Raw genomic sequence first — 63,008 nt, forward strand, 5'->3', positions numbered from 1 at the left:
TAGTAGGCAGCTTTGTGAGGTTAGAGAGCATTTCCTTTTAGAATGCCCAGACTTTGTAATAATATTCCAGATACGTTTTCCTATGTGTGTGGTTCTTTTGTGGACAAGAGATATAGAAATAAAATTACACACCTGTTTAAAAAACAATACTACACCACACACACCATATTGTTTTTAAGGTATGTGAAGGTTTAAGATATTTTAATAATGGAACCAGGCGATCTCTGCCTTTTGGAATACCTATGATATAGAGAGAGCCAAGAAATCACTGCCATTTGGGTATGCGCAATGTTCGTGGATATTATAGCCTACAACCAGTACCACATGGCTCAGATACCAATACCCAAGATTCCATCCAGTTTAGAAGAAAATGTCCCCAGTTTCTCTGAACCTGAAGTAGATGAAGATACCCTTGGTGATATATGGAATGTTTCTCAGCAGTTAAAGTTATTTTCACAATCAGAACTTAATAACTTAGTTTATAGCTTATTTTGAGCGAAGTCAATCAAAGATTCAATAAACTAAATATAGACTACAATTCTGAGGAATGGAGGCTCTTTATTGACTCATCCAAGAGAAGCCTTAAAGATGTTCTTTTGTACAACGGAAATGTTCTTGCTTCTATATCTGTTGCTCATTCTATGCAAATGAAAGAATACTACGAAACTCTGCTTAAGAACATCAAATGTAGGGATAATTTGTGGTGACTTAAACATTGTGGGACTTCTACTAGGTCATCATCAGTCAGGATATAAGAAACTTTTGAAAAAGCAGCATGTTTTAAATACCTATGTGGAGTTTTTTCCCCTAACTCAGATGCAAAATTTAAGTAGGGAATTTATGTGGGTCGTTAAATAAGACGGGTAATGAAAGCTCAAGACTTTGTGAATACCATGACCAAATCTAAAAAGGTTGTTGGGTTTTATTTACTGATGTTATAAAAGGTTTCCTAGTAAAGAACAAATATCCAAATTACAAAAACATGTTAGAGAAATTTCGGTTAACGGGATGCAATATAAGTATAAAACTACACACGCACACCTGGACTACATTCCCGAAAATCTTGGTGCTGTAAGTGAGGAGCAAGGTGAAGCATGGAATATACAAGAAAACCTACTAAACAAAGTTTTTTGGCATAGAGGAAGAGATCTTCCAAAAAAAAGTGGAAATTATTGCTTGAGAGTTTGTTATTTCATTTAGATATTTTAATTTGGTTTTTGTTCTTGTATTTATAAAAATAATGTTTAAATAGACCTGGATTTTCATTCACTTTTCTTTTAATGTCGATAACAAACCTTGCATGATAGTCAGTTGTCCAAAATTATACAGAATCAAATGTATCTGACATCAACTTTCAAAAGTTTAAAAATTGTGACCCTGTGATTTGAAATATAAAATTTATGTGAATAAATTGCACCTTATATTGAAAATGTAAATACGAGAATACAGTTCCCTAAAATGAAATACTATCATCACCTGAAGCATATTACACCTGGGGTATCTATAAAAAGTCTATGCCATGTTTGAAAAAATCCAGAACTAATTTTTGAAAAATTAACGTAGTGATTTTTTCATTTGTTTGGATAGCCTCTATATTCTGATTTGAATTGGGAGAGTTAGCATTTAGCCTGCTATACACCAAGTTTCTATTACGACTCCCTCTCTAGGTATAGAGCTTTATCTAGATTTATCTCTTTAGCTAGAATCTACAGGCCTAGCTGTTTTGGGGTTTTTAATGATTGAGAGAGTTAGCATTTATAGGTATAGAGCTTTATCTAGGTTCTTTCCCTTGACTTGAATCTACAGGCCTGGTATTAGCATCACGTTGTCTTCTATTCACTTAAGGAGTAGCCTGTTGTCATCCAGAGTTGTTTCTGGGGATGTAACGACTGGGAGAGTTAGCATTTATAGTTATAGAGCTTTATCTAGGTGCGTTTCCTTGACTAGAATTTACAGGCCTGGCATTAGCATAGCCTTCTCTTCTATTACGTTGTGGAGTAGCCTGTTGAGGTCATCCAGAGGTGTATTTTGTGATATAACGTTTAGAAGAGTTAGCATTTATAGTTATAAAGCTTTATCTAGGTTCGTTTCCTTGACTAAAATCTACAGCTTGGCATTAGCATCTTTTTGCCTTGTATTAACTCGGGGAGTAGCCTGTTAAGGTCAGCCACACCATATAAGTATAACTTTTCATTGAAAGCTTGAATGTAGGGAGGAAAACCCCGAACTTTTTTTAAATGTCAATGTAACATCAACGTTGAAATTCCCAGAATTTTAAATTACTCAACCCTCACCCCGTTTCCGATTTTCCCTCGCAAACCGATCATTATTCCACCGGATCGACAGGGAAAAACTTCTGTCCGTCTTCGCGACGAAGACGCTGAAGAAAAAGGACAAGGGGATGTAAATTAGCCATTTTCATTTATATAGAGCTCTTTCTTATTCCCGTCGAGGAAAGCGCCAGCGTTTTTTCCCTCCTTTCCCCGAGATGTTCTTTCCCAGTTTTCTCCGGCTAGAGAGGGAGACTAATAGCAATCCATTTGCTATTGTAATGCAGAGCTAATAGTGCGAGGAGGGACGGGGGTTGTGGGAGGACGGGGGTAGGACGCGCCTGTCAATGGACAAATGCATGTTGATGGGAGTTTTGTCGAGATATTTTAATGGGTTGCGCGATAAACAAACGCGATTCGAGTGGCGACGATGAATCGGCATCGCTTGAAGAAATGAGGCTGAATCGACTTTGCGGCGTTCCATTGTTTCGCGATTATACAGGCTGTCCCCCCCCCAATTACGACGCTACACTCGGTGCTTAACATGTCGACGCAGTTGATAGTAATAGAGATAGAGATTCGTCCACCATTAGTAAGGCGCATTGGATTACGGGTTAGGGTAAAAATGAAATGTATATAAAAACACCAGGTATTCGCAATATTTAAATTCGAATAATTAAAACAAGGAACGACAGATTCAGTAAAACACAAACAAAGAACGGTTCTATATTAAAAATAAAAGTAAAAAACAACAATCAACACAACGTAACGTACTCGTTTGCACATTTTAATAACATAACTTTATAAAAACGATCAGAATTGGTTTCAAATTATAACCGATAAGAAAATGAACCTAAACTTTTGATGTCCAAATATGGCCTTATGTCGATAATAAAAATTAGGAGAAGTGGGGCAAAATATTTAAATTCGTGGATGAATTTTAAACAAATGACCATCGGCTCAGCTAACTGAAGTCAACTTGTTAAAGTTTCGCTTTGATCAGTTGTAGCTGACAGAGTTATTTGTTTCTATAAATGCAAGAAAATTAACAAAAATAAGAATAAAGGTATTGTAGAAGAGACTAGTTCAAATTCAGAAGAGTAGACCGTAGATCCATCAAGGCTCCATCTACATTTATTGCAACGCCAAAACCATGAGAAATGACAGCTTACAAAAATTTGCTATTTGGTTTATATATTTTTAATGTTTTGTGGCATTTTAGCTAACTCAAATTTAGTTTGTATTTGATCTGATGTATCTAGGTGTAGTTTAGTAACACAAAAATTAATGGAAATTTTTTTAGAGTTTATTTTTTTAAGTACTAGTTCTGTCCCTCCTTCCTCACTATCAATGATATAGCTTCAAAAAAACAAAAGCAGTTTGTAACTTTCGATGTTTATTTCTCCACCCAGTAGTCCAAGTATGCTTTTCTATTTAATATTACAATAGATTCTTAATAAATTTGTTCATATAAATGTTTAAATAATTAAAAATGACAATTACTTTTGGGTATTTTTCTTTTTAGTCAAGTTAATTTGTTTCGGCTCTTCAATCTTGGCTTTCGGACGGTGATGATTCCCAGCAGCTGCCGTTCCCAAGGAAGATCTAAAAACACACAACAGTTCATTACGGAATCATTAAACTTAAAAATTCATTCATTAGAAAACGCTCAAGTATTTGGAAGAAACTTACAGAACTTTTTTTTTTTTTGAAAGGTTTGTCATAATTTTGCACGTTTCTAATCAAATCGCATAGACAGCGTGATCTCGAAGAAAATGTGATTAGAAAAAAAAAACACTCTTTCTATTTTAAAAAGGAAATAAATACTCTGGACAGTATTTTTATCAAGCTTGAACAAGGGAATATCAATGAGAATGATGAAATTGTCATGGAAAAATGGTCGTCTTTTGCATTTACTATTTCTTAATAATTCATGTATCCTGCTGTGCTTCTCTATATAAACCGAGATTTTATTAAATTTTATTATTAATTTGGTCCGTTTTAAAGCTAAAAACTCAGTCTATATTTTCAAAAGGTCCGTGCAACAAACGATCGGATTTATGAATGCCGGAAGCAGCGAAAAAAGGAAGAAAAAGATTCGTCTCAGAATTAAAGTTTGTTTAGCATAAAACCTTTTCCCGGGAAACCGCGTCCAATTAAATTCTTCCAGAAAAAGGCCGAAAGAGAGCGGGTTTTTTTTGCTTCTCGCTCGCTCCCGCGGTCTCTTTTTCCGAATATTGTCTCTATCGTCCACTTGGCGCAATTTAAGTTTTTAATGAATCTCCCTTGTACGTTTCTTAAGGGTGAAAATTCCCTTAAAAACTTTTAATAGAAACTCACTTCGTTTGCTACGCTTTTTCAATGAGATGAATTTTAATTTTGTATATAATTGGAACTTGTTATTTTCTTTGGTGGAGACGAGGAGACGCCGCTGCGCGCAAAACGGAATGAGGCGGTTGGGGGGGGGGGAGGTTGCGGGATCGATGATGGCCGGCGTTTTTATAGAATTCGCAGCCGAGACTGCGAGAAGATAAGGAATTATGCGATGGGGGGAACTTTTTTCAGATTTCAATATTTTACTTTTATATATAATTTATACAGGGTGGATGAAATAATATGGAACATGAACTGGTGGAATTCCGTAAATATTTGTTTATATGGTTGACAGCAAAAGTGTTGAGATTTATGAAGACTCATAAATTGTATTATACGAGAATGGTCGTTTAACATCTGTATCTTTGAGACATCTTGCTGTTGCTGTTACTTTTATGCCTTTTTTTGATTTATTGGTATATATAAAAGCGGTGGTTTACCGCATCCCAACCTTTATTCGTCTCGATCGCTGTACATATCCTCCGTGAGACTTCTCTTTTGCATAGCTTCATCGGTTCCTGCCTTCCAGCTTTTCCGTGGTCTGCCGCTTTTCCTTCTTTGCCGTGGCCTACACTCATAAATTTCTGTTGGGTATTCTGTTTTCGCTCATTCGACTCATATGTCCAAACCATATTAGTTGTTTTTCTTCGCTAGTATCTAATAGTCTCTTTTCTACATTCATTCTGTTGAAAATTTTGTCATGCGTCGTTTCTGTAGAAGATGCCTTTTCTTTCATAGCCTTTGACATTTGACCCATACGTAATTGTACTTTGCACAAAGGAATTAAACATTCAGTTGTTTGGGAAATTAGGTCAATTTTGTTTTGTACGTCGACTTCGTCTCTTCCGTCCGATGTTATAGTCACTTCTAGGTACTTAATACTGATTTGTAGGTTTAATAACTCCCATATCTGTGCGTAAATCTTGTCTGTTTAATCCAATAGCCATGGTACTGGGTTTTCTCCATATTTATTTCCAGGCCCCATTCCTTGTATTCTTCTACAAGCTTTCTAAACATATAGGAGACGCTTTTAACCGGTACACCTCCAGGACCCGATGCTTTATTATTTTTCATGAAAAATAATGAAAAAAATAATTTATTGGTACTATGATGCATTTTTGGGACCGTTTGTAGGTGGTTGTTAAGAACTCTCAACGAAGCAACTAGGTTGTTCCGTCAATTTGCATTTATTTTACTGTATTTCACAAATTTTATTTTAATAAACTGGACTAAGATTTTTCTTTAACTGAGTTGAATCCTTTCATTCTACACAATGAAAACTTCAACAAAAAAGTACTTTTATCATATACGAGGGCAGCGCCGGCCTGAATATGAAAGAAACAAAGTAGAGTAACAACTTTTCCCCCATAACTTCAATACACTTATTAAATCTGTTTATTAACAACTCAATCCCTTTAAAACAATATTCTTTTGGTTTTTTTTGCAAATTGAGCTAAAACAGCCCCTTTTAACACAAGTTCGTCGTTAAACCGCCATGTAAGTCCTTTTTCAAATATCCAAACATATAATAATCGCTGGGGGCCATATCCGGACTATAGGGAATATGATCTATCTGCTGGAACCCACACTCTAAAATGGCAGCTTGTGCAACACCAGCAGTATGGACAGGTGCATTATCTTGCCTCTGGTCAGTTTTCCTAGACGTTTTACACGTATGCAGTCTCGCAATTTAGGTAATAATATTGCGTAATATTTACCATTGACTGGTACTAGTTTCTTTAAAATCTATCAAAAGAATTATTTCACAATCCCAAAAGCTCGTGGCCATCACCTTTTTTGTCGACTGGCAGACTCTGAATTTTCTTAGATTGATTCTTTTTTCGATAGAGGGTCATAAGAGAGAACTATAGTTTCATCTCCCGTCACAATAGTTTCTATTACAGGCTTCGGTTCCGACCCACAGAGTTCCAAAAAAGACCGCGCACACTCGACACGGCGTTGTTTTTGAATAGCCGCAATTTTTTTACAAACCCATCTTGCACTAACCTTATGCATTCCTAAATAATCATGCAGGATTCGACCAACACTTGTATCAGAAAGCTTCGTAATTTCTGAGATTTCGTTAACCTTTAAACGTCGATCACTCCATACCACTTCTTCCACAATCGCAACAATATCTTCCGTTATGACCTCCACTGGTCGACCAGTGGGACTCCTGCCCCATTCGAAAACGTTTTGGCCATTTTTTCACTACAGAATATGAAGGAGAACTTTGGCTGTACACACCATCCAGCCTTTCTTTAATAATTTTAGGTGCTAACCCTTCTTTTGTCAAAAACTTTATGACTGCTCTATACTCAATTAGCGTTATTTGAAGCAAGACTTCTTTTTTTTCGTAGCCTACTAAGATTTATATTTAAAAGTAGACAAAGTTTTATCGTGATACTGGAGCTGCACCTATGTCAGGCCGGGAAATTTTGGCACTAACCTCGTAAAGTTGGGACTAAAAATTCGCAGCGAGTGAAGCTTACATTAAATCAACTGGAACAGCCTATATTTTAATAACGCAATTGACGCTCATAATAATAATAACAATATTTACTATAAAATTTCTTGGGAGCCAAGCTCTTAAATATAGGGTGTCCTTCAGGGTACTTAGAAAAGAATATTTTCTGTCGAAAATTAGGTTCGCAGACTGAAGAATATTTGAAATTTTTTCCAATACGGAATCCTTTACATCAAACATTAATCAATAATACTTATCAAGAAAAAAACAATAACTAAATTGATCTAATTTTAAGATTAAGAATTAGGGGAACTTTGTGTAAAGTATTTATAGTTTTCAAGCTATTGCTATTCATACATAGCTTTTATGTTGAATTGACAATTGACAATTGAACATTATACGTGGAAAATGACAGAATTTACAGACGACAAGAAATAGGGCTTTCAATTTAAAATAAGTAAAATACCATTTTCGGTATATCGAAAGCGCTATAATCCCAAATTTTACAAAATTTAGGACAAGGTGTATAAAAAAATATATTTTTCAGATAACATGTATTATAACCTCAAACATGTGATGTATAATTTTGTTTTTTGAAAGAAACAAGCTCAGTATTTTAAGTCCGTTTCTTTCCAACATATTTATATTTATTGTCCAGAAGCTTTCGAAATATTGACTGGTTATGCGCCGACGATATTCAAATATGTTTTTCTTTTCCAATAGAAAATGTTTTAAAAGCTAGTACCGTAATAAATTCCGATTGCGCATTGGGATGGCAAAGCAAAGCAGAATTTAACACTGTAACGATGTACACGTCAAATATATAATAAAAGTAAGTGAAGAACTTGTTCGGCAGTTTATTGCTATTTGCCTCCATATAATAATTATATTGTTATATGCAACACGGAATAAGATGATTTTTGTATCTAGAGAGCATACATGATCTAAAGACACTTCAAAAGTTTTGTTTTTAGTTTTTCTTTTGTTATGAAGCTTAAGTTTTGTTTTGGTTAATATAGTATATATTTAACAAATAATAAAAAAAAATCATTAATCCTATCTATAGGAAAATTAGTTTTTTTTTCAAAATGACTTCTGCGGTGACTTTCTAAAAACAAGCGCTTTTGGAAAAACAGTTCTATCCTATTTTCCAATTCTTGTAATTTTCCATTCAAAATATGGCACGCACGTTGCCGAATATTTATTTTCTTTTCGCCGGCATTTTTCTTATCGCGAAGGGTGCAAGAATGCCGTCATCGTCACCCCGGGCAACCGTCCACTTAATAAAAAGAATAAAAAATCAATACGAAATAAGAATGTACCCTAAAAAACGGCGGCGGCCAAAGGCTGCGATTCGAACCCTCTTCGGGGGATAATTTTTAACCTCCCCTCCCGAGTCGCTCGAACAACTTTTTCGTCCCCCCGAGCCCCCGCCCCTACCGCCGTCCCATGCCCCCGTGCCGCGTCCCGCCAGACACTTTTTCTTATATTAGGGTCTGTCAGTTTCAGGCCGTGAAAAATGAAGGATATTTAAGAATTCCAAGGAGGAAATTAAACTGTGATTTTTCAAGTTTTCCCTTTTGGGAACGGAGTTTCTTTTCGGAGGGCTCGTCGCCGTTTTGTTCCTAAATGAGTTGTATCGGTTTACGGTTCAGGAAGGGGCCTCGAAATAAGTAATTTAGGAAAAATTTTAGAAAAGATTGGCGATTAACTAGTGTAGGTCGCCTGTAATGAATGCTCCCAAAAAATGCTAGATTAAACTCTTGAAAATAATTGATACTGAGTCAAATATGCCTTAATAAAAAGTAGTTCGCTAATCAGATACGGGGATAATTCCATTCTATTTTTTAACAAAATATGTAACGTGCGTTATTTGTATACATCCCAAAATGTCGCCATACTTGAAAATAAAATACACAACCGAAATTAATATAATTAGTTTATAATTACAGTTATTTTAAAAGCAAATTTATCAGCCAATCAAAAATGGAATATTTTTAGTATCAAACTTTTGAAAAAATGAAAATCGAAAATTTACATTATGTAAGTGGTCTAAAAGAATTAAGAATGCTTCACGATTAATCAGATTCATTTAATTCCAAAACATGTTACTTTAAAAAAAATTAGGAACAAATAGACATTTTTGAAGTTTTTTGAGTAATTAATAAAAACTTGATCTTTAACTTTTACCTTGAAGGCGAAGTTAGACAAAAAGGATAACGGAAGGAACAAAAAAATTGGATTGCATGGGCTAAAAACATTATTAGGGTGTCAAAAAATCAGTACAAGCGTACAAATATCATTATCATTAATTTCCTAATTTCTGACTGAAACACGCCTCTTCAAGTGCTATTCTTACACTTAAACCGAATAAAATTATGAAAATTCAGGTCTATAATTATTTTAAAGTAGAGTAGAACTAAATTACTAAGAAAGGCAACTTTCTAGTGCGGCAAATCAAAATTGATGAGAAAATTGAGACATTACCTTGAAAACTGTTTATCGAAAAGCAACAATTCAAATCAGTGGTCTGGAAAAGTTTTCTTGTGTGGATTTTGAAAGAATTTATAGAAATGTTTTTGAGTGAAAGAGACGATAAATTGTAAGCTTTAACAGCAAAGCAGGAAATTGAGAGGAATTCTGTTTAGGCATTTGAAATCATTGTTGTCTCAATCAACACTGGAAATTCTAATTAGTTGGATATTTCACTCGATAATTTTGTGAGTTAACACAAAGGAACTATCAAAAACTGTCAGAGTCATTCAGCCAATAGAATTTTAAGAAAATTCTTGTGAAAAACACAGTATTAATTTCGGTTGCCATTATCAATTTAGACGCGGAAACCGCTTATATCCGAGCAGACATTCAAGCGGCTCAAAAGCGATTCCAGCTTTTTATTCGGGATTAATTTAAACTTCGAAACTTGGCGTTTTAATAGTTTTTCCGCGCGGAACTTTTACAAAGCTCCGAGGCGAATTTTATTTCTTTTCCAATCCATAAAGCGCCGACGACTGGAAATAATAAAAAAAAACGACCGCCTTTCAAACTCATTTCTTTTTCAGGACCAGTTAAGTGCAATAATTAAAAAGTTGCGGCACGTAATGGAAAGTTTTCCGTTCCATGCGAACCGAGCGGAACTTTTAAATAAATAAAATTAAAAAAACTGTTCAGAATAATAATATTAAAAATAACAACTATTTACTTACTGTTTCCGTTTCGTCTTTATGGGTATTTTTTGTTAATTTTTTAAATTATTTTTATTGTAGGTAGGTAAACAACAATAATAACAAATCCCATTCCGACTTTGGAAATGAAAAAAATTCTCTAAATACCAGAAATAACGACTAGTGGTCTACTTAAATTATTATCGCATCTAGATGACAGACAGTCTTACCTGGTAAATTCATTCCTAAATTTTAACCTAAATAAAAGAAATATAATATTATTACAAAGTATTAAAAAAAGGAAAATATGAAACTACCATGACGGATATTCAATTCAGAAAGGTCTCGAAGTTGATGAACACAACTAGCTTACAATATTTTTAAGTTCGAGAGCTTTCTTGTGCTTGCTACAGAAGGGCACAAACAAGTGCTGGTTTGATATGTGTGCTCAATTTTTACTTCTAAGGTTGTGCTTTTATGTAAAACAAAGCAGATGAAAATTTTAATATTTATTGTTATTTTCTAATATAATTTTGAATGGTATTTAGATCCGGTGAGTTAGCGGACAGACCACCCCATACAAAATGTATAATAAGCGATTACTTGAAGTCTTCTTTGAACCATTGAACCATTTTAAATTTCCAAGTATTTAATGTTATTTACTTCATTAATTTAAACATAATAGGATTTACTACAAAAAAGATCCGTTTGGTTTATTATTATTATTATTATTATTATTATTATTTCAATAATCCATTGTTCAAGATATTGTCGTTATTACGTTTCTCAAAATTATAAAGTTTCTAATTGGAAATTTTTGCACGTTAAGGTTACTGCATCGTGGAGACAAAAATGCCTAATTGACGAAATATTTTACAAGGTACGAAATATCATTTATTTTAGTTGTGCTTTGCTTATTGCACTACTGTTTGTTATTTCCTATTTTAATTATTAATTAAATAGAAAGGTGATCTAACCGGATCTCAAGTCGAAAATTCGAAAACACCCCCCCTAGCCCCCGCCATTATCGATTGGGCACGGCGTCGCATCATCCATTTTAAATCATCAGCCGCCGACCCTTTTCATTTTTTGACCGGCTTACCCTCCTTTAATAAGGGCCGCGATATAGTCCGCTACCACCCCCCCCCCTCGTTTTTGATCAATCGCTTCCGCAGGAGGTGGCGCGGGCGGCGAGGGGTAAGGCGGATCGAAAACGCTTTTTCAGTGCTTTACGAAGGAATATTTTCGATGATACGATGTCATGGCGAAATTGTTGCACGCCGAAGAAAACGAATCCGAATCACTCGAACGGAATCGCGTGCTCCCTTTGTGACGGGGGGCTCGGGGGGGTTAATTAAAATCTTTTGATTTTTGAACGCGAGCGCTTCGAAGGGCGGCCATCAGACTACTACGGCTTTAATTAACGAAATATTTGACGTGGATAATTGTTCCAGTGCGTAGTTTCCGATCAAACGTATCGGAATCACAACACAAGAGAGAACTGAGGTGCAAAATGTGGATAATATATGATCTTCAGATAAAAAAAGTTGCGTCTGAATGTTTGACTGTTGTTTTGAAGATAGTGCTACAGATGAGTGGTCCCAATGTTAATTAAACCGAAGTAAAAAATACATTATTGATTTGATTAAGAAGCCAAACATATCCAGTATAAAATAATACATTTTTTGACATACCGAAAACTATGCTAAAGTTTACATCAATCATATTGTCTACGGTTATTATCTTTAATTATTCTAATTCAATTTCTTTTAAAATTTCGTCCAATTTCCTCACGTGTATAGTTATTTTTACGAGTAACCGTTTCCTGTGGGAAATGCTTTTTTGTATAACCGCTATTACCACTGGGAAAAGTTAAAATAGTGTTGAAAAATAAAACCGTGCCTAAATAGGAAATTTCTATTGCAAAGCAATGTGTACCTACTAGTAATATCATATATCCATATTAAGTGGGCCGTATTACGTCACCCGGTCATTGGCCTTTGCGGCCGGCCACTACGTAAGTTACACTGAGGTTATCCCTTTGATTGCTGGCAGGTAGAGTTTATGAATCTCAGCTCCCTTTGGCCCAGACGCCGAATATATATATATATATATATATATATATATATATATATATATATATATATATATATATATATATATATATATATATATATATATATATATATATATATATATATATATATATATACCCCTTTTTACGACAAAGCAGATCCAAATTTTAAAGAATTTATTATTATTAATAGTCATTCAAATCAAAATAAGATTTTCATATCTACTTTCGAAAGTCTTTACAGTTTTTATACACGCATCGGAGTGCGCATAAGTCACCTGGAAAAGTTGAAAAAGTGCATGTGATTAGATAGTTATTTTCGAATGAAATGGCACAAAACGTTAGAATCCGGTTTTCTTTACTACAGCGTGTTTGTTGAAATAGTTCTCTTATTATTCTTATACTAACCCCTGTATAACATGCCAAAAAGAATGTACACCGCCGCATTCATCTCCATTCAATATGAGGATTGAGTGCGTCAGTTAGTCACAATCTGACGAGCACCAAGTACAGGTCCTTTTTAATTTTTTATTAACGACAGGCAAATAAGTTTGCAAACAGCTTTCTTTTCACGAGACGCCCAACATTTTCCTCAATCTAGCTACCAACCAAAACTAACCAAGCCTGCCATAGGCTTATAAACGAAACACTGTTTTTCGTTCCCTATATGAAATCATGTGCCTTCCTAACCCCTTTCTCGATATATGTTGTGAACATCTTCCTTCTTTTGGTTTAAATACCATTCTTGCGAATAGCCCTCTGGCGTTGGACTACAAATTAAAAAGTCGTTTTTGTTTCTTCAAAGAAATGCTATTCGTAATCAGATTATGAAACCATCCGCATCCTCGCCCTTTCTTTGAAATATTTTGTTAAGGTGCCCAACTTTTATCCCTCTAGCATTGGACAATCTTTTTGATTGCCACAAAGGAATGCCATTAATAGCTCAACATGTTGTGAAATCAGTCGCATCACCCCCACCCCCTCACTTTTTGGGGAAACCTTCGTCGCCTTATCGAAACAAAATGCGGCACAAGACTGCCGCGGGTGCAAGGGGAAGGGGGTGGAACGTCGTCGTCGCGCGATATAAGGCCCAAAAGATAAAAAGTATAATAAATTACGCCATTCAGGAGATTGTCAAAAGTTATCTCGAGACGGTCGGTGGCAAAATTAAAACGATCGCAATTAGCCGTTAATGGTTCCGAAACAAAGTGAGTCGTTTTTCAAAATTGTTTCTTAGCGAGTAGGCCCGGCTCGTTCCGTCCGCGCTTTTCAAAATTAAAAAAAATTGGGGGGGGCGACTTGGGGGCCGCGTCGGCGACGTCGCCGGGCGCAACTTTGCGAAGTATCGTTTTTCTTTCGTCTCCGTTCCGACTTTCATTTTTTTTTTTAGTAAAGAACACGCGGATTATTTGCACCAAAATATACGCTGAGAGAAAGGTTTCGATACCTTGGAAAAATCGTAATAATACAAGTCCTACGTTTTTATAAGAAAATAGATGCTTGTATTGAGATTGAATTTTTAACATTGCTTTTTCATTTTTATAACTCTAAACCGCACCATTCTTTCAGTTACTCAGAATCTTTTTGTTTCACTTTAGAGCCGTCCATTCATCGTACTCTTCGATTTTTTTTATCAAGTTACAACTGAGGGCGAAACAAAAGCAAACCTTAAAGGGTGTGACGATCGAGTCGCGAACTGTGCCGACAAGACAAAACCGTCCAAGGCAAACGGTCACTACCAAGATCGTTTCGTAACCCTTCCGGTCACACAACGAGGGCCCACCTTTTGGCCCTTTTTCATGCTAATCAACCTACTTCCCGGGAGTCTTTTGACGAATTCGACCGTATTAAAATGAATGACCACGTGACGACGGGTTGCACAGTTTCGAATCGTCCGTCGCTTTTGTTGCCCGGTGTGCATTACACGTAATTAGCGAAGTGGAACCGCAATTTTTAAAAAACTATGCAGGGCGGCCAGCATTTTTTAAAAATATAATTAGCACGCCCAGTAGGTGGTTTCCAATATTGTGCTACATTGCTCGACAATAGACTGGAATATTTCCAGGTAAATTGCATTGATTACAAAAGTAAATTAATTAAATTAATAGTTATAGCGCCGTTATTAGGATGTGGGTGTCGACAGTAAAAACATAAAAATAATTTTTAGCAACAGTTAGCAGACATTTGCATTGATAACAGAAACTGTCAATATACTCATCCCGAAAAGAATGTGTAGGTAGGTACTCTAGGCTATTTTATTCAATATTTACGTGAAGGGGACATTTCAATGCAGATGACACCGCAAAACAAGCTAAGAAACTAGAAGACTTACAATTATTACTAACCCAAACAATACAGTGAGGATTACATATCAACATTGCAAAAAGAAAAATTATGGGTAATCAGTAGGCAATAGACCTCATTGACCTATAACTTTGGTAAAAGTTACAACCTTCTCGGAGAAACATAGATATTTTCAAAAATTAAAAAACTAAAATTTTTGAGGAAAAACATGATAAATATGAAATTAATATATTGAAAATATTAACCAAAAATAGGGTGTGGAGGGGGGGACATTACAGTATCTGCGGATAGATCTCATTGATGTCTATCTTCCATAAAAATTTCAATTTTCTCGAATCAATACAGGCTGAGAAATAATCTTATAATCCTATTTTAAATGGAAAAATCAATAATCAATTTTTCATGTTTTATATCTTATTTGTTTATAATTTTGAGAGTTTGAAATTTATATGGTAAATACTTGGGTCCTTCCTCTATAAAAAGATACTAAAATGATTCCCACAAGTTATACCGTTTGTCGTCAGAAACTGTTTTTGTATGGGGTTTCAAATTTATAAAAAATTGGCCCTAAAATTACCGCATCTAAACTTATTGACAATCTGTCAGCAGCCATGTTGGTTCTTGAATGCCGTAAGGTCATTGGTTGAAAACGAGATTTTAAACTTAGCACACGCGCATCTAGAATGGACTTTCTTTTTTTTTTTTCATAGTTGCTTCATAAGTTCTTGTATTATTTGCAGAGGCAAGGCCTCTATATCTCTGCCCCTAATATTAATGGTGAAAATATTTAACGTGTCGCAAAATTCACATATAAAAAAAAAATAGGAATATGATGACGAAATATATGGAAGAGTTTAGAAGAGGTTGAAATGTGATTATATATTATATATAACCAATGCAATTTCGAGTGATTTTGTATTTACTTTTATTGTTTTGATTTGCTATGTTTGCAGCAAATAGTTAAAACAAACAAGTAAAATTTAAAAACCATTTCAAATTGAATAAACAAAGAGACAGTAGCTTCTAAAAAGAAGGAGAAAAACTTTTGTAATTATTTGGTATGTACAGTTTAAGGAAAAGTTACCAGAACCTAATCGATAAAATTAGCTATAACATACGGGTATCCAAATCCAAATATATTTTTTACAAATATGAATATAGTTTTTTCAAACAAACTTCTACAGGCTACTATAATATCATTTACAAAACTTCTGGACTCCTCCTGCATTGGTTGTTGTTGATTCGAAGTTGCTAACGTTCTTCAGAGCTTAAATGGATCGAATTTTACTCTGAGCTAATTGACAGGCATAACCATCGTCTCACCTGTATCTCGGTTAAGATTATTAGGTTGCTTATAGAATTCGTTACAGGCAAGAATTTATTTGTCTTAGTCTTGAGACCCTTTCATTTTCTTTGAGTCTTGATATGTTTCGTCCGGTCTCTCCATATGCATGGAATGTTGTAAACTCATCTCGATCTCATTTTGTCTATGACGAATCGAAGATAAATAAATAAATAAATAGTATGAATGCAGATATGAAGTTTGTCTTCTCCAAGCTAACCGAAAACGACAATTCAGAGAAAATATATCTTTTATTTTGCAAAGTATTAAACAATTATAATAGGAATTCTTCATTATTTCTCTGTTGCATTGGCAATAATTTTTCCTTCTAAAGCTAGGAGAATGACTATTTCGCATGGGGACAGGAAAGTGAGAGAAAACAATGTGTAAGTCATGACAGTAAAACGTGCAACTATTTCAAAACAGCGCCTGTCATTTTGCAAGTCATATCCAAGATGGAGTAGCCAACACGACAAACAAGCTTACAACAGCTTAGATGAGTGATTGTTTGGTGAGCTGTGGTTTCGGCACATTTCAAACGCGGATGCGGTGTTGCCGAACTAGCGAATTTAACTTTCCCTATGATCTGAAGATTGGCGTCGTCTATGAATGATTCGCTCCATTTAAAGTAACGTACGCTCGACGCGACAACGTCGCCGACGAAGAGGAACGAAAAAAAAGGGGGGCAGCGGGGGGTGCCGGCGAACAAAAACGAAAAAGGCCAGTACGGCATCATCAGCGGGCGAAACAGACCCAACCCCAGGCAATAATGTAAATTCGCCCGCTTTAAAATATTCCGTTTTAAATTTCTTGCAATAAAGACGGCTATTCTCCGTTTTAATTTTTCATTTTAATTCAGTTTTGGAGCGCGCCCCGGCCGGGCCCCGCTTCGCTATTGGCTGACGTAGTCCGAACGCGCCGAAGAACAAAACGAGAAGAGGAAAAATAGAGGAAGCCCCCCTCCCCGGCCCCCGACGACGTCTTAAAAGAAAAGCGCCAGAGACTTTTTATCGAAGAGGCGGGAGGTGGGGGGGTTGAAAAGCCCGTCGGAAGTAATGAAAAAAGCGGGAGCGTGGGGGGCAGCTTGAAGGGCGGGGAGGCCGCGCCGCAAGGACGTTTAGTTACACCGCGGTGATCTTGCATTTCCCCTGAAATATGCTATAATAATTTTCACATAAAAGAGACGTTTGCATTTTGGGTTACCCGTTCTTTTTTTATAATAAAAAAAATCATAATCAAAGGGACCGTTTATCTAAAATAACATGCTGTAAAATACCTAATTACACACCGATGCGGGCATCACTTTACCACGTCAGTTTCGTTTCCCACGAATCCGAGCTACTTCGGACATTTCCGGGATTTTACCGCACGAGTTTGGGAGCAATCGGATGTTTTCGGAGATATTTCCCACGCTTTGAATTTTGACGTTTGTCAATTCAGACGTTCATGTCAGTGAATGCATTCGTGTTGTTTTGCGAAAAAGTACCCAAAAACTAACGGTCGTAGAAAAAGTATAGTATGCAACACGTTAAGTTTACTCGTTTATTAAACACCTGCTCAGCTCGTGTGAAATAAACTCGTGAGTCAAATGCCGTTTACCGCACTTGTTGCATAATACACTATTTTCTACTCTCGTCTGTAAAATACCTGATTACACACGGATCGGCAGATACACGGATACACGAAATTTAGTAATCCGTTATTATTATTGTTGTTAATTAAAAAAAAAAGGCGATTGTTTGTTTGTTTGAGCTCATTGGTGCCAAGTTACACCTTCAACTGCCTCCTATCATTCTTATCAATTGTCATCATTGCGGCATGTAATAAATAAATAAATAAATAAAAATATAAATTACTCCCTCTTCTCTATCAACTCCATTCCAAATAACAAAGCCAAAGAGACGGCGAAATTCTATCACGGTCAAACAATTGCCGCCTTCCCTCTAAAACATCCAATTACGCACAGGTCAAGTCTCACTTTAAGATGTGAACTTCGCTATCCACTGTCGCAAACTACTTCTGACCTTTGAGGTTCTTTAGTCACGGGTTTGGGAGCTATCATATGTTTGCGGTAGATTTTAGCCAAGGTCTTTTGACTTCAATCATTTTTTGCAAAAATGTACCCAAAACCAAAGGGGCGGAGTCATTCGCTCGGCTAATTAAACCTTCTGCATAATATACTATATTAATGCAAATTAAATGCAAAACGAAAACATTAAAAACAAGTCTTTATCGCTTTTGACATTATGCTATCTATATCACGATATTTGAAAAATATAATGACTATTTATTATACATGGTGTAATTTAATAATTTAGGTGTTTCACCGGATGTGTTCTCAATTATTTTTGTGATTTTGTAGTCAATAGAATATCTATAAAAATGTGTGGTCTAAAATGCTTCATTTTATTTTATTTTTGAGGTTTTTATCTAGTATTTGTCCATTTAATGTAAAGTAAAATTATTTCACTTTTTAAAGTATTCCAAAAATCGTTGCAACTAGCAACTTCTAATAAAAGGACATTTTCCAATAATATAATACGTTTTCGTATAAAAGCAAGAGCTAAATTAAGAACAAATTAAAATTTACGATATCAAAAAAACCCACAGGTAAAAATTTTTGTTCAGAAATCGGCTTTAATTAGGAAATCAAGAAGAAAAACGAAAATCAAAATAAAATGTTGACACTCTGTATCTCGGAAACGACGCGTTTTAGACGACAACATCAGTCAATTATTAAATAACAACCTGTAAAAAACATAAATTGGTAGGAAACTTACAGTTAACTTGTTATTTTTTAATAAATCTGTATGTTTTAATTATAAAATTATTGCCTATTATATACGTGGTTTTGTTATAAGTAATACAATCAAAATATTGCCGCGCAGTTTGGTCCCAATTAATAATAATAATAATATTAATAATAATTTTTGTTAATCCAGTAGTTTTTGAGAAAGTTTAGTCTTAAAACGTTTGAATTAAGTTGCTCGAGTTTTTTATTTTATTTTATAAATCATTTAAACATGAAACAATAATATGCGTTCCTTTAAATTGTATATTAAGATTATGTACGTCACAGCTATGGCTTATTTTATTAATTTTTGCATACAGAACTGCAGAATGAAGAAAGGAAAGAAAAAAATCAGGATTTTGATATATAAATTTTATAATCAAAAAGGCGTTTTGTAAAGAAATATGCCCTGAAAATCTCAAATCTTTGGCATTTTTTTAAAAATCTGTCAAACTATTAGTACATATGTTAAGTTGAGTTTAATTTTTATCATAATGCCTTCTGCTTTGTTGCGTTATTTTTATTTATCACTCTCGTACTGCATTTTAATCACACATTAAAGTGTCTAACCTCAAAAAACTATTTTCAGAAATAGAGTAGGCATAGTCGCTCGGAGTTCATATTGAATACTTATCTTTCACTCAAATACGCATTATAGAGTAGCACTATGGAAAAACTCTTCAAATATACAGCGCAAACGATATTTTTTAGAATTATGTCAATGCCATCTAACCACCTAATTAAATAATTTATCCCAAACAAAAAACTGGGCTCAACTCGCTTAAACTAGATTTTTTTACGGTACAATTATTCCCCCCGCCGCCCGAATGAACGGCGGAAGGAGAAAGAGGCGCCGTAAAAAAAAGTAAGATGGCCGCCCCGTTCGAGCGAAGCAATCAACTCGTCCCAATGTAAATTCAAAGCTCCCTTTTTTCCACCCCCTGCCACCCACTCTCCGACACCCACCCCGTTTGCGCCCCCCTCTTTTATTCTTTTTCACCCTACTTTTACACTTCTCAAAAGGGTCTCCGGAATAAGACCGTTGAGAAAGAGACGAATTTACGGCGCAGTACCGCGCGAGTAAAGGACGGACCGCGGGTCCGGCTTTAGAATGCAACATAAAAGAGAATTTTAAAGGTTCCCCGGGCGGCGCGGGGGGGCTTCTTGGATTTTATTGATTGCTTTGTCAACTTCAAAAGTATAGGCTGAATAATGGTCGCTTGGAAAAGTTGCGACGCGGGTTCGTTAAAAAGTTTTCGCCTAGTCTATCGGCGATTTTAATTTCCCAAGTCGGAATTATAATTAATTTTAATTGGTCGCATGGCTTTTATCAATATTTTAATGAAGGTTTCGCTAGCGACGGCTAATAATGGGCCGGTCCGAGAATATTGTTATTATTATTTAAATGTTTCCCGCAGTCTACGCATTAAAACCAATTCGGACGACTTTAGATGTTATTAAAAGATGAAACAATTAAATGTACACTTAAAAAATGTTTTCAAACCCTCAATAACTAAGCGAGTTAGTTATTACTAACTACTAAATATTAGAAAATATTTGCGAAATCGTGTTTCACGTTATATTTTCATTATTGTTCGTTTAATTATCGTTGTTATCGGTTTTATTATCTTTGTTGTTGTTGGTATTATGTTCTTTACAAATTTTGGTATTATTGGTTAATTAATGCGTATTGAAATAAAAAAAAAACGAATTATTTGAAGCTTTCCTTACTCCAAGTAACCCATTCTTTTGTTTTTGTTGTTGCTACTGTTGTGCTATGCATTAACTCTTGTAGGTGGGTACGCAAATATCAAAAATAACCCTGTATAGATCTTAGAATCATAGGTATAGTCACAAAAGGTAAGAAAGATATAATTATAAAGGTTTCCTCTGGTTGAATTGGCAAAAAAATCATCACACAATGATTTATAGTTCATGTGGACGTTAAACCTCCCGTTTTCTCAGTTTAAAGCAAAATTATTCAGAAATACCACTACTTCTAGGAAATTTTTTTTATCATATACCTTAGAAGGAATTTTAGTCCCATTACTATTTGTTTTGTTCTAAATAAATAAACCTGTGAATTTTGTTCAATTTTTTTTACTGAAAATTTATATTGTTGACACTTAAGATTTATATTTTATTTAGTTTTACTTGAAAAATTCTTTAATCCTTTCATTGGTTACCTGAATTAATATTTCAACAAAAAAACTAACTAAATTTGATCAAAACCAAAATCTTATCAAAATTCAATTTACACTAATTCACAAGTCTGGTGTGAAGTCAAATCACGCCAAATAGAATAGGCAAAGTAGCATGGAGCACATATTGAATACTTATCTTTCACATAAATTTGCATTATGTAATAGAACTGTAAAAGAACTTTTCAAATGCACATGAACCTAAGCCAACACTAACCAAAGCAACCTAAAATGTAAAAAAAATAAATCCATATTGCTGTTACTTTGAACTTTTATACGTGACATATATCGGTTTTAATATTCTTCCGATTTTTGTGCATTTATGAGTGAAAATTGGTTCATTATTAAAATTGTTGCTCGTAATCGTTGCTGGTTTTTCAGATTATATTGTCGTACCAAAAGTTCCATAATTGCACTAGACTTGCGCATGGATTTTGTAAATGGACAGCTAAGAAAGAAGAAAAAAGAACCAATAAATGTTTGATTGAAACTTTAGAGTAAGAAAAAAAAAATAAAAAGAAGGAGTTAGAAGTCAAATCCAGTCCAGAAAAAGAACGCAGTGGTGAAAAACACAACGTTATTACGAGTGATTGGATCAAATGCCTAGTAGAAGCCTTGAAAATACTTCAAAATATGCTATTTAAAAAAGTGTGGACTCCCTGACTTACCCTAATCTTGTCTATTTGTCTATTTACGAAGATTTTTAAAACCCAAACGACAAAGAAACCTGCCTATTGTCCTCGACGTGAAATGATGATATTAATTGATTTTAATATTGGTTAATCCTGTAAAAGCCTTTTTGGTTCCTTGTATGCCAAGGATTTTTCAGAAATTTTATATTTTATATTCTTAATTGTACACATTTTCATGTGAATGAGATCATGCTTACCAGAGAAATAAAGATCCGGATGTAAATCAAAAACAAAAATATCAAAAAATATGTGACCTGACAACTAAAGGCTAGACAACTAGAATATTGTTAGCGTTCTTCATTTAAGTTCGTTTGAAAGTGAAAAACGTTGACTATTTAGCAAAGAAAAAAGTAGTGTAGTGCAGAAAAATAAACGTAAAATTCGATTGGTAATCGCTGTTAAGCTGCGTTAGAAGTTACATTATCAAGAAATTGTTTTAGGTTAGTTTAGTCTTAATCGTAGAGATCTTTCAAAACGTAAATAGTTCTACAGACACCAGCAAGGACCGTCACCGTCACCATCGCATCACTCGCGTCACCAACAACCCCACGCTTATCATCGCGAACCTGCACTCACGCAAACCACCAAAACCAAACGCCGATGTGGCCAAATTGCCGACAAACGAATAACGGGGGAAAAATGTCGAAATCGCGTCGTGGACGGCGCGAGATCGGCGGTCATCCGCCCTGCGAAGGGTTGAAAAGGGATGAACACCGAGGGTCAGCTGTCACGTAATTGTCGGCCCGAGAGAACTGGCCAAACCGGTTTGGATGCAAAGGTCAGCCAGAAGGAAAAAGGACCCCGTTGGATAAACAGCTGTCCCCACCAATTCCCTAGGTTTTTTATTTTATTTTAATGTCGCATAAGATCGAATGAAACCGCAAATTTCCGCATGCTGTATTACTGAATTGAAACGTCAGCTAGTTCAATGAAAAAATTGCCACACCTACTCTATTGGTTGAATTGGGTAGACATGTCCCGTTCTCATTCTTGTGACTCTTCAGAAGTGACACATGGAAAAAATAGTATAGGGCAATATTCTAAAATTTTTCATTTTAAATTTAAAAATTTTTGAGCATGAGCATTTTCAAATCTACTAAATGAAATAATTAATTTTCCACAACGAGTTCGAAGACCAGAATACCTGACAAGATTAATATTTCAATATTTTGAAAGACCTTCTTCCCCAGCATCAAGCCTAGCATGCTCCTGGAGCCCTCTTCTGGCTTCTGGAGAGTTCCACAGCTTACAAAAATCCCCATATAGTGATCCATTAGCTAAGAATATGTGCCAATTTAGCAGATTGTACCTTAGTTGGGCAATCGTTGGGCACGGTGTGAGCACTTATTTCATCACATTTTAATCATTGTGACATAGTTCCTAGGCGACCGAGATTTTGATAAAGTTGAGAATATGCAAAATGAACAAAAAAAGACAGAATCAAGTATCCGACAAGTTTAAATAAACTCATTGACTTAATATGTCCAATAGAAGAAAGTTGCATCCTTATCTAACAAAATTAATTTTCGAACTGATGTGCACAACATAAAATCGTTCTCCTATAATATTATGTTATTAATACTTGATAGTTAGAAATCAGGTTGATGATATATTTTTACATTTTGCTTAAATGGTGCAACCAGGATATAAAATCAATTTTTTCTCTTTTATGATCTTCTCCTCTTTCATATTGGGCATTTCAATTATCTATTATATAAATTAAAATGTAATAAGATAGAAACAAGTTACCTTTTTATTGATCGTCACTCACATAAAAGATCAATCAACTTCCAAACAGTCAACTAACTAAACAGATCAATTCAAGAAGATGCGTGTAGAAATATTGATCATTATAAGCACATCCCTCGAGAATTAAAGTTATCTCGTCGTCGATAAGAAGGAATCCGCTACCCATAAATGTATAGCCTCATTGTCGGGCGACCATCTGTCTTGAGCGTTCTTCAAAAAAAGGACCGTTAAATCTGACCATTTAAATGGTTCGTCGAAAAATTCTCACACTGGTCAAACCGGTATGCAAATGAAGGGGTCACTGATTTTTAAAAAATTCCAACCCTTTTCGCATAAAGAACTGGTCAACCGGTTTTCGGGGCATTTTTATTTTTAGGGGTCATCCTTTCAAGGGATGAAAATGAGGGTAGGGCGCAGGTACAAGATGTGTTTGTGTTGGGACATGCGGAGTTATTGTTCGAAGGTACGACGAGAGAGGAGATGATTGCGTTCGATTGTTAGGCTTTGGTCCAGGCGATTGCTTACATGGGGTGAAGGTATTTATAATGAAGAAGTGAATATTTTCGCGGTATAGAGAGACGAGGCGGCTGTTGTACAGAACTTGCGAAAAATTAGTTGGGTGAATTTTAAGGTAACGTTTAAAGTAAAAACCTCTGAAACTGCCGACACAAGTTATAACAACATGAAATTGGAATAGTTTAACATAAGCCAAATGTGCAAGATTTTGTTAATACGTTAATGTTCTGTTGAATTAAATAAAGGAGTTTCTCCCTTGCCTTTTTTTTGTTTCAACTTTGCGGTACCTGATTTAATTATATTTTACCTGATATTGAGCCACAGGGATTTCCTAAAGAAAAACCAAGACAAACATTTTTTTCTTTTTTCTGATTTTTTTTTAAATAAATAATAATTATTATTCTTACCTGCATATTTAAAATTTTAATTAAATACATTAATTAATTAATTAATTTTAATTAAATACATTAACTAATAGACGAATATAAAAAAAGAACAGTTTAAAATATATACAAACAAGTACCTAGTTACACCACTTCAGTGATTCTATATATTTATATACTACTTAATTAAACAAATTATTAATTCATTCAATTAATTAAAAAAACATCTTATAGGATTAACAGTACACGAAATTCAAACCTCAGCTTTGGTTTCCTCGCTTTTACGAATAATTGAAAACTATTTGCTTTTTGTTTTTGTTTTCTTAATTCCACTCTAAAATATTGACATGCAGCTGTTCATTCAAATACTCTTATTAACCTTACCTAAATGTAAATTCTGTCTATGCGATACAAAAATTCACATCCCATAAAATGTGGAGACATAATTATATGGACTTACCAGGATTTGTTTCAACAAAACATCTCGATCGCCAGCGACGTTTGTCCAACCAAGTCGGTAAACCAGAGATGCAGATTACTTTATCAAAAGACCAAAAAAAAATCAATAAGTAATGATTCCCGGGGTCGACGCCGCTCTACGCGGCGCCACCGTACGGATAGAGAAAGCTTCGAACGATGGCCGCCCCATTTTGGCGCTACCAGCTGGGCGGCTCTCGTTGAAACGCAGATGCCTGCAATCGCATGACACTTCCGCGGCGAGTCGTGTCAAAAAACGCGAAATCTAATCTTAAAACGGACTTATATTTTAAGTAAAATATAAAAAAACGCTATCCTAGAACAGTATCCATGATCGCTGCAGCCAAACTCTGGTTTTCCAATATGGAATTGTGGTTACCGTCGACGATCCGTACTTCTACAGGGTGTTTGGTATAATTGGACAGACCGTAGTCCGGCGATGAGCATCTGGCCGCGCACACTGCCGCTTTATAAAGAACGACCTTGGTTTTCAACTTTTCAAAATTAGGCTCGTACAAGAGAACACCCTTCAACCTCTTGAACGCTGCCCTAACGCAATCCTTAATGTAGGCGGGGCTAAAATCTTCCGTAAACTCCATCACGCCGGTCATAACGTCGAGCTTGTCTTCTAGAGTCTTGGAAACGCACACGGCTTCCTAAAAATAATACCGTCACAACTGAACCGTCCAGTTTCGACGCTCTGAAATCACCATGTGCTTGGCGATGGTCTGCTCATTCAATTGGAAGCGCATGCAACCAGCCACCAGGCTGTTTTCCAATGTTGTCAATATATTTGCCACGTTATCGTCTGCTTCCGGAGTCATCGTCCGAATGAGGACTTTTAAAAAGTCGGGCGAACCGTCTATGCAACTCAACGTTCCGGAATATCCGAGCTCTTCCAGCTCGCTGACAAGTTCTACCGCGACGACAGCGCCAAGCGAATGAGCGACGATGTGGAACGGTTCGGAAGGCGATAACAATTTCTTGATGTGCTAACAATCATTTATAAATAACATAAATTACATCGTATACACACGGTTTACTTACTGGTAGAATGATGGCGACCATTTCGGGAATGGTGTCCTCCTGCGATGAGTTGCAGTACTGTAAACTGTACACCTGCGCGTCCATCAGCGCAGCTAAATGTTGAAGCTGTGTCGCCACCCCTTCCATACCAGGGAGAGCAATGACAAGCGGCGCCCCTATGTTTCGATTTTTCGTTTCTAATTGCACCACGGGAGTATCAGACATCGCCATGTCCGCCACATATTTTAATATTGCGTTTATGTCAATTTGCTCTTCATTAACATCACCGATCGCAGAATCTTTTTGATCGCGCTCTTGCTGCATACCTTCTAGTCTAAAATGTAACACGTTAGCAAAACGTGCATCTCGTCAGAGGATGTTGGTACTTTGAAAAGGTCAGTCCTCTAATCTCGCCGGATGTGAGGTATATTCCGAAATCTCTTTCCAATATCTGTTTGATTTCCACAGCGTTCATCGAATCCATGCCCAGCTCGGCCAAGGTAGAGACCCTGCCCACAGAATTTATGTCTCGTATTCCCAACGTTTTGGCCACTGCTTCCAATATGTTCTGAGAAGACGACACCGTCTTCTTTTCAGCAACCACCATGCTTGACACCACTGCCGCTTCCTCTTGCCTCAGTAATGTGTCTAAAACTTGCAGGCAACTGGCGATAGTTTGGTGCAAAATGCCCGCCGTCTCTATCTCGATCTGCTGCTCCAGCATGTCTGCTACTAAACCTACCTGGAAACATCAAAAATTAGTTATTATCACAAGTTAGCCCATGAGCATGAAACTTACATCCCCAACCGCCCCCCACTCGATGGACAATCCGGGCAATCCATCTTTTCGCCTCTGCTCGCATATCCGATTCATCACTGAATTAGCCATGGCGTAGTTTGTTTGCCCAGCGTTGCCTCTACCGCAGGAAATGGACGAAAATGCGACAAACTCATTTAAATCCGGACAAAGTCGTCTGGAAAGCTCGTCCAAATATTCCGTGGCATACGCTTTTGGTCCAAACGAAGCATGAAATGATTTTTCGTTCTGATTCTCCAAGATGGCGTCCTGTAAGACGACGGCCAAATTGAAAATGCCAGTGACCGGACCCAATGACATCGCTTCCCTTATGAGGGCGTCGCATCCTACTTTGTTGGTGATATCTTCCGTCGAGATGATTATGTTACACCCGTAAGCCCTCCAAGTACTGCCAACAAAACGGTAGTTGCGAAACCCACAATTTAAGGATTCCTGGAGCACTTACCATATCCTAGAGCTTTGGTAGCCGGTAGTTACGCCTTTTCTAGAAGACAACACCAAATTTTTCGCTCCTCTTAAAACCAACCAATCCGCTAGCTCTAGTCCAAAGCCACCAAGACCGCCGCATATAATGTAAGATCCATTAGGGTCGCAGGTGTATCTAAAAATTGTAATGTAACCTCAATGACGAAATGTAAACATCATCTACCTCGGCATTCCTTTTAATTTCACGAGGCCCTGTTCGCCATTTTCCTCTCTCACTTTGATCACAACCTTTCCAATATGCTTTCCTGTTGCCATATACCTGAAAGCTTCTTCCAGCTCATCTTTGTCGAAAATGTTCGCAACCAGAGGTTTAACCGCGTTGGAGTTTATGTATTCCTGCAGAATGTCTTTTAACTGTTTCTTAACCTCCGGAGGTTCATTGAAAAGCCTGTCCAACATCACCCCATGATAGCTCGCACTCTTATTTAAAGCCAGTAGGTTCAGATGGTTGTCATTGGCTAAGTCGAACTTTCCGATTTCCAGAAACCGGCCGTTTTTCGCTAAACAACGAACAGAAGCAAAGAGTTTTTCCTCTGATAGCGAATTCAAAACTACGTCCACTCCTCTGCCGGTTTTTTTCATAACCAGTCGTTCGAAGCTCAAGTCTCTCGAACGCCCTATTTGGCTCTCTGAAATGGTGTTTCTTTTTGAGCGGGAAAAGGACAAGATCATATTGAATACCATTAATTTGAGGAAACTGCTTCTTGATAAACTCTCGTTTCTTTTCGGTACCAACGGTGGTAAACACCTGACAACCCATACCCAAGCATATTGTGATTGCAGCTTGGCCTATTCCTCCCGTACCTGAATGAATCAAAACAGTCTCCTTTGGTTTGATCTGTCCTACCTACACAAAGAGTTCAATCCGTATCCGATGGTAACCAGAGAGGAACTTACCATCACCAAAGCGTAGAGACAAGTGGCGTAAACTACCGGTACGGTTGCTGCCTCTTGCAATGACCAATGTCTGGGAATATCCCAGAGGAGGTTTTCGTCGACCTGAACCAACGTTGCCAGCGCCCCTTGGGAAACCATGCCCATCACTCGTCTGCCGCTGAAGCAAGCAATCGATTAATTATACTTGTTATTCAAATCCAACACTGCTGAATGAAACCTGCAAGTTTTTCCGGAAAACTCGAAGCCTTGGACACACTCCTGGGCCCTCCTGTCTTTGGTGATGACGTCCACGTTTATTTTGCCTGAGGCTGTCATGACGTCTCTAAAGTTTAGCGACGAGTAGTAGACCTGCAACCCAAGAAATTGTATTTATTTTGTGTTATGCTTATGATGATGATACGGTCTGTCTTGTATAAAGTGCAAATTTTCTTCTGGTATTCACTCACCCTAACTACGCTTTCTTGCGCTTCCAACCTTAATGGTCCTTCAATCCACTTTATGCTTGATAAATCACCACGCGTCGTACTGTTGGCGAAGCAATGCTCCCTTTCCACCTCCTTCAAATCACCTACATCACCACTATTACAGACACATGACTGGACTCAGAAATACGATTACCTAACGGCATATGTCTATAGGTCCCCCATCTTCCATCCATATAAATGTTAACCGCCATGTTTTTGTCGAGTTGCTGTTGGTAGAATTCAGAGACAGGATTGAATTCCGGCGCCTGATCTACAATAAACACCATCCGCACGCGCTCACCATCCGGTTCCCTTCTCAAGCAATTCACCAGTCCCATAATTCCGCTCAGAGGCTCACCCTGGCTGTATATAATAACCTCCGAGTTGCCTTTCAGGGCCGATTGCAACTTGGGCAGCCACTTGAATTCCCTGTCTTCAATCGAAACCCGAACCACCCTGTAGTGATCCGATTTCGGAATCGTTTTCCTGAGAAATACGAGCTTCTCCGCATCCGTTGTGAACACGTTAAGAACGGTCAGACCTGCAGCGAACACTAATCCGACGTCATAGGTCAAAGATTCTCTTGATATCAGATAGCCGAACTCAACAGTTGCGTCCAACGCTTCCTTGAGAACCTTTAAGCACACCAATTAGCAAATGGGCAACACGCTATTTGTTTAATACGACTAACCAAAGAACGATCCAGTAAGTTCGATCCTACCACCATCGTGCAATCAGTTTCGTGTCTCAGTTTCTTGTTCTCAACTTTGACGCTCGCGTTTTCCACATTTGGAGACAAGACGGTAACGTTACATTGCACCAAAGGCTCGTCGATGAGAAAACCTTCGATTAGAGGCGCAAGTAGCTTCGATTCGTCATAAGTGGCTTCGTCTACTAGCTCCGCAACCTTCATCTTCAAGCCACAAATGTTTTCCAGAGCTACTTGCAAAAGAACTCGAACCGAATTCTCCAAACTCAAGTCAGATTCGTTCGCGATGAACTGGTATTTCTCCAACAAGGGTAAAATCGCAGCTTTCCTTCTCGCTATCGACGTAGCTAGGAGACCTCTAATTTCGACACCCCCCGACCTAGAACGAAGCGCTGCTCGAACTAGGCTGACGCTAATGACAAAACTTACCTGATTACCCCAGACTGCTTGCTCACATAAACCGGCAACCGGGGATACTCTACTCCATCTCCGACTTTTTCCACAAATTCTCGGTGGAAAGTAGGGTCGATGATTAGTTTGGCTATACCAGTGGGCACGTAGAGCAGTCTCGTATCTTCTCCCAAAATTTTCATCTGCAGCATGTTGTCGACAAACGCTACCCAATTGTGGGACCACTCTATGATTCCCTTGGTGGCTTCTTTATTGCTCTCGGCCAACCCTCTAAACAATCCCCTGCATCAAAATATAATTTAGAATCATCTGCAAACGTCAAACGAAAGCCCACACACCGGTAGTTGTAACCTCTAAGTCGAAGCTCCTTATAGATATCGGAACTGCTCAATCGTACCTCACCAGTCTCTTCGCATCTCGGAAGCGGTAAGTTAACAGGATCACCGTCCATTTTGATAATACCCGTTACCACGGGCACATCCCCTTCGATTATCTCAAACCTGCCGCTCTGCTTGTGCAGCATTACAGACAGATCCAGTACTTCAAGATCGGCAGGTTTGGGAACCGTACAGGCCCTCTTGAACTTGCAGTTCTCGAATACCACCTTGAATTCGTTCGGATCCACTCCGTATACTTGTCCTAGGGTGCACCAAGCTAGGTATAAATAGCCACTTGCCGGAAATAAATTTCGACCTTGAACGCCATTAGGTTAGCAGTTAAGCGGAGGATCGAGGAAAGATCTTACCATCAATAACGTGACCCTCCAGGAACGTCCAGGATTCGATTCTCGGAGATATCTTCACGCTCATCACCTCCTTTGAGGAGTCTTCCTCAATAACGGCGTAGTCGGGTGTCCAGTGCTCATAATGATGGCACCACTTGATTTTGGTCGAGATCATCGGAGTACCCCGGCTTACAGGAAGATCGACTTTCGGGTAAAGTTTGTGAATTTGAGGAGTACATCCCAGTTCATACAACCTACGATGGAGCATAGCAAAGAAACTACTTGGTAGCGTACTGTGAGTTACCTTCCGATGGTGTCCAGTATCCCGTTGATACCGCCGCTGTAGTCAACCGAGACGACACTGAGAGATTTCCTTTTCAGCAAAGGTAGCACTTGTCCAAATTCAACAATTATCGCGGTCTTGGGCACCTTTCCCATTGTTTCGGGAAATTTTTCTCTCGTCTTCGTGTCGCCGTTCAAGGTCTTGTAGCTCTTGAACTCCTTACTTATGACGGACTTGAAATTGGAACCGAATTCCTTTTCTGCAATACAAATCGAGGGTCACACGGATTTAGAGGCATCCCTGATGGCCTTTACCGAACTTGGTGAATATGGGGTTCTCCTTCTTGTTGTTGACGTTATCGACGGAATCGACGATTTCAGCTATCGCGTAGGCGCACTCCAAGAACTCCTCGAGCGTCAACAAGTTCTCGAAGTACGCACCGGCGAATTCCCCGAAAGACTTACCCATAACTAGGGTCGGCTTCAACTCCAACTCTTTAAACAGTTCCACCAAAACGACTTGCGTCGTAAACATGACCAGCACCCTATTTAGATCGCACGCGGTCGAGTTTTTGAACAAGCTCTCCAGGTTAATTGATTTCTTTGAGAAATATCGAGCGATTCTCTCCCTAGCGCCGACCAGACAAGGAATGTCAAAAAGATCCGGTACCAAGTGCGTCATGTCGTTGGTTATCACTCCAAAGTAGACGCACAGTGGCCGGCCTATGTCCGGTTGCCACCTGAGGGACCTCTTCAACTCTCCTTGCTTAGAGACAATGATGTAGCCTCTATATAGATGATTCTTGATAGGCTTCCTTAAATTAGTCAATATAGATTGCCTTCCAGACGATCACGTAATTTACCTAAACACGTTGTGGATCAGTCTGATGTGCTCGTAGTCAAACTTCTCCGCGACGTCATCGACTAACGAATGGATCGATTCCTCTGTACGTCCGCTGACGCAAACCAGTCTGGGAAAGTCGTCGGTAGGTTTGGCGCAATTTATTTTCTCTTTGGGGTTCCACTTAAGCAGTGCATGGGTATTGGAGCCTCCGAAACCAAAACTACTTATTCCTGAAAGATGATGGAAGATTACGAACTTCGGTTGTTAAAACTGACGAAAAACTTACCAATCAAACCGTTTCGGTCTCCCAGTGGTGTCTTCTTAGTGACCACCCGCAATTTTCCGTTACGGAGTCCCTCGATCTCCCTTCTCGGTGTGTTGAAGTGCAAATTCGGTGCGATCGAGCCTGTTTCGAACGCGATTATAGCCTGTAAACGTAGCACGTTAGCAAACCGCACTTGTTTGACATTAAAATCGTACCTTGGTGATCGAACATAGTCCCGATGCCGGTTCAGAATGGCCGATATTTGATTTAACGGATCCGATTATCAAAGGAGTACTTCTCCTCTGCGCAAAGAACGCGTCGACGCATTTGAGTTCCTCCGGATCGCCGGCCTTGGTGCCTGAAAACTGAAACGATTGACGAACCTCAACCACCAAAAGGATTCAAGTTCACCTGTGCCGTGAGCTTCCAAATAGCTGAGGTCTAGCGGATCGATGCCGCATTCCGCGTACACTTCCTCCAGCAGTTTCTTCTGTACGTCGCCATTAGGGTAAGTGATACCCTGTTCCTTGTATCCGTCGCAGTTGGATTTCGCGTGGACCACTCTCGCGTAGATCCTGTTGCAGTCTCTAGACTTCTGCAGGAAAGCAGCGACCACAGCTTCGGACCTCGCGTAACCAGAACCATCTTCGTCGAACACTTTACATCGGCCTTCTTTGCTCAGGACACCGAGTCTATTTCAGCTAAGCTGTAGAGTGGTGCTTCGAGGATGTTTTTTAGTAAAGCCGCTTACCTAGCGAACTGCAACGTGCTGTTTCTGTGTAGCACCAGGTTGGCGCCGATCAAGATGGCGTTGTCGCACTTGCCTGTTCGGATCGCTCTGTAGGCGTCGTCCAACGCGGCCATCGTGCTATTACAGGCCGTGTCGATGTTAATGGATATTCCGTGGACTTTAAGGAAATAGCTGATGCGATTCGCGAATATCGATTTCTCATTGCTACGAAAAGTGCGTAGAGAGAAATTGCCGATTTAGAACATCGCTTCCGTTTACCCTGTGATGGCGTAAGTTTGCGGCTTCAGATTTTCGAAATACCACTTGAGTTCAGACTCGGAGTAGGAGGAGCCCAAAAATATACCCGTGTTCGATCCTTCGAGGTCATCGGGGTTCACTCCTGCATCTAGTATAGCTTCGAAAACTTTTTCGAGCATGATCCGCGCTTTGGGCGGCATCGAGTGACTCTGACGTAAGTGGACCCCTGAGGACGCCCGGGCGTATCGAAGTAGCAACCAAAGCTGATAATGGGCGTGTCTTACCAAAAAAACCGCAGTCGAACTTGTCGAGTACCGGAATCTTGCCCGTACGTTTGGGAACCTCCGGATGGGTGTGCTTCCACCTGCGCTCGTCTTCGGTGACCATGTCGACTTTGTTGAATAAGTTGTTCTGGAATTCTTCGACGTTGTTGCTCTCGGGGAATGCGCCAGAGAGCCCTTGGTTACGCAAAATCGCCATGTTATTTTTCGTTATGATGAGTGGTCGACCGATTGATATTAAAGCAATTAATAATAGCAAACTTTAATTTATTCAGAGTAAAATGGAAAATTATATCCACTTTAAAATTTAAAAAATCGTGTAATGTAAACAAGAAATAGAAAAATGCTGTTAGCCAGCTTAACAATACCTTGGTTTCCCAATTTGTATTTAATAATAATAATAATAATAATAATAAAAATATTTGTGGCCAAAAATTCCTTTTATATAAAAAATAGTTTTATAGTAGATATAGGGGGCAAATACTGCCCGTTCATAGGTTGGCTCTAACATAAACTTACACCTACAACTACTTACTATAACTTACAACTACTTAATATTGGTTGTGAGTTGCACCTCGCCAATTAAACACAAATAGATTTTATTTTTTATTAATTTACAAATTGAAAAGACTTTTGAATTTTATTTTTACATTTTATTTATTCGATTGTAACTATTCTAATGTTATCTTTAACTTTTTTTAAGTTTCTTTTTGTCAACATTACTTATTACAACATTACAATATTTTACTGCAAAATACACATAGCTTCTTTGGCCAATAGCTAATAGCAATCAAACTTTTTTTTTGAAAAATAGGAGGTTGTATTTGTAAAAAAAAATATTTTTCTTATTTTCATTTTTAAGTGTTTGTTCACATAATAGTATGATAACCATAATATTGTAAAATAATTGTTATTCCTATAACTATTTCTACTCACGTTTAGGTATATGTACGTTAGCTTATTACTGTATTTTATAGTGCAAATAAAGTTCGATTCTATTATTAGGAGAAATTATTTTGCTAAGAAATGTACTTATTCAAATACCAGTACCTTATTTTTAGCTATGATTTTCTTAATAAATAATAATAGCAATAATAGTAATTAATTTCTACCAAAGCTCTGCTTAGATACTCTAGCATAATTTTAAATATTTTTCATAAATATTTTGTTTCCGTACAATCCATGAATAATTCTGCTATAGCAAACTATTTATTTATTATTATATATCAAACCCCAAGCAACTTGACTTTTTTACTTTGATTAAAAAAAAATCATTTTCAAAGAAAACAAAAAAAAATTCGAAAACTCCCATGGGTAAGAAATTGCGAATTGCTAACGGCGCACTTACCTGATATGACAACTTCCTCGCCAGTGGAAGGGTGAGCCAAATATTGACCAAATTTAAATCCATTGTCGTTATTGTTGGCACTGAATGTCGCATTTTCGACAACCATGACTCACAAATTTTTCTCCACGAGTTTGAACCGAATTATTTGCACTAACTACACTAACTTCACCAACTAACGATCGAAAAAAAACTTCGAACGGACTTAAATACACTCGGTTATGGTAATTTTTCTATTTCGGCTAAGCAGAATAGAATTATCGAAAATTTTTCACGGGCAATGAACTTGTGGACCTTATACCGGAAGTGCGGCTTTACGTTTTGCAATTAATTGCCTTTTTGTCATAAAAGTGGTTCCCATGAAATCCCCTCAAAATGGTTTGCTGTTTGATCCAACAGAAAAAATTATGATTACAACGTTGTCACAATTTTATTGTCTTTTTTAATACTGTTTAATACTTTTAATGATTTCCTGATCATTTTCGGTTCTAGCAAAAAGTGGGATTGGACTTCAAAATTAAACCAAATCTAGTTACAATTTTGTTCATAATCGTGATTTTTTAAGCCAAGTCTAGTCAAACAAAATTATTATTATGTTATTTTCGGAAAATTCCCGACTTTTATTTTAACTAAAATCCATATGATTTTGCTTTTTTTTTTGCTTTCTTCGTTATATTATTAACGAATATTATATTGATTATGTCCACTTTTTACAACCCAATATTAGGACTGCTTTCAAAATACTGAAGGTGCAGGCTTATTCAGGTTTTGCGGTTTGAGTATTCTAAGGGAAACAAATCTTAAATTAAGGAGTATAAAAAAATTCAAGATTTAACAGCTGTCAGTTTGGTTTGGCAATTCATCATGAATAGACTCACGCCTGAACGACGCTTGCAAATAGTGCAATTTTATTTCGAAAATAATGGTTCTGTGCGGAATACGTATCGCGCACTACGTCCATTTTATCGCCGACAAAATCGTCCATCAGAGCGGTTAATTCGATTAACCATGGAACGTTTTCGCACCGCGTTTTATTGATAACTCGCATCCACAGAGACGCCGTACGGTGCGTACAAAAGAAGCTATTTCTGCTGCAGAGCGTATCCGCCATCGAGCACAGGAATTGGATCCCATCCACTTTATGGAAGATTTTGCAGAAGGACCTTGGTTTACGTGCTTACAAAATCCAACTCGTGCAAGAATTGAAGCCAAACGATCATCAAGTAAGGCGTAGATTCGTCGAATGGGCCCAAAACGAGATTGCCGTTGTTCCCGATTTTCATAAGCGATGAAGCGTACTTCTGGTTGAATGGCTACGTCAACAAACAAAACTGCCGCATTTGGAGCGAAGCTAATCCTCAAGTACATGTCGAAACACCGTTACATCCAGAAAAACTGACTGTTTGGTGCGCTTTATGAGCTGGTGGAATCATTGGTCCGTACTTCTTCAAAAATGATGATGGCCAGAACGTTACAGTCAATGGTGATCGGTATAGAGCTATGATTACTAACTCTTTCATTCCTGAATTGAATAACCATGATGTCCAGGAGATGTGCTTTCAACAAGACGGCGCAACATGTCACACAGCTCGTGCCACAATCGATTTATTGAAAGACACGTTTGGTGACCGCCTAATTTCACGTTTTCGACCAGTGAATTGGCCTCCAGGATCTTGTGATTTAACACCGCTAGACTACTTTCTGTGGGGCTATGTGGATAAGCCACAAACGCTTGACCATTTGGAAGACAACATTCGCCGAGTTATTGCCGATATATATGCGGCCACAAATGTTGGCAAAATTCATCGAAAATTGGACGTCCAGCTGTGGCGGTCATATGCCAGAAATCTTATTTAAAATGTAATGCCATAATCCATCGTTGTTGTATTGCAACTTGTAGTTCTATACATTGAAAAAAAAACACCCCTTAGAAATAAAACTATTGATGCCGTAATTTGCGCTATGAATTGAACGAATGAATATGCGCTGCTGAGGCCGCAGCTTTTCTTTGGAAAATGTTGCAAAACATTATAAGCTCTCCGCTATGACGCCCGGATATACGCGCCATATGCAGAATAAAAAGTATTTCAGCATTATTGTAGTTACCTAAAATGCGTATTTATATAGCTACATTTACAGCATAAAAGGGAGACTAGACACAGAAGAGGCTATTTGAGATGAGGACTTTGAAGGCTGGTAATGTGATGTCCTGGGGTTTTCTCGTCATGGAAATAAGCATTTTAAAGGCGTTATTAACGGTATTATTAATATAATTAGAAAAGCGAAACTGTGGCGCCCCAGATATATACTGGTTTTGAAATAAACAACCAACTTAAAATCTATTTACTTCAGGAAAGCTTCGGAGACGTCAATATTAATAGTATCTAGTGAAAAAAGGCAATTATAGATAACATTTTATTTGCTAACGTTTTATTTATTCGGGATTACCCATTAAACAGTAAATTAGAAGTGGTGATTATAAGAAATTGAAATGCGGCTTTCACTAAGTTGTTTAACCTTTATTTAGCTATTTATTTGCGTAAAACAAGTCGTATCGGTGGATTTATTATTTTTGCAGAAAATTAATATCTCGCATTTATCTCAGAAAACGCCACCTGCCAGTTTACTTCACGTAAAGCCTTTTCCGAATCATCGACACTTATATCTGAAAATGTGCGACCACCTATACCCTAGAGATGGAACAAACAGTATTAAACAAAAAATTTGAATTCATCTCAGCTTCAAAATTGTACTTAACGGTGATTGATAGTAGATTTAAAATAAAAAAAATCGCTTGGGTTTTTTAAATCGTTTCTTTATGGATGGAATATTAAAACTCTTTCTAAAAGCTGCATCTAATTACAATAGCAATTTGAAGAGTGATCAAAAGTGATTTTTTTTCATAAAAACCACGAGGCTTCATAAATTAAAGTTTAATGCGACTTTAAAAAATTATGTACAACAATTACAGCTTCATGAAACATCATCCGGCCTAATACTGCAGCATTCCTGAACCGCTCGCGCTAGCTCCATATTCTCCAGTACGGTCAAGTGGTTTCCATCGAACTGTCTCACCGTTACTGGCGCGCTGCAGATTTTCGACAGCCCGTAGTCTTCCTCGTTCATCTCTATGCTCGAATGGCTCGCTTTGAACAGCATCACCGTCGACTTCAAACGGAAATCGGCTTCGAACAAAGTGATCGCTCTCAGACGCTTATAAACGCCAGTGATCGACTGTTTCAGCGTTTCGGGCGACTGGAACGATTTATCCCCCAAAACGTTTTGCACCAACTCCAATTTCTCCTCGAAGGTGTTGCATTTAAGCAAAGTTTCCTACGAACAAGTTTATCCAGCTCGAACACCAGACTCCTGAGCAAGCTCACCATGTGTTTGGTGATCAAATCGTAACTCAAGTAAAGCATCGTGATGTGAATCAGGAGACTGTTCTGGAGCTTTTCATCGGAATCCGCGTCCAACATTTGGACCAGCTTTCTCATCAGCTCCGGTGAACCATCGATACAAATCAACCTACCTTGGTATCCGGCTTGTTCTAGCACGTGGACTACCTGCAGCCCCACCAGCACTCCGAACGAATACGCGACTATGTTGAACGGTTGTGATGTGGAGATGTTTTCTTCAACGAACTGCAACGATGGTTATGATTAAATTTTGCGAGGAAGTTGTCTTCGAACTGTAAAGTATAAATGAACGCGAAACCTAAAGGCCTCTAATCAATTTGCAATTTGGCACATATTGGTAATATTGACAATGAAGGTGCAAAAAAAAACAATTGGTGTTAAATTGGTGTGCCATACTCAGTGCAAAAATTGACATATTAGCTAAAGCTTGTTCATTGTTACCGGCAAAACTCCGCTCGCCATTTCTTCAATGGTATCGGCCTGGCGGGAGTTCGGGTACTGCAAAGCGAGGAATTCCGCTTCCAGGTTACTGTACAAGGGACTTAACACGTGAGCTACACCTTCCACTCCCGGAAACAGTACCACTACCGGCAAATCTGACCTTTCCGACTGCTTCCCTTTAACAGGAAGTACCGAAAGCTCGACCGTCTCGTCATTGGCAACAAATTTAATCAACATGTCTAACCCCCACAACTTTTTGTGACCGGACGTGTTCTCGCTTTCGATAGCTTTCTCTGCCTGAATTTCTTGTAACCTATAACCGGAATGCAATGGTAACCGTGCAAGAGTGGAATCGAGTCAATACCTCCCAAATGTCATAGTCTTAATGTCCGGCGCGGTCAAGAAAACGTCAAACTCCCTTTCCAGCGTCTGCTTGATTTCCACGGCCGTCATGGAGTCCATACCGACTTCCGCCAAGGTTGCCGATAGACTTATCGACTTCAAATCTTTAATTCCTACGAATATATGTTACTTCTGGCTGAAGCTAAAGGCGTCGCCTTGCCTAAAATGTGAGCCACCGCGTCTACAACGTTATCGCCCACCCCTGTGCCGGTTTTCTTCTCCGCAACCACCATACTAGATATAATAGCAGCGTCGTTTTGGTGCAGCAAGATGTCCAACACTTCCAAACAACTCGAAACTCTTTGCTGCAGTGTACCGCCAATTTGCATCTCGACGTTGTCCTTAAGCATTTCCGCGACCAGACCTACCTAAAGCAGTACCGTGCAACTCAGCATCTTACGGTTACCATTTGAACATACCTCTCCTGTCGCTCCCCACTCTATGGCCAATGCGGAATACCCAGCGCATCTGCGTGCTTCGCAGATTCTCTCCATAACCGAATTGGCCATACCATAATTGGTTTGGCCGATGTTTCCTCGTCCACAGGACACGGACGAAAACACCACGAAGTCTCTACGAAACACGGTTTAGTTGTTTTAAGGTAAAAAGGATTTGGATAGCCTACCTTAAGTTCGGGCACAGTTCTCTGGTTACTGCGTCGAGGTATTCTGTAGCATGGGCTTTGGGTCCGAACGCTGTTGCAAAAGACTCGACGTTCTGGTTCTCCAAAAGGGAATCCTCCAGCACAACCGCCAGGTTAAATACAGCATGAACAACACCAAGTTTATTAGCCTTCGTTAGAAGACTCCTGCAACCGTCCGCTGTGGTAATGTCGTCGGTGTAAATTTGAACGTTACACATATAGGATTTCCACAATCTACAAATGATAACACTTTCGGAAAGTTTACAAACTCTTCACGTCACCTACGATATTCTGTATGCCTGGTAGCCCGTCCTGACTCCATGCCTGGACGTCAAGACCAAATTTCTGCATCCCCTGAGAGTCAGCCAATCGGCTAATTCCAGGCCAAACCCACCAAGCCCACCGCAGATAATATAAACTTTATCCGGATCGCAGGAATACCTATAAACATTCCAATTGATCACGTCACCCTTTCGTGGACAGTCATACCTGGGTATTCCGGGGATGCTTGTCGATTTCGGTTTAGCCATTTTCTCTTCTTCTTCCTTTCTAATTTCCAACAAAACTTTACCCGTATGCTTACCCGAGGCCATGAATCTGAACGCCTGCTCGACTTCGTCTACTCTGAAGATGTTCTTGCCTATTGGTTTGATGGCACCCGCAGCTATCGCCTGATGGATGGTAGTATGAAATCGCATCTTCACATGGTAGGGCTGCTCAAATAGGGCATCCAACATTACACCTACAATCTGGATAATGAATCGCTACATTGCTTCGTGGTTGACTTACCGTGGAAGCTAGCTTGCTTTTGCAGGAGAAGCAAATTGATAGGATTATTCACGGACAAATCGTACTTTCCTATCTCGATGAAGCGCCCTCCTCTTGATAAACATCTTACGGACGCCAGGAGTTTTTCTTCGGCAAGTGAATTTAAGATTACATCCACCCCTTTGCCTTTGGTCTCCTTCATAATTTGCTTCTCGAACGAGGTATCGCGCGAATTGAATATATGTTGATCTGAGAAAATGCCACAATTTACTGGAAGTACCAGAGTACCTGGGATAAATATATTCTGCAAGGTCACAAAAGAAAAATGATGAAAAATCCCAGATACTGATTAAAGATCAACTTATTTTGTTTGATAAGGTAACTTACCGGTCATTTGCGGAAATCTTTCTTTGATAAATTCCCTTTTTTCTCTACTGCCAACCGTAGTATATACAGTACATCCTAGATACAGAGCTAATGAAATTGCAGCCTGACCAATTCCCCCCGTACCCGAATGGATCAGTATAGAGTGTCCTTTCTTGACGTTGGCCACCTAAAAAAGATCCGATCGCTTCATTGTACGACCCAGGTGCAGTCTAGGTTCACCTCATAGGCGAACAAACATGTACTGTACACTACAGGTACCGTCGCGGCTTCTTGAAGGGACCAGTCATCTGGTACTTCCCACGTCATGAGAGTATCGGTAGCTACCAAATTGCTCATCGCTCCTTTGCTAACCAAACTCATTACCCTTTTTCCACTAAAATAGATTTTGCGTCAGTCCTATACAAGGCGCGGTTTAACTCACTTACTCCGCCGTCCTTCCAGAAGCTTCCAGACCCAAGACGCACTCCTGCTCTCGTCGATCTCGCGTGCACACGTCCACGTTGATTCTTCCAGACGCAAGCATGACGTCTCTAAAGTTCAGTGAAGCATAGTAAACCTGCAACCGAACCCTTTAGCAATTTACATCCTCACGGCAGCGCTCCGACTCACATAAATCAATACTTGTTCAGACGATAGCCTGGTTTTACTGCTGAGGGTGCCCTGGATCCAAGTCAGCGATGATAAATCTCCCCTCACTCTTGAGTTGACGTAGCAGTGCTCGAAATCAGTAGCTTTCAATCGTTCGACGAGCAGGTGCCTGTAAGTTCCCCACGTGCCATTTTTGAATACGTTCATCGCGAGGTTTTTCTTCAGCTGTTTGAGCATCTGATGTTGTGGATGGAAATCTAGATACTCATCCACTATGAACACGCCTCTGACTTTTTGCAGACCTGGTTCACGTCTGATGCAATTGACCAACCCTAGAATGCCATTTAAGGGTGAATTTTGACTGTAGACTAAAACGTTGTCGTCGTTTTTGACGGCCGCTTGGAGCTTGGACAACCAACGGAAGCCTGAAGTGTCCGAAACGTCGACGACGGTAGGCGCTGTAAAATCGGCGCTTTTCCTGAAGAATACCAGTCGCTCGATGTCGGTGGTGTAAACAGTTACTATGGTAACCGACGATTCGTCGTATGAATCAAGATCCAAGTCAACCGGTTCTCTCGAAAGGACAAATCCTTTGTCCAGAATCGACCCCAACGCCAACTGTAAAATCTTGGGCCTTTCTAAAATTTTCGACCCAACGACCAACGCGCACTCGGTGTGGGTGACCAGCTCTCCACTCTCAACTTTCACGTTGCACGTGTCCAATTTTTTATCGGACAAAATTTTAATGTCTGGTTGAATCAGAGGCTGATCGGCGAACACATCGTAAATCAAATCGCCAAGAGTTTCAGTCTCGGGCGAAGTTTGCTCATCTACCAACTCCACCACTTTCACCTTGGTGCTGTGCAGGTTTTCCAGAAGAACTTGCATATTCACTCTGACAGCTTCCTGGTGCCCAAGCTGAGCAACGTTCGGAACAAAAACGTACTTCTCCAGAACAGGCGTACCCAAGTACTTTCTCCTGGTTATCGAACTTGCATTGATACCCCTAACTTCGACGAAACCGGACCTAAAGTTAATCTTTATAGAGTCACTGGTAGACCCTGCCTTTAAACCTTTAAAACCTGATGAGTCCGGCGTCCTTCGAAACGTAAACCGGCACCTTGGGATTCTCTCCGAGCGTTTGGACGTAGTCTAAATGTTTTTTCGCGTCGACAAACACCCTCCGGATATGTGTGGGCACGTAAAGTAGACGAGTATCCTCCTGCAGAATCTTTATCTGTAGCATGCTGTCCATGAAGCTGACCCAGCTACCCTCCCACCGGACCTCGCCTACTTGACGACTATTATCACAGTTGTCGAGACCGCAAAATTTCCCCCTGGAGGTACATACTAAGAGTAAACTACCCTAAGTCCCTCAGCAATACCTCACTTGTAATGATAGCCCCTAAGTTTTAATTCCTTGTAAATATCTTTGCTGGTCATTGCAGGAGCGTTCTCGTTTGTCACGCCTTTAGGAAATGATATTGGTGGCAACCCTTCGGCCTGCTTCTGAGAGATCCTACCAGTTACCATTACAACTCCGTTTTCCGTGATCTCGAATAATCCGTTGCCGACTTGAATAGCCACTTTCAGTAACAGCCTAGAACCTTCCGCCGAAAGGGTGCAAGCTCTCAAAAACCTGCAGTCCTCGAACACTACCTTCATGTAGTCAGTACTGATACCTTGGATATCAGCCAAGGTCTCCCAAGCCAGTAGCAAGTAACCAGTAGCAGGAAATAAATTCCTTCCTGTAAAGAGTCGTCTAAATATCTGTGAGCATTTGGTTAATAGGATTCAAGAAGTGGATACTCACCATCAATCACGTGCCCTAACATTTGTTCATACATGGATTCAGAGGCGGACGACATGCAAAACATCTTCTCTTCGACGCCATATTGCAGATTGCATTCGTACCTCGTTACCCACCATTTCCTTTCCCGCAACCATTCGATTTTCGGGGAAACCATTGGCGTGCCCCTGCTTACAGGAAACTGTACCTTGGGATATATATTTTGCACTTGCGGATTACGCCCCGTCTCGTACACCCTGCGAAGAACTATTTCGAAAACTAATCGAACAACTGTTTTTTGGTGCTACCTACCTGCCAACAAAGCTTAGTAGTCCGTGAAGTCCTGCGACGCTGTCCAGGAAAAACTCGTCGTCCAGATGCTTAAATTTCTTCTTAAGAGCTTTCAGCAAAGCACCATTGCCCACTTCGACTAGGACGGTTCTCCGGTTTAATTCCAGTGCGACATCTTTCAATATTTTCGTCTTCCCCAGGGAGTTCATGATAGAGTAGGAAGATATTTCGGACGGGCCCGAATCAAAGATCACGTTCTTGGACAACCTTCTGGGTTTGCCCAAAATTTGGGTCAACTCTTCCGAAAGCTTGGTAGCTAAGAATAACAAGTTAAATAGAGTAAGCTTCGCTCGAAACATCGACTTACATATTTTAGATGATTTGAAAATTAGAGCACCTAACTGTTCTTCTACACCGTTGTTCTGGTAAGCCTGGCTAGCGGCCTTAGATATGGCGACAGCGCACTCCAAAACTTCCTTCATGGTGACAGCGCCATCGTAGTACGACGCCACTAGCGTACCCAGACATATTCCCATAGAAGCACCGACAATTTTTGCGGGTTTTATTTGCAGCTCCTGCAAAACGTCGGCCATCGCCAACTGTACGGAGAAGTTTACCAGGATAATGTCGCTCGGAGCTGAGTTCTTGGGGTTGGCCAGAATCTTCGCAATGTTTACTCCCAACGGCGAGAGGAATTCAGATATCTTCTGGACGGTAGATGCAAAAAAGGGTAGTCGCATAAAATCAGTCACCTCGTTATTGGACACGTTGCTGATTTCCCCAAAAGCTATTATCAACCGCGATTCGTAGCTAGAGATTCGGAGGCAAGACCTGGTGAGTTCTCGGGATTTGGACATCACTGAATAACCTCTCCAAAGATGACCGATTAAGTTCTTCCTAGAATTAAATGCAGAAGGTACCGCTTTAACGCAACGTTGGTCCCAAGTACCTAAAAACGTTATGCAGCAAACCGATATGTTCCACATTGCATTTGTTATCTAGTACATCGTCTAGCAAAGCGAATACTGATTCTTTGCTTCTTCCACTGACGCAGACTAGTATGGGGACGTTGTCTTGAGACTTTGTACTGCCTTTGACGTGCTTTTCGTTGTGTTTCAGAAGTATGTGGCAGTTTCCGCCACCGAATCCAAAACTGCTTATTCCTGGGGATCAATTATCATCTTCACAACTTTGGTGGGTGTTATAGACATGTCTACTTCAGTACCTAGTGGTTTAACTCTATGATTTTGATTTTAGTATGTTGTTAGGTGTTGTCCAGAATATATTGACACATATTTTAAGAAAACCGCTTCCTAGGGGAGGATTTAAAAAGACTCTAGTAATATCTATAGTTACCTCCTACAGATTTATGTATTGCAGTAATACACATTTTTTATTAAACCTCAATTACCTACTAGACCTCTGTTGTCCTGGAATGGCATTTTCTCAGCAACAACAGTGAGTCGACCATCAACCAAAGATTTTATCCCTTGACGTGGCGTTTTGTAATGCAAATTCGGAGGTACGAAACCGGTTTCCATAGCCAGCAGAACCTACAAACAGCAATCCGTGCTAAACAATTAACAACTCTTAAGTGTATTAACCTTGGTGATCGAACAAAGGCCCGATGAAGGCTCGCTATGGCCAATGTTCGATTTGACAGAGCCTACGAGCAACGTACTCTTCCGACCCTGTAGAAAAACATCTTCGATCGCCTGAAGTTCTTCAGGATCCCCGACCTTGGTACCTGCAATGTTCTTTTTAAACGCGCTACCAGCTGGTTCCAAATTCACCTACCGGTACCGTGAGCCTCCAAATAGCTTAGTTCGTTCGGTTTGACTGACGAATACTCTTCGTAAATTTCCTTCAACAGTCTGACTTGCATTTCCCTCGACGGGAAAGTGATTCCTGAGTCTTTGTATCCGTCGCAATTCGTTTTCGCGTGCAGCACTGTCGCGTAGATCCTTTTGGCGTCTTTAGCTTTTTCCAGGACTATGGCCGAGATGGTTTCGGATCTCACGTAGCCGTTTCCGGCGTTATCGAACGGGCGACAGTAACCCTCGGGACTCAATACCCCTAACCTGTTACAAATCGCTATTATTCTAGAATAATTTTCTACGTCAGGCCATAACCAAGCAAAAACATGTTTTCCCAATTAGCAACCCAATGTCAAATTTCATGTGATGAATAGCCTAGCTTCGCCCCAGTCCACCACACTAAAAAGTCTATTGTACATAGAACTATTAGCCAACAAAAATTTTGTATAAAAATTAATGATCTAATGATGAACAAAATTTTCCAGAATACTTCACTGTGGGAGTCGTCATAGACTTGTTCTGGTATCAAGTTATCGATGCCTGCGTAGCCTTACCTAGCAAACTGCAGCGTCACACAGGGGTGCAAGCAGAGGTTGGCACCGCACACAATAGCCCGGTCGCACTGGCCCATTCTGATCGCCTTGTAGGCGTTTTCGAAGCAGAATAGCGAACTGCTACAAGCAGTGTCCGATATAAAAGACAGACCCTTCAATTTCAAGAAGTAACTGATCCGATTCGCCAACATGGATCTGACGTTGCTAGAGAAGAAGGTCATGTTGGCGTCAATCTACGGTTCTAAACGATAGAGTTACCCAGTGATGGCGTAGTACTTCGACAGCAGTTTGGTGTAGAACCAAAACTTTTCAGTTTCGCTAACGCAAGCTCCCACATAGACGCCAGTGTTGGATCCCTCGAGATCCGAAGGATTGATACCGGCGTCTATGATAGCTTCGATAGCAATCTCCAAAAGAATTCTAACCATGGGGTCCATTGATACGGACTGTCTGTAGTGTATCCCTAGACGAGGCGATTAGATATGATAGGGTCGTCGAAAATAGTTGTTACTAACCAAAATATCCAGCATCCATATCAGCTATTTCCAGTAACTTCCCCGCCCTAGGAGGGATTTCCTCGTGCTTGGTTTCCCACCTTCGACCATCGTCGTTGATCATATCCACTTTGTTGAATAAATTGTCTCTGAACTGATGGACATTTCCGGAATCAGGGTACTTGCCCGACAATCCTGGAAAGCAAAGTATGGAGTTCCTATTTCTTCAAATTCTTTGGATCGACTAAAAGACTCCTAAGTCTAATTCTTTGCTTGTCCAGAGCACTTTGCAAAGATTGACACTGTTGATTATTTGTATTTAACACCAGTTTGTCATGAGAAGAGCTCCACATAGATCTGCATCCACTTTGTGCTGTCTCCACATGAAGAAAATTTTGTTTTCATATTTTGCATGAACAAGAAAGCAAAATCTCAAAACGCGAAAAACTGGGAAAGTCGGAGAATCAACATTAAAATCGTGGTACCTGTTATAACAATTTCATCGCCAGGATCTGGATTAGCTAGCAGTTTGCCGAACTTGATGCAGGGGTCTTCGGGATTCGCCATGGTCACTCGACTGAATCGAAGTTTAAGGAAAATAGAGCATGTCACTCACGACACAACCGCACGATTAAAGTTTCCGTCGGACTGAAAATCTATTGGGTTTTCTAACGCGCACCTCCATTTATAACCTGACTGCATTTGATGCACCGAGATTATCATACAAAGCCGGTGTTTTCATGACCCCTCAGAAATTTGCAAGACCGGGAAATTCATGTTTACTTACGCACCGAACTGCAATTTCCGTCTTTATTTAATAACCATTCATGGAAAGTAATAGAAAATGGAATATCATTTATAACAATCAAAATGACAGTATTTTCAGTATAAAAGGATTAAACTATATAAATTATATTTCATTCGTTATCCATAATCAGTAGCAACGTAACTTAAAAGGCATAAAGTAGGTCGACAGCCAAAGCAACAAGATAAATATAAAAAATTGTACAAGTAATAACGATTTCCAAAGATATTATTCCAAGTATCTCGTGCACCCTGTATGATAGACGAAACCTGAAACTCTCTCTCTCCTCACAATTTCCATACTGTTTGGACCAAATTTTTACAAGTTTTAAGTTATAATCTACAAACGAAAACGGCAATTTTCAAGGTCTTTTAGGTATTTTTACCCATAATCGTCACACCCTGTACGTAACTGAAAAAATGCCGGAATTGGAGGTTATAGATGGATATCCCACGTTTCCTGGTCCAAAAATTTTTCCAAAATAAGTTTTTTCTGAAACCATGCAGTGCGCCGTGATAATCAATGACATCATCGCGTGTTGACTGAACCCGAGGTATAGTGATTTTCATATGGATTTTTTCAAATATCTACAGCAGCGTGTGTGATAGACGAAAACCGTAAATACAACGCTCTTGATGCGGCCTATGACACTGTTTGAACCGATCGGCTATATTTTTTACGATTTTTGATTCGCGGTAAATAGTGTGACTCTGGAATAGAACAATTTTCTTGGTCTTTTAAATTTTTGTCTAATATTGGAAAACCCTGTATATCATCCCTGTTATAGCACTGGATCTTCCGCGTCTTCGGGTTAAAGAATTTTGACGATCCGGTAAATGGTTATGGAGAAAAGCATATTTTTCTGGAAGCCAAAATAACCAAAAAAAAAATCAATTTCTTCTCAAACACAGTCATTAAGTTACAGACAATTTTCACTATTAGTGGTACCCATTTTTAAGTTTTTTTGACTTTGCTACTTTGCTACTTACTGTTCATTCTTGAAAAATTATCAAGAATTAAAGTTTTTGGAGCCAAATTGTGTGCGTCTTGTTTTTCGGTTGCATACACGGTTTTCGAGAAATGATTTATTTCTTAGACACTTGCAAACGCAGTTTTTATTTTTTTTAAATACTTGCCGACCCCCCAACCCTGCCAATTTGAATAGGTTCCGGGGACCAAACGTTATTTGCCAAGTTTCGGGCATTTATCGTAATTCCTAGCAACGTCCCAGCAATCGAAAAAAAAAGATGGACGCCGAAGTTTGAATTTTTATTATTAAAAAGGAGCAAAATTTGAAGCTTGTAGCTCAAAGCGTTCAGAAGTTATCGTCGAAAAACCCTGGAACAGAGAACGGAGAAACGGAGAACAGAAAACGGAGAACGGACAGACAAAAAATAAAAACGTTTTTTTTTTTAGATGCTGATTCCATCTGAACCAACGTCTACGTTGTATGATGCACCGTTATCGACATCTCGAGTTTAGCGCGAGGAGCGCGTATACTTTCGAAAAGAATCGATTTCATCGATGAAAGTAACAAGGTTGATTTTGAAAAATCGTGGCAGTGCGAATCGCCTACGCCGTACTATGCGGTACGCAGCCTACAAAGTCACTACGAAGCTCTTTATTTTTTTTATTTTCCTTGAGGAACGCATAGTTTTTCTATGGCGCTCCTGCGGACCAACTTTCGCAAAATCGATGTAATTTTATTGTGCGTACACCCTGTATAAAGTGTCTTCCAATATGAATTTTTCCAATAGAGCAAATTTTCATTGGAATTTTTTCAAATATCTCGAACAATGTATGTGATACAAAACAAAACTTGGCCATATTTTTCACGAATTTTGTTTCTTTGTTGACTTTCAGAGTCTTTTAGATTTTTGTCGACAATTGAAAAACCCTGTACATAACCAAAAAAATGCTTGTAATAAAAGTTATAGTACCGAATCTTTCGCGTCTCCTGGTAAAATAATTTTGCCGATCAAGTTAACAGTTTTCGGATTTTTCTGCAGGAAAAAATAGGAAAAACAAAAATTTCAAAATTAAAAAAATATACTACGCAACTCTTGATTGCTCCCAGTGTCTACGGTTTAGATGTGGGTGCGGACTTTCACTTATCTGCTAAATTTGAAGTCGATAGTTACAAATTTTCCGAACACCCTGTACAATATATGAAAACCGAAAATACAAAAGTTTAAGCACTCCATACGGACTATATGTAGAGTGAAAGAAAATAGCAGCTGAAACACAGCCTTCTAGTTATTGTCAATTTTCCAATTTTCAGTTTTTTGCTATTTGCTGTACATTTTTAAAAATCATCAAAATTTTGGTCGAGATCTCGCGCGTCTTCTGGTTCAAGTTTTTTTTTCGATACCGTTTTTGAGAAATTTCAATAGGTTCGGTTAGGGGGCTACACTCTATATTTGTGGCAATTTTGAAATCGATAGCTGCAAAAAAAAAGGCAAAAAAAGACAGATGTCCATTTCCTTTAGGTTCATGTATCTCGTGGCCAGTTTAAAAGGAGCAAAATTTCAGAGGTTCCGAAGTAAGTTGCGTTTTTATGAAGCGTCTACAGAGAACCGAGAACGGACAAACAGACAGAAAAATAAAAACGTTTTTTTTCGACGCTGATTCCAGCTGTACCAATGTAGGGCAGCAAATTTTTAAAAATATGACAATATTATTTTAAAATCCTAGAGTAATCTTAGGCAAAAAACGAACGACGAAACACTTTTAGGAAGTTATTGCGGACCAAAATGGTTAGCTATTATGTTAAACCTCATAAATATCAATACAGTGTGCGCACTGAACATTAGCACCTACCCACCTACCCCACACAACTTTTTCATGGGCATACTGAAGTCTGTCCTCGAAAGATAGGTTCTTCAATTCTGAAAATTGTAATAATTTCAATTATCAGACAACAACGAGATGTCCAACTTAGTCTTAAAATGATATTAGCCTCAACTAAAAAAAAATAGGCTTGGATTTTTACATATAACTTTATTTTGCTTACGGTGCACAACTAGAACGCTGCCTACGTCACTCGCACAAATTACACTCAATTAACACAAGTTATTTTCCTTCGCTTCGTCGCTGACAGCGTCCGCGTGCACCAAGAGTTCCTCCTCCTTGGTGCCGACTTCGGTCACACCACCTCCGACGATATGGTTGATGGCTTGCCAAACTTCGGGGTTCTCTAGGATGGTGACGTGGTTCCCTTCGAACATCTTCAACTCTACCGGGTGCTCGCACACCTTCGATAGACCGTAGTCTTCGGAATCCATTTCGATACTGGAATGGGTCGGTTTCAGCAGCGTCACTCGAGACTTCAACTTGAAATCTGGCTCGTACATAACTAACGCCTTAATTCGCTTGTATAAACTAATTGTACTAGCTTTTTGGTGCTCCGGAGAATGCAAAGCCTTGTTGCCTACTATAGCCTCCCCTAACTTTAGCCTTTCTTCGAAGTTGGAACATTTGTAGAGGGCTTCCTGCGATAAAGATAGGCAATCATAGCAACTTTTACATTAAATCCATCATAAAAGTTAATACTAAAACATTTACGAAAATTGGACTGCTAGTCAATTAAATTAAAACAGGAGGAAGAAAGCTAACACGACTGCTTACCACATGCTTGGAAATACGGTCGAATGGAATGATCAAACACATCAAATGGATCAACAGGCTGGTTTGGAATCGGTCATCTGATTCCACCTCCAATATTTTGGTGAGTTTCTTCAATTGATCCGGCGCACCGTCGATGGACACCATGCTCCCGCAATACCCCTTCTTCTCCAGCAAGCTGACTACCTCCAAAGCAACGACGGCTCCAAACGAATATGCCACGATATTAAAAGGTCGCTGCTTCGGCATCCTTTCTTCGATAATCTAGAACTCCGGCCAGTTAAAAAAAAACCACCGAAGAACTGGATGGAGACAATCTACCGGCAGAATAGCGCCGGCCATCCCCTCTATCGTATCTGCTTGATTGTAGTTGCAGAACTGCAGCCCAAGGATATCCGCGTCCAAATTGGTATATAGCGGTTTCAAGACGCTTATAATACCCTCAACGCCCGGGAAGAGAACGACAGTACGCAAACTGTCGGCACACTTCCTCATGGATACCAATGGTAAATTTACAGACTCTTGTTCCACACTTATCCTCAGGATCATGTCCATGCCCATCAGGGCTTTGGTTTTGGAACCAGTTGCGAGTTCTGCCGTTTTCTCAAGCTGGATCTCTTGCAATCTGATAAACTCTGGTGAAACCCCCACTCCGCTACGCGTTAAAAGATACTCACCTAGCAAACGTCATACTTTTAATGTCCTGCGCAGTTAAAAATACCTCGAACTCCGTCTCCAGGGTCTGTTTAATCTCTACCGCCGTCATCGAGTCCATACCAACTTCCGCGAGGGTAGCCTGGAAGCTGATCGCTTTCAAGTCTTGTATACCTAGAATACTGGCTACCGCGTCCAAAATATTATCTCCAGCTCCGAAGCCGGCCCTTTTTTCCGCGACCACCATGCTAGAAACCACTGCCGCTTCGTTTTGCCGCAGGAGCACGTCCAACACCTGCAAGCAGCTCGATATCCGTTGCTGCAACGTGCCTCCTATGGCTATTTCCGTGTGTTCCTTTTGCATTTCCGCTACCAGGCCGACCTAAGTGCAACCAATTTTCTCAACCCCGCCTCAAATCGTATACCAAAAGGCTACCTCTCCTACGGCTCCCCATTCGATTGCCAATGCAGGATACCCGTCGCTTCGCCTTTTCTCACAGAGCCTCTCCATTATGGAATTGGCCATTCCGTAGTTGGTCTGACCCGCGTTTCCTCTTCCGCAAGACACCGAGGAGAAAACCACGAAATCCCTGAAATTTCACCCTCTTTATCGTCGAATCGTTGAGCGCTTACCGTACCTCAATTGGGGACACAGTTCTCTGCTAGCGGCGTCCAAGTTGGCAGTAGCACACGCTTTAGCTCCGAAAGGCACCTTGAATGATTTCTCATCTTGATTCTCTAAAATTGAATCTTTAAGGACGACAGCCAGGTTGAATATGGCATGGACCGGTCCAAGTTCGTTAGCCTTTTTGATAACAGCCGTGCAACCTTCAAGCGTAGTTATGTTTTCCGTGGATATTTCCACTGTGCATCCGTAGGACTTCCAAATTCTATGTCGGAAAAGAAAATAGAGCTAGGTCAGGAAGAACGAGACCACTTACGATATCCTGTAGCCCTGATAGCCGGTTCGTACACCATGTCTGGACGTCAGGATTAGTTTCCTGCATCCTCGCAGTGCTAGCCAGTCTGCTAACTCCAATCCGAATCCCCCTAGACCTCCGCAGATGATGTAGGACTTTTGCTCATCGCAGTAATATCTGGAAAGAAATGCTTTGGTAGTCCCGTAGGGTAATATATTAAATAAGTTACCTGGGTAGGCCAGGAAATTTTCCTATAACCGGCTTCACAACCTTTTCGTTTTCCTCTTTCTTAATCTGCATCATAACTTTTCCAATATGTTTACCGGAAGCCATGAACCTGAACGCCTGCTCCACCTCGTCCATCTTGAAGATGTTCTTCTTCAGCGGCTGAATTGCTCCCGAGTTGAGCGCTTCCTGGAAGACCTCGTGGAACTGCCTTTTGACGTCCGGCGTCAGTCTGAAGAAATCATCCAGCATGAAACCTGAAACACGTCAAAGTTCGTAGCTGTGGAACACATGCCAGGCAATAGCATTTACCATGAAAACTGGCTTGCTTCTGGAACAACAGCAAGTTGAGGGGGTTGTCGTTGGCTAGGTCAAACTTTCCGATTTCCATGAACCGCCCGCCCCTCGCCAAGCATCTCACCGAAGCTAGAAGCATTTCCTCCGCTAGCGAATTTAAGACAACGTTCACGCCTTTACCGCCAGTAGCTTTCATTATTTGATTTTCAAAGTTGGTGTCGCGGGAACTGTATATATGCTTATCTATAAGAGACAAATATTCATCTTGGTTGAATGAACATAGCCGAACTACATACCAGTCAGTTGCGGGAAACGTTTTTTCAAAAAGTCTCTTTTCTCTCGAGTACCAACTGTGGTATAAACAGTGCATCCAATGTGGAGGGCTAACGCTATAGCGGCTTGTCCAATTCCTCCGGTACCAGAATGGATTAGAATCGAATCTCCCTTAGTCAAGCCCCCGATCTGAAGGTAATTATAATGTTGTTTTGTCCAAACTAATTTGATACATTACCCTTAGAGCGTAGAGGCAAGTGCTGTAGACGACTGGTACTGTTACTGCGTCTTCGAGGGTCCAGTGATCGGGTACCGGCCACAATAGGTAAGTGTCTCCAACTATAAGTGTCGATAGGGCACCTTTGTATACCAGGCCCATCACTCGTCGACCACTGTCAAGTTACACATATAGAATGAAAAGGTTGTAATTCAGTTGAATTTTATGTTAATAAACAACAAACATTTTTTGCCTTAGCAGGAGTTTTTCATTTAAAATTTCACTTACTCCATGGTTCTGCCAGCGAACTCCAAACCCTGGACGCAATCTTGCTCACGTCTGTCGCGCGATATTACGTCGACACTTATTTTACCTGCAGCAGTCATAACGTCCCTGAAGTTTAACGAGGCATAGTATACCTACAAAGAAGAAAACGTGGACCTTTAATTTAAAGAGGGTGGTGATATCGGTAACTTACAGATACCAACTTCTCGTTGGACTGCAATTGACTATCCACTCGTAAATTACCCTCGGTCCATCGGAAACTGCTCAGGTCGCCCCTTATAGATTGCGTCAGATAACAGTGCTCCGCTTCAATGACGTGCGACCTTTCCAACAGAAGATGTCTGTAGGTACCCCACTGACCGTCCTTGAAAACGTTGACGGCAAGATTTTTGCTTAGCTGGTCGACGTAAAAATTATCATCTAGATCGAATTCAGGGGCCTCATCTACCACGAAAACGCACTTGACGTTTTGACCGCCTGGTTCCCTTCTGGTACAGTTGACCAAGCCCAGGATACCACTCGACGGTTCACCTTGCGCATAGGCTAGGACGTTCCCGTCTTTCTTGATGCAGGCTTGGAGCTGAGACAGCCATCCCAAACGTTCTTCGTCAGATATCCGCACCGCAGAAGGTCGTACAAATTGGATAGCTTTCCTGAAGAAGATCAAACGCTCTTCTTTCGTCGTAAAAACCGTAACAATAGTGACCATGGGATTGATGCTAGTCCAAGGGTCATAATCGATAGGTTCTCTGGAGAGGATAAACGCGTGCTCTTTGATAGACCCGAATGCCAGTTGTAGGATCTAAAATTGATACTGTTTCGTAAGCCGAGAAGAACAAACAAAACCTTCCCTCCCACCCGCACCACTATATCGCTTACCTTCGGCCTCTGTAGGATCTTGGAGCCGATCACCAAACTGCATTCCGTTTCGGTCAACAGTTTCTTATCTTCAACTTTAACGTTCTTCATCTCCAACATGCCCTTCGCCAAGATAGTGATATCCGGCTGGATTAAGGGTTGATCCGCAAGGACATCGTGAACCATATCTCCCAAGGGTTTCGAGTCTACGTTCGACGATTCATCTATTAATTCGACCACTTTGACCCTAATACTGAACGTATTTTCCAATAGAATCTGCATATTCGTGCGTATCGCCTGATGTAGTTCCATATCCCGAACATTCGGGACGAACACGTACTTCTCAAGTACCGGAGTGCCGAGGTACTTCTTTCTAGGAACGGCGCTCGCGTTGAGACCTCTAATTTCGATTCCACCCGATCTTATGATATCGGCTTCTTTTGATATATAGACAGGCAATTTTGGATTCTCGCCGTATGACTTGACGATAGCCAAGTGTCTCCTAGGGTCCACCAACATTCGGCCGATGCGAGTCGGAACGTAGAGAAGTCGCGTATCCTCCTGCAGAATTTTCATCTGCAGCATATTGTCGATAAAGTTCACCCAGTTTCCATCCCACGGGATTTCCGCCACTTGGCAACCGTTGTCGCAATTGTCCAATGAAGCGAACGCCCCTCTAGAATACAGACCTGAGCATATTGGACGGCCATTTAGCCTCTACGTACTTGTAGTTGTATCCTCTCAGCCTCAGCTCTTTGTAGATATCTTTACTTGTAAGGTCGGGCATAACGTGGGCCCCGACTCTTGCAGAGCAAGGAATAGGATGCAAGTCGTCGTTGGGATCTTTGGTGACTTTACCGCTGACCACGACCGCACCGCCTTCCATTACTTCAAATTTTCCCGACCCTTTTTGAACCATTACGATCAATTCTAATTTGTACGATTCTTTGGGAATAGGACAAGCCCTTTTGAACTTGCAATTTTCGAATGCGATCTTGGTATCGAGTAAGAGCAAGCCGTGGATTTGGGCGAGGGTGTCCCAGACAAGTTCCAGGTATCCCGTTGCGGGAAATAGATTTCTACCTGCGAAAATATCAGAGATATATTTCAATTTGACGAGACGCCGTGTTGATCCCACCGTCGATGATGTGGCCTTCCATATAGGTGAAGCTAGGGTCGGCTGTCATAACTGCCACCGTATTTTCTTCAATTTGATGGTTTCCCTCGCTGGTATACAGAGAAACCCACCAGTTCCGTCCGTGCTCCCACTTAATCTTGGGAGCGATCATGGGCGTGCCTCTGCTCACAGGAAACTCGATTTTGGGATACAGATTCTGTATTTGGGGGTTGTGTCCCATCTCGTATAGACTACAAGTGCTCGTGCCGAATCTGTTTCGCAAATCAAATGCGTACTTACCTCCCAATCAAGCAGAGAAATTCTTTCAGTCCACCGCTCATGCTCATCAAGTGGGTGTCCCTTTTTTTGCTGGCATCATTTTTGATACATTGGGAAAGAACCCCATTGCCGATCTCTGCGACCGTAGTTTGGCCTTCAATCATAGTTTTGACGTCAGATAAAACCTTTTTACTTCCCAACGACATCATGATGTACGCCGATGAAAACTCAGACGAATCGGGAATTACTTTGTCACTAAAACGTCTGGGCTTCCGTAAGATGCTCGTCAGCTCTTGAGATAGATTGATAGCTGAGAAGGGAGCAAAATTTCAAATCAATACGAGACTTAAAAGAAGTGATGGCGAGGAACATCTTTCACTTACCAATCTTGGTGGTTTTCGAAATCAGAGACCCTAAATCTTCAATCACAGCAGCTCCCTTAATCTCGTTAGCGGCTAGGATGGCCGCGTTAACTATGGCCAATGCGCATTCCATCACTTCTTTCAGCGTCACAGCTTTGTCAAAATAAGCGCAAGCTAATGTTCCTAGAGACAATCCCAGCGAAGCACCGAACACTCTGGCAGGTTCGATTTCCAGCTCCCGCAAGATGTCGGCCACGGCCAGTTGGGTCACCAAATTTCTTATTATCGAATCTCGGAGACTATCTGGTTGGTGTATATTGACAAACACATCGACTACGTTTATTCCCAGCGGAGACAAGGTTCCTGATATCCTGAAACGTCAAGAGGTATAGCAAAATCGTCGAAATTTGTTTGGGAAATACCTCTGGAGGGTTGCTGCAAAGATAGGCAGCTTAAGGAAGCTGGCGTGTTGCTGCTTGGAGAGATTCATCTCGCCGAATGCCAAAACCAGTGGCCATTTACGTTCAGCGTTGAATCTAATGGACCTCGTTATCTCTTCTGTTCTGCTCACCAAAGAGTACCCTCTGTAAAAATGGTTGCCGACGCGTTTCCTACAACCCAATCGACGATAGAAGAAGAGTAGCTATCGATGCGCATCCTGTCACCTGAAAATGTTATGCAAGAGACCGATATGTTCCACGTCAAATCCGTTTTCCTTAACATCCTCCAACAGCGTAGTTACAGAGTTCTCGGTGCGTCCACTAACGCACACAAGTCTGGGGATGTCGTTTTTTGATCGGCCTGCGGCTTGCTTGATTTTGGCGTTGTGTCTGAGCAACACGTGGCAGTTGCTACCGCCGAAACCGAAGCTATTCACTCCGATCAACCCCCTGCTATCTTGGAAAGGAGTCTTTTGCGTAATCACCTTCAACCTGCCCTCCTCGAGCGATTTAATGCCTTGGCGTGGCACCTCGTAGTTGATATTGGGGGGAATGAAACCGGTCTCCATCGCAATGATCACCTTGGTTATAGAGCAGAGTCCCGACGTGGCTTCTGAATGACCAATGTTGGACTTGACAGAGCCGATTAGGAGGGGTGTTTTCCTATCGTTGAGGAAGACCTCCTCGATAGCCTGTAGCTCTTCGGGATCGCCTACTTTGGTGCCTTAAAAAATTAGATATCAAAAGTTTACAAGTTTTACAAGTTTAGCGATTTCTTCACAGTAGTATTTATTTTTATCTACTTAAGATCCATTGAGATCTGAGGAATTGTTAAGGCATCATTGTTTTATGGGGCTTATACCCAAAAATGACACTTTGGTTGTATCTAGCAGTAGTGAGACCAATGTTAGCGTATGGGGCGATTGTCTGGTGGACAAGAACCATGCAGGGGGAGGCGATAAGGCGGCTGAGTAGCGTGCAAAGACTAGTGAGTCTGTGCGCTACGTGGGCCATGAGCACAACACCCATTGCAGCGCTGAAGGTCCTACTGAACATCCCCCCAATACAGGTCTATATACAAGGTTAAGCAAGATCCGGAGTTTATAGGTTACTGCAAGGCCGGTCCCCAATAATTGGTGGACATAGCACGAAACATAACATAATAAGCTTTACTTGGAGGTAAGGACGGACAATGTCCTAGGGCTGCCTACGGACAGCACAACACCTAAGTATTGCTTCGTTAACCACTACAGGACTCAAATCCTTGCCAGAGAAGACTGGGAAAACGGGCCACCAATTAAGGCAGAAATAACCTGGTATGCTGATGGCTCAAAAACTCAAGAAAGAGTAGGAGCCGGAATATATGAACCCAGGACGAAAAGGAAATTCTCTATTCCAATGGGTAAGCTAGCAACAGTGTTCCAAGCAGAGATCACTGCACTAGAACACTGTGCAAGAGAAATAAAAGCGAGGAAGATCCGTAACAAATCAATTGCAATTTACACCGATAGTCAAGCGGCTATAAAGGCCCTGCAATCTAATAAAATAACAACCAAGTTAGTTCTGGACTGCCGTAAGGCATTAAACGAACGAAGCCAGAACAAAGTTACTCTATCATGGGTACCGGGGCACGGAGGGTATAAAGGCAATGAAGGCGCAGACGACGCAGCCCGCGAAGGGTCGTCAATGCGCCTGATTGGACCAGAACCCTTTTGTGGGGTGGCCAAACCCGTTGCAAAAACAGCCATCAAAGATTGGATCGACCGAAAATCCCAACGATGATGGAGGGACATGCCGGGGCAAAGACAGCCCAAGGAATTTCTAAGGGGCCCATCGACCAATTTTACAGCGGACATACTAAGCTACAATAGAAAAGCCGTAAGAATAATGATAGATCTACTGACGGGCTACTGCAGGCTTAAGAGGCATCTAAGCCTGATGGAAGTGGAAGAAAACACAGAATGTAGAGGAAGGAAGAGGAGGAAACAGCCGCACACGTACTGTGCCACTGCGAAGGCCTAGCGAGAGTGCGTTTCCATCTGCTGGGCGATACCAAACCAGAGGCAGAGAGCTATACGAGAGAGCTATTATCGAAGTTGTGGAGTCTGATTAGAGAGACGAACCTGGATAAAGCCCTATAGCTATGGAGAGTGTCACAATAGATCCTCTGGGTCGCAGTGACGGACAGGCTGACTGCTAGCTCTCCCAACTGTTAATCTATCCTAATCTAATCATTGTTTTAAGACACTTGTAGGGTAAGGCAAGTTGCCAATTAACTTGGCAACAGGTGGGTTGTTCATAACGGTTCATCATTCTTCGTACTTAACCTATCAATCGTATAATTACCAGTTCCGTGAGCCTCCAAGAAACTAAGTTCGCTAGGCTTGATCGCGTCATATTCTTCGTAAAGTTCATGCATCAGGTTCTTCTGCATCTCCCTAGAGGGGAACGTGATACCCGAGTCTTTGTACCCGTCGGAGTTAGTTTTGGCGTGCAACACCGTCGCATAGATCCTCTTACATACTTTGGATTTCTGCAGGAGTATCGCTACTATAGCCTCGGACCTCACGTAGCCATTTCCAGCTTCGTCGAAAGGTCGACAGTTACCTTCGGGACTTAACACTCCCAACCTAAATCAAACTAGTCGATCTACGAGGCGCGATTGATTTAAGGACGCCCGGTACCTAGCAAACTGGAGAGACAAATAGGGATGTAAGCAGACATTGGTGCCGCAGACAATGGCATTCTCGCATTCCCCGGTCCGTATGGCTTTGTAAGCGTGTTCAAAGGCGAATAGTGAACTGCTGCAAGCGGTATCGCAAATATACGAAGGACCTTTTAGCTTCAAGAAGTAGCTGATCCGGTTGGACAGCATCGACCTCTCCGTGCTAAATATTAAATTTAACTCTGTTATATCTTTTATACCGCTTGTGTTGTTTAATTACCCCATAATAGCTGGAGTCTGTGGGCTGAGTTTCTCGAAGAACCACGTCTTTTCGTTTTCGCTAAAGCAAGAACCGATGAACACACCGGTATTGGTACCCTCCAAATCGGAAGGGTTGAGTCCCGCATCGAAGATGGCCTCGACAACCCTCTCCAAAAGCAAGCGACACATAGGGTCCATACAGGTAGCTTGTCTGTGATGGACACCTGTAACACAGAGCCTGTACAAGTGGTATCAAGTAGTCGTATCGCTTTAATACCGAAGTAACCGGCGTCGTACTTCTCGATGTTGTACACCTTTCCGGTCCTTTGTGGGATCTCCGGGTGCGTAGGTTCCCATCTTCTGCAGTCGCCAGATATCATGTCGATTTTATTAAAAAGGTTGTCTCGAAAGTGGTGCACATCGTTCGAGTCCGGGTATATACCGGAGAGTCCTGTTGAGGAATTGAGTTAATGAAGGGCAACGGTTAGTTACCTCTGGTAGATCCAAATGGGAATTAGAAAATCCGATTATGGTCCTGCCAGAAGAAGAACGGTATGGAAAGGTTTCCCTGATTATCCAATTTGTATCACACCACTGTAAATTACAATTTTCCAATCGATCTCAGGAATGTACTGAAACTACATCAGAAGCAACCAGACAACGATGGTGATTCCTGTGAATAACCTAATAACTAACCTGTAACTAATTAAATCTCGACCAGTAGTAGTCCTAGAAGGGTACTACAATTGTATGGTCATCCTAGATGGAAGAAGGAAACCAACAACGATGAAGAAGATTAATTGATAGATTTCCATTTCCAACATTTTTAGTTTCAATGAGTTAGACACTACCACACAAATATAGAACCATCAAAAGCTACGTGAAAGGTTTCAAACGGATGCTTGGCGGTACCAATCTCCAAACGCTTTTCTGATAAAATAAGGACACCATCAAGCAAATGAAAAACTCCTTGCACTTATTTCTTTGAGGATCTTCACCTGCTATGACGACTTCCTCGCCAGGCGACGGATTTGCCAGAATCCTCCCGATCTTGATCGAGGAATCCTCATTCCCGGACTCATCAGTGACCACAGTCCTGACCGCAAACCTGGACGCCATTCTCCCGACCTAAATTGATGAGCAAACGCGACGAACACCAAAACCGTCCAGTGAAAATGCAGAAATGTGAAGAAAAATCACCAGTGGACGCGAATTATAACCGAAAATATGTGAAGATTGCGAATCTGCATGCGCTTTTATAAAATTTTGGCACTTTTTTAAAATATTATCATACAAAGGCTGCGTCCCGAGCTATTTTTGGGTTAAATTATTTTATATATTGAGACTTTGTCGCAGGTATGGTCTGTCGTAAAATATATCGTCTTGCCATTTGGCTCCTCCTAAAAGTAAAATTTAACAACCAAAAATTTGTTCTTAGGTGAAAGACAAGACAGGGGCGAGTCAAATAGATGCCTCGGCTGATATCAGTGGCAGTGTTGAATAAACCATTTTAGTTAACTCATCTGTTATATCGCATGTAAATGACTTGCCATTAGATACAAACAAATTGCGATTAATGTTTATTAAGGCTTGATAATTAAAGGACTCATTACAAAAGAAGCTTTAGAAGAAACTTGCGTACTTATAAAAGCAAAGGCTATTTATTATTAAGAGTGGTCATTAAGAGTAGTTATTAATATACCTGTTGAGAGTTACAAAATGCATTTTGAAAATTGAAGACTTACGTTTGCATACACAATAACATAAAACTCATTAAAATTAATCTTAAAGACGAGTCTGAGAGTAAGACAGAATTATATTTTGAATAAAAACGTAGGTAATTATCATATATTGTAGTAGTACTAACTGGATTTTATTATACCTAAATGATTCGGAAGTTGTTATCAAATGAAAAAATTTTTAATTGTCAAGTTTACTAAAAAAATACTTCTCCATCTTTAGTTCATGAAAGAATCGGAAAAAAAGTTTTGGTTAAATGGTGGCGTTCCACTATTTGCTCTTTTGTAGATATCGCCAGCGTCTTTTATTAATTTCAAACCAGGCACTTTTTGACGCCACCCTGTATTTCCGACATACAAATATTTTTGTGAAAATGTATTTTCTTACCAAACAGGACTTTTTAATAAGAGGCATTATTTTCTGTGACGTTAATATTCAAAAATTTTCCCATTTAGTAAGAACCACCGAAGACACACTGCGTACAGTTTGAATAGTCCGTCCCTGATGTTCTGTCCAACAATGCCAACCGATAATTGCCAACAAAAGTCAACGCGGTATACTTTGAGACAGACCATACATTGATAAGGAACATCGAACCATTCATTGCGGTCTGTTGATGATAATCTCATTATATTTTGTCGTTAAAGTAAATGGGATAAATTTATGCGAAAACAGGGACAAATGTTGACGATTTAAATTAAATACAGGAATTCCAAATTTATTAACATCATTAAGCAGTGGAAATATTAGCTTTTTATTTGCAAATCTGTATTTAATCGGTCTAAATAATTCTCCCAAGCCAATGCTGATAAGGTTAAGTTATAAAATGTATAGATAATAAAAGACTACTACCAAACAAATCTGTTAATTCTATTAAACTTAACTATGTTACTTGTCTTATTATACGCAGTTGTGAGAAGGTAAGAAAATGTACAAGAATCTCAACTAAATAATCAAATTTGGGGTGAGATTAATATTAATGTGAAATATCGACTTCGTACAGCTGGCGCTTAAATTTTGGAAGCAAAAAACTGAAACAATTGAGATATTTTTAATGATTTCGTTACAATATTTAATGATTTTATGTTTTCTAATAGGTTAATGTTATTAGAAAATTTGTTACATACTTTAATTTTTATCATTAAGCAACTCTGTGCAGTCAGAGATAGTATTTGAAAATAATGGTATTAAAATTTTGTAATAAATTATAGGGATTTTATTTTTCGTAATTTACCCATTGGTAACCTTTTCAAGTTATTGCTCATTTGGTTTAACAATATGGTTTGACGACATTGTTATTTCATTTCTCTCAAATGAAGTGTTGAAATATGCTAACAAACGTATTCTCTCAAAAGTATAAATTTAAGGATAAAGGTTATAAATATATTTTTTTACATAAGAGTAAGTATTCTTATTAAATAAATCCGGGACTTTTTGATAGCAGCCCAGAAAACAAGGTTAATTAAATATAAAAAAAGTCACTAGGCATGCAGATTGGTGAACAACAATGTTTATTGTATGCAAATCGTGACGGCGGCTTGTCGCGTCGTCAAAATACACCAATCAACTAATGTCATGCGAAGGTGAGCAAGGTCAAAAAATGGAATCGTACGATTTTATAGTAACTTTGTTTAATTCATAAAGCTCCGATTTACTGCTACGCATCTGAAATCCTATTATATACGTTTAGATTGCTTAATAATGCGGGCTTGAATTTATAGTGAAAGATCCGTTTTCTCACAGACATGTAGCAGCTACATTCTACCATATTACATATAAATGTATTATTTGTCGCGTCAATGTAGAGCCCCGACTAATCCTCTGGACTTCTGGAACTCTAAGGGTTCACCTGGACCACTTTGGGAACGAACTGCGCTCTACATAAATGTATTCAAATTTGAATAAAACTGTTTGCTAAATGTCGCATGTCTAGAAAACTGCATTTGCAAACCAAATCAAGGTTCAAATAGCGTGGGTGTGCGATATGAATAGTTTGAGGTGGAAGGTCCGATGCGTAGCTATACCGTAAATGCACATATTTTCAATTGGAA

The 63,008-nt window shown here is 39.8% G+C and overlaps 2 protein-coding genes and 1 pseudogene across 4 annotated transcripts; all 3 read right to left on the reverse strand.

Moving 5' to 3' along the window:
• Positions 1-25,095: 25,095 nt before the first annotated feature.
• Positions 25,096-34,451, reverse strand: LOC132706493 (fatty acid synthase-like; annotated as a pseudogene).
• Positions 34,452-37,193: 2,742 nt separating this feature from the next.
• LOC132705804 (fatty acid synthase-like) lies at positions 37,194-46,572 on the reverse strand. 3 transcript variants are annotated; one of them, XM_060676694.1, is made up of 27 exons: positions 46,421-46,572; positions 45,957-46,130; positions 45,700-45,904; positions 45,442-45,645; positions 44,868-45,151; positions 44,675-44,817; positions 44,482-44,623; positions 44,020-44,233; positions 43,438-43,967; positions 43,092-43,386; positions 42,804-43,036; positions 42,381-42,738; positions 42,073-42,327; positions 41,012-42,017; positions 40,828-40,958; positions 40,622-40,775; positions 40,403-40,568; positions 40,037-40,264; positions 39,737-39,989; positions 39,533-39,688; positions 39,230-39,481; positions 39,024-39,177; positions 38,765-38,972; positions 38,567-38,717; positions 38,203-38,515; positions 37,726-37,986; positions 37,194-37,675 (listed from the first exon to the last, which is right to left on the reverse strand). In XM_060676694.1, the coding sequence occupies exons 1-27, from the start codon at positions 46,500-46,502 to the stop codon at positions 37,316-37,318; spliced, it is 6,912 nt and encodes a 2,303-aa protein (XP_060532677.1). In that variant the 5' UTR covers positions 46,503-46,572; the 3' UTR covers positions 37,194-37,315. The 3 variants fall into 3 exon arrangements, with proteins under 3 accessions (XP_060532677.1, XP_060532675.1, XP_060532678.1); XM_060676692.1 differs by having other exon boundaries at positions 39,533-39,989; XM_060676695.1 differs by lacking the exons at positions 37,194-37,675; positions 37,726-37,986; positions 38,203-38,515 and having other exon boundaries at positions 38,580-38,717; positions 38,765-38,968; positions 39,533-39,989.
• A 3,211-nt stretch (positions 46,573-49,783) lies between these two features.
• On the reverse strand, positions 49,784-60,336 carry LOC132706494 (fatty acid synthase-like). The gene is made up of 25 exons (XM_060677848.1): positions 60,216-60,336; positions 59,495-59,668; positions 59,237-59,441; positions 58,976-59,179; positions 58,638-58,921; positions 56,517-57,015; positions 56,274-56,462; positions 55,873-56,222; positions 55,511-55,799; positions 55,232-55,461; positions 54,819-55,176; positions 54,115-54,769; positions 53,429-54,037; positions 53,239-53,369; positions 52,972-53,125; positions 52,757-52,922; positions 52,476-52,703; positions 52,168-52,420; positions 51,960-52,115; positions 51,657-51,908; positions 51,455-51,608; positions 51,042-51,400; positions 50,686-50,989; positions 50,368-50,628; positions 49,784-50,231 (listed from the first exon to the last, which is right to left on the reverse strand). The coding sequence occupies exons 1-25, from the start codon at positions 60,334-60,336 to the stop codon at positions 49,803-49,805; spliced, it is 7,014 nt and encodes a 2,337-aa protein (XP_060533831.1). The 3' UTR covers positions 49,784-49,802.
• Between the last annotated feature and the right edge of the window lie 2,672 nt (positions 60,337-63,008).

Source organism: Cylas formicarius, unplaced genomic scaffold (genome assembly GCF_029955315.1).
Source record: "Cylas formicarius isolate icCylForm1 unplaced genomic scaffold, icCylForm1.1 PGA_scaffold_8__14_contigs__length_24414737, whole genome shotgun sequence".
NCBI lineage: Eukaryota > Metazoa > Arthropoda > Insecta > Coleoptera > Brentidae > Cylas > Cylas formicarius.

Bases quoted from the DNA above. Each gene is read 5' to 3' on its own strand.
- LOC132705804 (XM_060676692.1), bottom strand. From the start codon at position 46,502: ATGGCGAATCCCGAAGACCCCTGCATCAAGTTCGGCAAACTGCTAGCT. The intron at 45,646-45,699 runs GTAACTCTATCG...CTTCTTCTCTAG, and splicing joins AAGTACTACGCCATCACTGG to CAACGTCAGATCCATGTTGG. The intron at 38,973-39,023 runs GTATGTTCAAAT...GTACTGCTTTAG, and splicing joins AGTGGGGAGCGACAGGAGAG to GTAGGTCTGGTCGCGGAAAT.
- LOC132706494 (XM_060677848.1), bottom strand. From the start codon at position 60,336: ATGGCGTCCAGGTTTGCGGTCAGGACTGTGGTCACTGATGAGTCCGGG. The intron at 57,016-58,637 runs GTAATTATACGA...TAATTTTTTAAG, and splicing joins CTTGGAGGCTCACGGAACTG to GCACCAAAGTAGGCGATCCC. The intron at 56,223-56,273 runs GTATTTCCCAAA...TTGACGTTTCAG, and splicing joins TTTGCAGCAACCCTCCAGAG to GATATCAGGAACCTTGTCTC.